Source organism: Dermacentor silvarum, chromosome 2 (genome assembly GCF_013339745.2).
Source record: "Dermacentor silvarum isolate Dsil-2018 chromosome 2, BIME_Dsil_1.4, whole genome shotgun sequence".
NCBI classification, from domain to species: domain Eukaryota; kingdom Metazoa; phylum Arthropoda; class Arachnida; order Ixodida; family Ixodidae; genus Dermacentor; species Dermacentor silvarum.
This window is the reverse complement of record NC_051155.1, coordinates 227,590,067-227,661,577: the sequence shown is the minus strand read 5'-3', so window position 1 is coordinate 227,661,577 and position 71,511 is coordinate 227,590,067. Positions and strand designations below refer to the sequence as shown.

The 71,511-nt window shown below is 46.9% G+C and overlaps 2 protein-coding genes across 2 annotated transcripts in view; both read right to left on the bottom strand.

The window, feature by feature from the left end:
- Window positions 1–11,770: 11,770 nt before the first annotated feature.
- LOC125943583 (phospholipase A1-like) lies at window positions 11,771–46,048 on the bottom strand. The gene is made up of 6 exons (XM_049663031.1): window positions 45,939–46,048; window positions 30,828–30,877; window positions 27,227–29,948; window positions 22,450–22,696; window positions 16,708–16,902; window positions 11,771–12,299 (listed from the first exon to the last, which is right to left on the bottom strand). The coding sequence occupies exons 3-6, from the start codon at window positions 27,944–27,946 to the stop codon at window positions 12,052–12,054; spliced, it is 1,410 nt and encodes a 469-aa protein (XP_049518988.1). The 5' UTR covers window positions 27,947–29,948; window positions 30,828–30,877; window positions 45,939–46,048; the 3' UTR covers window positions 11,771–12,051.
- Window positions 46,049–59,837: 13,789 nt separating this feature from the next.
- LOC119442802 (uncharacterized) overlaps window positions 59,838–71,511 on the bottom strand; it is a 294,064-nt gene continuing 282,390 nt past the window's right edge. Inside the window, exons 6-7 of the mRNA XM_037707828.2 lie at window positions 71,246–71,382; window positions 59,838–60,128 (exon numbers count right to left, since the gene is read on the bottom strand). Coding sequence (XP_037563756.2) covers window positions 59,838–60,128; window positions 71,246–71,382 — 428 coding nt within the window. The remainder of the gene's footprint in view (window positions 60,129–71,245; window positions 71,383–71,511) is intronic.

Sequence of the window (71,511 nt, the reverse complement as noted above, 5' to 3'; positions counted from 1 at the left end):
GGGACAATAATCAAGGACAAACCAAACTGGCCGAGATGGGTAGATAGAAGGAGGTCCGGAAATGGGGGGGGGGGGGGGGGGGGGGAGAACAGAAAGGAAAAGAACGCGGGAAGAGGCGGAGAGGACGGAGAACGTTTTACGATCGGCTGCCGTTGCGCCGCCATAGCGGCGAGTCGTAAAAAAGTAGTGGCCCGGGAAAGTAAAGAATCCCCGGGAGCTCGACGAGCCCGCGCGGGCGCACGTTTTGTGTTGGTCCCCGGAGTCGCCGCGGTCGTAAAGGTGCGCGAAGGGGGCAGCGGAACAGCGTCCGCGACAACGCCAGCGCGCCAGCACCAACGGCAAGGCGCGCGCGGCGGCGGCGGCGGCGGCGGATTCAGTGGTGGCGGGAGCCCACCGAGCCCGAGACCAGCAGGGTTCCCAAGGCACCCCCCCCCCCCCCCCCCCCCCTTCACTTCCGCGCCCTCCTTCCTCTCCTTCCTTTGCCTGAGAGTAAATAATGTTCCGGGCGGGCACTCTTCTTCTTCTTCTTCGTGCTCACGAGCGCGCCTCTTGGCTGTTCGAGGTCTTCTTCCTCGCGCTCTCTGTCCCCGAGTCGTTCCGCCGGTCACGTGACTGCTCCTAACCCTCGCGCTCCCCTCTGCGGGACACCTTCTGATCGGACGGCTCCCCATCCTCCCCCCCCCCCCTCTCCCCCGCACCCTTCCTTCGCCGGCCTTTGATCTTATTTTGACGGATTACGGGCGGATCTCCACTGCGAGAACCGTATAACGGTGCCTGGCAGCCGCCGCGTCTGGCTTTTTCTCCCGGAGCTGCAGTGGTGGCGAGGCGAGTGTGCTCAGAGCTCTGGTATAGAGATTAGGACCAGTTCTGATTCTCCCCTTGCTTCTTTTTTCTTTCTTTTATTGCAGTATCGTCCTCGTATAGTATTTTTGCCTGCCATCTTTTTCAATGTGCTTTTTTGTGTGTTTCTGCCGACGAATCCCTTTGTGTATGCGCCCGCGCGTGTGTGTTGGTAAGCAAATTAACGGCTTGTAATCAACGTTGACCTCGGGTTTAGCTTCTGCGGCAATGCGTTACTCTTGTTCTTCCTGCCATTTTCTCTTAGTTTAGAGCCATGCTTAGCGAGCGTGATTACATTTGCGCGTGTACACGGTTAGCTGCGAGAAATTCATTACCATATTCGCCGTTTACTCGGCGAGGCGAGGTCACGTGCCTACATCTGGGCTGTTCAGTCGGGATCCGGCAAATGGCATTAAGATTGATCGACATTGTTACAAATTATACCAGAAGGCACGCTTATTCGACACCATAAAAGAGTACGGAATTACATCTGTTGTTTCTTTTCATCCACGTGCTGTCGACGTCGTTGAAAAGAAAAGTGTACAATCATTGCATTCTACCGGGGCTAACAAATGGGGCAGGAACTTGGAGGTTAACAAAGAATCTCGAGAATAAGTTAAATACCCCGCAAAGAGCGGTGGAACGAAAATTGTTAGGCGTAAAGTTAAGAAACAGGAAGAGAGCGGTGTGGATCAAAGAGAAAACGGGGAAGCCGATATTTCAGTTAACATTAAGAGAAAAAAATGGAGCTGGGCAGGCCATGTAATGCGTAGGGTAGATAACCGATGGACCATTCGAGTTACAGAATGGATACGAAGAGATGGGAAGCGTGGTCGAGGATGGCAGAAAATTCGTTGGGGTTATGAATGAGAAAACTTGCAGGCGCAAATTGTAATCAGCTGGCGCAAGAACGGGGTGATTGGAGATCGCAGGGAGATTCCTTCGTCCTATAGTGTACATAAAAAAAACAAGAAAAAAAAAAAACGTTGCAGTTCCGCCTGAAAGGCGAAGCATCGATTGTAATAACAAACTAGTGGACAACTCTATACGAAGTAACGATGGCAGTTTTATGAGCCGTATAAACTTGTAAATACAGGCATACCTAACTAAATTAACAAGCGTGGTGTCACGAGCGCACAAGCAAACATGAACGCATCTTACTCGATCACCGCGGAAACTCGCTGTCACGACGCTGTAGTGAGTAAGTGCGGCAGCAGCAGTGAGCGAATTGACCTTCGTCCCGCCACCGCAGATGGCTTTCAAGATACAGCCGCTCGGGCGGGTGCGCGCGGCGTAGTACGCGGCCTCCCCCTTCCTTACCCTCCTCCCGGACCGTTGCGGGGCCTTGCTGCCCGGCGGGCGCACGCAGTCGCTCGGGCGGCGCAGAGTAAACACCTCAACCCCCCACTCACCCCTACCCTATCTCCGGAGCTTTGCACGCGACTGGGAGATGGCGCGCTTCCTTCCCGCTTCGTTCGCTTGCGTGCGGGAGACTGAGCCGCGATCTCCGGCTCACCCTCGCACGCTTTCACTCGCCCATAGAGTTTCGGGTAATTATTTTCCAAAGTGTGGGACGAAATACGATATGGGCGTTCCAGTTATTTTTGTGCTTGAATACATAAAAGAGCGTTTAGTTAAAAAAGTAAGTGGACCAACAGTGCATTTTTACGGCGAGTGTTACTGGCTCATATCTCTATACTGGTGTCATTCTGGAAATTCATTCCACGTGTATACGCCTTGCAAACTCACCAGCTACAATTAGCAAATTGCAATATTGGCCGTAAAGTAATTAATTCAGAAGATAATTAGTGAATTTTCGTCAATCAGTTCAATAGGTGTTTAGAGTTCATGTGCCAGTAATGCCCGCCTCTTTGAATAATGCAGCTAAATGACGAGAATTAACTGCAACAGGCTGTTTTTAAACATTCCGTAAAACTTAAAAGTGGTCACCCTGTATATAGTTGATAGTCTAGACGCATGCATAGGAAAAAAATAACGCGACCTTACTGACGTTTCGGCCGCGGCACAGGCCCCACGATACCACCTAATGCGAAATTTAAGCGCAGCCCTATACGTGTTTTCATGTCGCGATATATTGTCTGACGCGGGCAATCTGTATCGTGGGGCACGTTGCAAACGCAGTGAAGTGTGGCTCGACTGCCTCGCTAATCAGGAGATCGTGAGAGGCAGCGCGTGGGTGACGCGTGGGCTCGATTCACGGTAGCCGCCGCAGACAGACCTTCGCTAATGCAGGGCTTTGTTTCCATGCAGACGACGCAGCGCTGCTCTGGCGCCATCTCGTAGCCAACGTCGCCTCAGAGCCCGTCTTGCGCGGCACCACGCTTTTCTTCTCACGCTTTCGCCATACCCGTCCTTTTCCGCTTACCGTGCATGGTTCCTCTGCACCCTCCTCCTCCGCGTTCCTCCTCGCTCTCTCATCGCTATCGCCGTCTTTCATCCCGCGCTGCGCTTCATGTTCGCTCTTTCATCCTTCGCTGTGCTCATTCGCTCGGCTACGCCGAGGGACGCCGACGCTCAACGCAGGAACGGGCGCCTAAGAGCTGCGCTCTAAATTAAATCGATTCCCTCATGACAGCGAATTCAGGGTACCCTTTTTCACGATGTTGGTGAATGAGCTACGACAGCTTTCTAAAGTGGACGTTCATTACTAATACACCCCTCCTCGTCTTTTCTTTTTTTTTTTTGCTGTTTTTCTTTCTGTTACTGTACTGTATTGTAACCCCAAGAAAGTCCTATCATCCAGGCGATCGGGTTCGGGAAACGACAGGCTGCGGGTCGCATCAAAGCGACTATACAGGCACTCCTTTCCCACGGCGACGCTCACTCGCTACGTTGTCGCCGCATCGCTCCGGGACCGAAGTGCAGCTGCAGAGCCAGAGACAATGACGGCGGCAGCAGGGATTGCTGCTTCTATACTTGGGGCGGAGGCGTCGCTTAGCGAGGCGCTGTCGCTTACAAGGACCAAGGCTGAACACCGTGATGGACGAAGGAGTGCGACGGACGGCCGGCGCTAGCGATGGCTATCGCGTTCTTGTGCCCCCACCTTACCTCCTCTTATGGCTGCACCTACAGCGCGGGCAGCAGCGGCGCCGACGATTGCTTGCCGTTCGCTATATAGGGCACACTCCAGATCCGATATCCCGGGGATATTCTCGAACGCCCTCCCTTTCCCTTTTCCTTGTTTTCGCCGCTTCTGAGCGCCGAACAAACCAAAGCGGGTCCTCACACTTGCGCCGAAGAAGAGCCCACTAATCGAGCAAAGAAGCGACAGGGTAAGAAAAAAAAAAGTTAAGCGGGTGGGCGAGCGAGCTGAGAAAGCCCCGCGAGGAGAAAGGGCTGAGAGACAGAGAGATGCGTCGGAGATTTTGGGTCACTGATACATTAACGCCGCTTGTGCGAACGCTTGGAGGGATCCGATGGGGCTTCGTCTTGCTCTGCTTGGGCGCAGGGGAGCTGCCGGAGAACGACGGCATCGCCGACGGCGTTTGACTCCCGCCGAGCTCGGGCTTGCACCGTGCTTGCTTGCCGCCTTAAGGTGGTTGTGTTTTTTGCTTGGTTGTTGCTCTATTGCAGCGGGAAACTAGGCTGCATCCCCCTCCCCCCTATTTTTTTTTCGCCACTCGCTCGCACTCTGGCCTACGGCTTCTTCGTCGGCCGATCCGCCGTCATTGCCTGTGCGTCGGGATCACGGCGCAAGCTTTGTTTCATCGCACTATCAATTATGGCGGCCTACGCGCAGAGAGGAAGCCGAGTGGGGTCAACTGAACCTAGGAAGAAAAAGAAAAATTTAAGCTCCCGTAAAAGATTCGGAGCGGTTTTATAGAAGGATGCCTTTCGGCATTCACGGTTTGTTGTTTTTTGGTTTTACGTCACTCTCACACCTCGTCTCAGATTAGATTTCTTTTTGACTTCTTTTTTTAGAACTTTTTCTGTTGTTTTACTTTTGAGGACACTTTTAGACATGCAGTTTATTGTACATATATCTTTAGGGTAGAGACAGAGCGACTTTCATTTTAAATTTCCTATAGAGCAGTTACTTGCATAACTTACTTTCATTAGCTGCTTCTCCGGCTGGCCACCCCGTAATTTAGGAAGCACTTACGGTTTCGCGCACAGTTTCACGTTGCGACTACGGTTTTTGACGTTTCCCGTATGCTTGGCATAGAAAACTGAGCATACCGGAAACCGGACGCTCGTCTCGCTGACATCTTACCGTTTCTTTTCGTTGCTTTCTCTCTTTCACCATCTCCGTTATGCTTGGTTTCCCGGTTCTCGATTTTGCAGAGACTTTGCTTGTTCGCCGTGGGAAAGGAGGCTGATGGAGATTTTTCATCCTAATGGCAAAGGCGCTTTGTCTTAGCCATATCAGTGCCTTAACTGATTGTCCAGTGCATTCGATCGTGCCTGGGATTTGTCGGCACCGAATACAATAAAGATACTATCATACGGGCATACGAATGTCATATTGTTCTAGTACTCTGAAAAGCAAATACAGTGTAGTGTGGTAACTAATTCCGCAATTTTTCATTGTAGTTCTTCGCTCGTTGCGCACTGATATTGTACTTTAGCGTTTAGCACGAGATATATGGGTAATGGTACATTTAAAATCCTGACCATGTTTGTAGTCTGGGGTAGCACGTTAGTGCGTATTTATTAGCTTGAAATTAGTACAAAGTTGTGTGCTGTTCAGTTTTTTGCATGACTTCATTTTGTGTCTTATATGGTGGTGTGAACAAGACTTATTTTTCGGGGCGGAGGGGGCGCGCACCTCACTGGGGACGGATGGGGGGGGGGGGGGTGCGGAAGGGGGGCTATATATGCAAGATACATTCTTGTACACAGAAATTTCTAGGAAGCGGGAGGAGGGGGGGGGGGGGGAGCACGAGCCAGGTGCACTCTCTGTTCCGTGAAAGAAGGCATTGCTGGGATCTGGCTTTAGCATGCACCTAAGACCATAATTATCTCGCATTTATGTTACCCGAAAGCTCTCAGTCAAGTAGTCTAATATACTCACCTTCGCTGTACAAAGAGCGACAGTACCATTTCGCTTGGTGAGTCCTGAGGAGGTATTCTGTAAGAGTCCACCTAGTGGACATGTCCATTCCGTCTGCTGCTGAAGTGCTGGTTGGCTGTGGCGACTGGCTCCTGCTGAAGCACACTCCAGCCCAGCCAATCAGAACTTCAACATCAGACGAAATGGACATGTCCACTAGGTGGACTCTTACAGAATACCTCCCCTGGCCCTCGCGTGAGTCTTGCGGTGGATCCCTACCTGCACGAAAGATGGTGGCGCACCTGGCCGATGCAATCCGTTCGGCGACATCTCTCCGGTTGCATGTGCCGCGAGAGCGCGCTTCCCAAGGCTGTGCAGGTTGTCGCGATTTCAAAATTTCACGATCCATGGCCTCGACGCCAGTACATCGACCAGGCGAAGCATATGTAGTGCGTGCTGAACCAGGCGATGAGACAACACCGGACGACACACCGTAGAAATACCGTCCGTGAGCCTTGCCGGTGGCGCACCCTGTCGCGGCCGGGGAATTTAGCATCGCGGGGAGACTGATTTCGTAGAGATATCATATCAATTTACAAGTCCCAAAGTGATACCTGGGATCTGAAAGACATAGAAGTGTAAATCTCCGCATTAATTTATCCTATCACTCGTATTCAAAATGTTGGTACCTGTAAGTAGAACCGGCTTCTCTTGTCTTAATTCACAGATGTACCCCAAAAGATGCAAAAGTAAGAACACACGGCGTCATCTAGTGGCGCCGCCGAGAAGTCCGCACGTGGCCTCCGTGACGAGTAGCGTGGTGCGGCGGTGCCTGCGAGCGCTGAGAATTGTTCCCTCGCTTGCCGCACACTCATTGGCACATACTCAATGACCCAAATTGGTGAGTGGTTCATTGAAAAGCGGCGCACACCCAGTGCGTTCATGGCGCAGCTCGCTAAAACATTGGCGTGAAGGGCGTTCATTGAAAGCGCACAAATACCCATTGCATTTATGGTGAAACCTGCTAATGTGTAGGGTTGTTGTCCTTGAGGAACCCTTGTGACGTGCGTTCGATTTCGCTCAGCATCAGAGAAATTTAAGGAATCATTTACGTCATTGTAGAGCAGCGCATTTCCAGTGGCACTTACCTAGTTACTCAAGTTGGCGTCAAAGAGGTTCATTGAAGACTAGCACAGTGACCCATGTCGGCGTGAAAGAAGTACTTTGAAGAGCGGCACATATGTACACATTGGCACATACTCAGCGACCCAAGTTGGTACGATGATTGGTTTAGAACCCTGTTACGTCAGTACAACGGCCCGATGCGCTAACCGATCGATCATGGACTACCCATTGACCCAGGGGGGCAGGAAAATGGTTAGATACAAACATAGATAGATAGCCCCCGATAATTGCGTAAAATACACTAAGAATGCTAGCGCAATAAAATATAGGGACCACACTTCTTAAGGTCACATTCATTCGTATTGGCGCCGTCTTCCCCAATTTTGGGAAGACGGCGCCAATATTGGAGGTCATGTGATGTGATCAACCGTGCGCAAGAGAGGGGGTGAACGGAAGTGAGCGCGCTGTAACGTGATCAAACACGTGCTACGGGAGACTAGGGCGAGCAGGTGAACAGGTGAGCGCACGTTTTCTCTAGCCCGGCCGTGGCTGCGCATGGCGCTTCTGACCGCATAGGTAGCCCGCGCGCCCTATCTAGGAGGCAATATGCGGCGGGTACACAGACTAGGTGAGCCGAGATGGCTGGTGGCTTCGTGTGCGCTGTCTTCCCGCACACGTAGTGTAGATCGCAGAATCTCAAGTTTCGGGTACGCGTTGAAGCGAGAGGCAGCACGAAGCACATTGGTGCAAAGACTTGTGCTGCATTTAGCTAACGCCTCCTTATGAAGCGTTACTACAATTATTCAGGGCGCTCAAGACAGAAATAATGAGAGATCTCCGTTAGACGTATGCTGTTGATGTGCTGTTGATTTACTTATGCTGGATAATGGCGAATTCAAAATAGCATACTTGAATAATGGTGATACGAATGCTATATTGCGCAACGATGATGGGGAACAATTCAGTCCGTACTTAATATGATACGATGTCGACGAGCTTTAACGAACGTCTTGGCATGGCACCTACGCAATTCAACAGGACATGTACCGTGAAAATGAGTGAAGGAAGGAAGGAAGGAAAATAAGAGGCGAAAGGCAGAGAGGTTAACCAGGTCAAGTGTTCGGTTGGCTACTCTGCACAGGGGGATGGGGTAAGGGCAGAAAAGATTAGAAAACAAGAGTAGATAAAAAAAAAAGAAGAAGGAACGCATCAGTTCTCACATTCTATACTTTTTCAATAAGTCCTGTTTCTTTTAAAAAGCACACTAGCACTTTTAAAGCAGTTCGTTCCGACGTCGGCTGGGAGCAGGGACCAAGAATTCTGGCTTCCGTAAGGGGACGGCTGTATATCTTGTCGAGCGTGGTTCTGAGGACTTTTCTTTGTGCACTAAAACGACGACAATCACACAGAAGATGTGCTATCGTCTCTTTGCACCCGCAAGTTTCACAATATGGACTTGTGGCCATTCCGATAAGGTTGGAGTACGCGTTGGTAAATGAGTGTGATTTCGATATCAGCCAAGGGCTGCTTGTATGCAAACATATAGCAGACACAGCCTGTGTGAAAAACATCAGCTTTATTATTGTGATTAGTATTTGTTTGGATGCTTCATGCACTTTTCCACCTGCCGTTATCTTTCTGCTTAACAGAAAAATGTAGGCCAATCCCAAGTCTAGTGCAATGAAAAATATGTGCCAAACTCCTTTCATTGCGCTCTTCGATTAAAAATAAATCTTTTAACGTTGGCGTGATAGAGATTAGGTACAGACAGACAGAATAGTGGCGTAGCAAGAATTTTTTTGTTCACGGGAGGGGGCACGCACTTGACCGGGGAAGGGGGAAGGTAGAAGAGGGTGGCTGGACAGGCGGCCATCCTTGTACACAGAAATGTTCAAGGGGTGGGAGAGCGGTTCACGTGCCCGGTGTGACCCCCTATCACCTCTTTGGCAACGCCCCTAGTGTCTTTACTTTGTTTTCAGTAATCTCGACGACACACACACACACACACACACACACACACACACACACACACACACACACACACACACACACACACACACACACACACACACACGCACACACACACACACACACACACACACACACACACACACACACACACACACACACACACACACACACACACACACACACACACACACACACACACACACACACACACACACACACACACACACACACACGCACGCACGCACGCACGCACGCACGCACGCACGCACGCACGCACGCACGCACACACACATAAACGAGTGTACCTCAGAGGTTGCGCATACGACCTCCCCCCCCCCCCCCCCACCCCACCCCACCCCTCATCACATATACACACACACGTACAGGCAGTGGAGTAAGACACTGGAGTAAGAACGGTCGACCAATGGCAAACAGCGCTTACGAACGATAAGCTTTGTGAACTGGGCCTGAGAGTATTACTTTTTCTCAACACTACATCGTTGGATAGACTCCTCCCACTCTATTAAATGAGCACTCTAAACAAGCATGGGTCTGGCCGCACGCAGAGGTGACGCAAGTTGTGAAATCACGGCAAAAGAGATTAGTCGGTATTGATTGTACGCTTGACGTAATAAACTTGTCAGGCCTCCTATGCAGCTGGAGGGGAGATTAGTTCACCGATATTAGGAGCCGCGTTCAGCCTCCATCGCATTCGTGGCCCCTCTATGCAAAAATATCGATAGGAGTTTTCTGAAGCGCGATGCTCTCTACTGCTATGCTGCTTCTTCTTTTGCCGCCATAGGAAATCCCATCAATTCGACAATTATTGGAAGTTTATTGCAGTCTTGCCTCCGTCACCTTTGTTCTATGACAAATTTATAGTTCGCGATTACAGTTCGCGACCCAGCAGGATCCCTCACGTTGGCTTACAACGTCACACTGGATGAGCGACTATGTTTTAATCGATTGAGCAGAACGATTCAGGTTTGATTCCCGGCAGCGGAGGTGGCATTTCAGGGATGAACGCTTCATTGTGTCTGTGTCCGTGCAAAGTGTGAACTTCCCTCCTCCGTAACATCTATCAGTCCCCTCACTCCTTCCCCAGAGCAGGTTAGCCAATCGGACTCAGCATGCTTAAAAGGCCCCTCACCAGGGGTGGTATTCTGTAAGAGTCTACTACTGTAAGAGTGGACTGTCCATTTCGGCTGCCGCTGATTGGATGCTGCTTGATGTGCAGGAAGGTGCCAGCCAGTCTCCTTCCTGCACATCAAGCAGCAGCCAATCAGCGAAAGCCGAAATTTACAGTCCACTAGGTAGACTCTTACAGAACGGGTAGACTCTTACAGTAGACTCTTACAGAATACCACCCCAGGTCTGGCCATTTTGAGTTGACAACCGCAGTGCATACAATGCGCGCTAACGATCGGGTATACTAAGTATTACATCCCTACGTGCCACGGAAAGAGCTTAAATTTCAAACCAAACGCCGTTTGCCCTTCTCCTCGCGAGCGCCGCACTCGCTGCCAGAGAGTCGACGTATATCGCGCAAGTGCGCCTACGTAGTTAGCCGTGCTGTGACGTCACTCACAGTGGCACGTGACTTTGTGAATGACTCAAGGAAACATCAGTTATTAGGTTGATCTGTTACTTCAATAGACAAATTAAAGTTTAGAGAAATAATAAAACATACAAACCGGATGTGTGCGTGTTTTTGTTTTACTTCGTACTGTTGCAAGAGATGTACTTCAGTTTTGTCTGCTTGTTCCCACGTCATGCACTCGCGCACGCAGAGAACGACACTATCTCATTTTATACCGTGTTACAGCGCCTTGACCATGCTCTTTCATCATCTCGCGCCTGACTCAGAGCTCGTGATTGTGGCACTGAATTACACCACCAATCAGGTGTTCTCGTGCGGAGCGCGAAAAATCGTCCGCTGCGTAAAACGAGACAAACACAACAAACAGCTCGCGCGGGAGACCGTCACCGGAAGTGGGCCACTCAGAAAAAACGCGTGCGAGAGAGAGAGAGAGAGAGAGAAACAGAAAAGAAAAACAAGATGGCGGGACCCGTCACGTATTCGTCACACGATCCTCCGGCTCCGGTATGAATGAACGCAGGGAAGAAATTTTGCTTGCGGAGGCTTGATTGGGCAAGTGGAGAGAGTGTCTATGTTGGTGGCGACGCTCGCCTCCTGAAATATTGTGTTCACGACACTTCAAATATTTCTATCTCTGCTCTTAATCAACTAATTTGAGAAATTGTTGTGATAGAACACTCCTTAGAGGGCACGTAACAACTTCCAGCACATAACCAAAATTTGCTATGTGTTCTGGTGAGGGGCCTTTTAACCTCACTGCCTTTACTTAATACTTTCTCTCAGGAGGGCCTAACAGTAAAGAGCCCTCAGACGGTCGAAACCAATTCGAAGTTCTCCGTTGCGGCTTCCTTTATTTAAGTAGCGCACTTGTCACCATGAGACTGGAATGGACTGGACGAACTTTATTTGGGGTCTGCAGGACGCGCTTAGGGCGTAGAGAGCAAAGATAAATTAATATGTGGCGTCAGGTGTTCCTAGTTGCCTTGACGTGTACTGGGCTGAGTGCAGGACTTTCGAGCGCACCGAGGTAGAACCACCGCAGGGTGGTGGGTTCTATTTTAGGCCGTGTATACAGCTTGTAGTTATCGTGACTTCAGAGCTTCAACGCCGGATCGTAACCCTGACAGGACAATATGCTACGCCTCATCGGCATGCCGCCGACACCACTTGCTGAACATACTATTGTGGAGCGAAAGAGACCCAGGAAAAAGGCAGGACACGGCGCTTTGAGTTATTTCTCACAATGGGCTAACTATAGTTAAGCGACAAAGCTATCTTGTCGTTTTGACACCTGTAAGTAGTGATACAGCAAGAGATGAAAATTACAAAACGGTTTGACCCTTTAATGCGAACACGTGTCAACAACCCAATACCAGCGCGCGCTGCTACAGAGCAAACGAGACTTTCTGTCTGGTTCGAAAAGGCCAAAGGTTAACTGCTCAGAGTTCGACAAGTTGCGCCAGTATAGATATACACAGTGCTAGCGCTCAGGTCGGATTGCTCAGCGAGCGACCACGGGCTTGTCTTCACAGTAGAGTGTTGGCACACGCATGGGAAGGAACTGGGGACCCGTTCCATTGGCACTGGGCGAGCGAAAGCCCATGTGCCCGCAGCCACGCGGGCCGCATCCGCTGCACGTGTCAACGGTGCTCCACAATTCGCACGAGGTGGACCGGTAGCCGCACCCGTCGCGTACAGATTTCACGAACAGCTCGGCGCTCTGGGCATGGTCGCAGTCTCGCCGGAAATCTGCAAGGAGGAAGAAGAGGGAGAGAGAGAGATGCACGGTGGACAAAATAGGCCACATTACTTGGTTTCTCGAGTCGTGTGTTGCGCGATCGTTCGGCTTCATCGCTGTGTGAGCGAGTAACAGAATATATTAACTATACTTCGTTATTTGATTAGCGAACTGACTGCTATTCGTTTTCGCTTGATTGATTGGTGGCGTGTCCGTCGCATTTCTTGTTGAACGAGTGAACGACAGACGATCCTGTATTGTTGGTTAACTAACACGTCGATTCTCATTCTTTTGTCTCCTTCACGAGTGACTGAGTGAACGGCAGTCCATATGTGCCGCGCTGCCGCTATACGAACGCCATGCAAGTCGCTGAAAGATAGTTGTTTTTATTTTCTATGACACTATGGTACCACGCGTGCCTCCAAGCCCATCTCTTATCTCTACCTCTACGTTCGTATACACAAGTGCTCGTATCGCGAGTGAACGTTTTCCATCTATCAACTTGTCATAACGAGTAGGGCAGACGGAACTGACACACGCTGAGCAATGGACGCAGTCCATCGAGTCGGGTTTCACGAAAGTAAACCAGGCGTTCTTTCATGCTTATTTGACGCGTTCTTGTTTCTTTCACAGATAGTAAAAGTAGATTGATTGAATACGGTGCAGTGCAAAACTGGGAGGTTTGAACATGGCTTATGGCGTTAGAGTAAGCTGAAAACACGAGTAGTGGAAACAGAAGGCCTGGCAGAACGATCAATGACTCGATGACATTTTTGCATTCAGTATTTTTGCTGACGCACGTTTGACAGACGCGCTAAAGCGAACAGCTTGGGGGCCAGTGCAAGTACCGCGTTCTCGTGCTCTCAACCAACACCCTCTTGTCTGATCTTTTAGAACCTTGTCATATGACTGATTGAACTGTTGACGATCTTGCTCAGTGAAACATTTATGTTCTCGCTCCGTAGAGTAAAAGGGAAACCCGACGCTGAAATCATTCAGCCCCCTTGGGAATCATGGGCAGCGCATGGATTCTGCGGCGTTTTGACATGGATTCTTTGACAAAGCTCGTTGCGGTTGCTTCCTGTGGTTCAATTGTGCTAAGTGCTGGCTTCGCAACGTTTCATTAGAAAAGTTAGTTGTTCCACAATCATTATTATTTCATATCAATAAGTAATTTCCAGCTCATAACTAAATCGCGGCACGTTTGAGTGTGCGTCCCGCTAAATCTAGATGGGAGGTAAGTAGCACTCACTATATAGATAGTCATTTGTTACATTAAAAACAATAAATTTTGTTTGTGATGTTCTGTAAACTATCGGATCGTACAAATTAGAGGCTGAAGGAGAGAGTAACGGTTGCCGTGCAAATATTTTGCTACGAAGAATAGGAGCTTCAGAAACGTTAACGTAAATATCCATTGGGTCGTTCAAAGCCTAAAGGATGAAGATTAGGCTAGTCCCTGTACTGCCCATTCTCATCTTGGACCAATGAAAAAGACTTTAAGGGAGCTTGACGTCAGCCAGCTAGCCTAGACAAAGCAACGTCCTTTGACGCCACCCCTCTACCTCTCCTGAGCCCATTTGCGCGTTGGTTCTTGGGAAATAGGCCCTGCACACCGATGTCGAAACTTTCAAGGCATTGCTTTGTTGCAGAATTTAGTGGCGCCTGCTTAGTACTCGGCTCGTGCCACGCTCTCCGCATGCTACCCACTCGGCTCTCCCCGATACTCTCTGTGCGCGAAGGGGCTAGCAATTATATCTTGCCTATCACATAGTGAAGACCTATTCCACATTAAATTTTCTTTCAGTTTTTTATGACTAGGCTTCAAGCGTGTCACCTGAGATTTCCTGATTCTCTTTTTCCTCCCTCTATGATTTTCACATTGGATTAACAACCATACTGGTGGCGATGATGACGATGATGATGCTGGTTAATGGCTTCACCTTTAAATGAGGGTGGTGACAAAGGATCGCCTTACCTCTGGGAGCTGCCTACGTGTTACCGTACCGTAATCTAGCAATTGGAATCAGCTAATGCAAGACAGGGGTAATTGGAGATCGCCGGGAGAGGCCTTCGTTCTGGAGTTGACCTAAAAATAGGCTGGTCATGATGATCATTTTAATGACCCTAGCATTCTACCTATCTCTCCATTATCTCGTAAAATTACATTTGCATGCGACTAAGCCGTGCCCATCTATTCCCTGCATTTGTTCCACAAATACTCTGGTCGTTACTTGCTGCTCTCCACTCCCTAACCATGTTAACGTTCTCATCAGCTTTGCACCCAAGAGGTTCCGCAAGGTGCGCATTCCTCACTGTTCTGGCTGGCTGGATATCCGTACATTTCACTACAATGCAGTGAATTGTCTCGGATTTTCTCCGCAGCAAACAGACGTCTCATCCTGATGCGAATATTTGCTCTTGTATGTTCTTGTCCTCAGAGAGCCAACTTTGGCCTCAAAAAGCAAGGTACTACACTTTGTGTTACCGCACAAAATTGATTTCCTGATTTCATGTTTGCTACCTGTGTTAACTTACGTGGGCTTTTTTGTTTCTATCATATGCATCCAATTCATCGCCTCTGTGTCTCTATTTTTGATGACTCCGGTTTGCGTATACTTGTACTTTCAGTTACCCGGCAACTTGCTTGCCGACTTTGATGACCTCCTCCACCATTCCGCGGCCACGCTATTGAGGAACAGATATTTGTGCAGTCTAGCTAGCTGCCCATTTCATGTTATCAATATTCCCGAGTATTTCGTCGTGGCCAATTATGTCTGCGCTTCTCTGAATTCAAAAGAGGTCCCCCTGCACTGCCTCATTTGTGGTTTTTACCGTGGACACCTAATGCCAATCGGCACGCCGAACTTTGGTTAACTTCCAAACCCGACAACATCTCTGATTCACAGAACAAAATTTGCAAACGTTAGAGCTGGCATCATTATTACTTTCTAAGTACCGCGTATTACTTAATATTTCTTGTAATCCCAAAGTTTTGCATGTTTCATTATATAGCCACGTTCAGTTTTTCTTTATTACGCAGCTGTTCCTGGTGAGTGTTTGAGCAGATATTTCTTTCCTTTACGTATGACTCTTTCGTCATGATGAAAACCCAGGTATTAACGTCGCTTGACAATGACCATGAAATCCTGTTGAATTGATACAAAATAATGAGTAATTTCTTTATTAACGATCGGAATTTTTTATGTGCATTAAATTAAGGAAGATATATGTCGTTTCCATGCCACACGTATTCCCGAACCTCTATAAATCATCTGCATTGTTCGCTAGTAGCAGTTCTGTCGTCCACTACATCAGCCCAGGTACACTATATTGTACCAGCTGCCCGTTACTGGTGTAAGATAAATCAAAATCCAATTTACTGTCTTCCAGTCAGTCTTTCTATTCCCTTAACCGTAATATGGCGTGAACTTCGGCAAATTTGCTAAACGTAATGCAAAGCGTGAACAGCAGGGGAGACAGACGGAAACCTTGCTTCAGTTTTCGGTATATTTCTACAATTATTGCGAATATTCGGCGTTCCCAGGCTCTTTATACTTGGTTGTCGATATGCATCTCCCGAAGCAGCTCTACGAAGTCGACATTTATGCCCTCGTGCTTGAGAATATCGCACAGCAAATCCCTGTCGACGTTGTCGTACGCTACCTGAACATCTAGGAACGCTGTTCATAAAGGTCTACAATCAATCATTGACATTTCTGTGCACTGAGATAGTACAACGATATTGTCCTCTAAGCGTCAGCCTGGCTTGAATACTTTTTTTTTTTGGTTCCCCTAATATTTCGTATTTCTCCACTCACTTTGACAGGCTAAGTTTTACGACTTGCAGTGTCATTCTATATACCGACGTTAATGTAACTCCTCAGTACGAACTTATATCCGTTATCCTATCTTATCTCCGTAGCCGTTTAGATTAGATTAGCCCTGCTTTCCCGCCACTCATTTGAAATTGTCATTGTTTTAAAAGCTCACTCTATGGTGCTAGTCAGCTGTGATTTGCTCTTCGGACCCAGCTTCTTGATCAGCTGTATTGATATTTCGTACGTTCCTGCTGCCGTGCTATGTTGGACATATTTTTCAGAAATTTCTTGTTTTCTACGTTAAATTTTGTAAGCTCCGGCTTCTTTGTTGATGTATCTGCCTGAGCTGGGAATACTTTTCTTATTTTTTTTGCGAAATTTATCACTAATAACCCTCCTCAGGTACAGCAGTGCGTCATTCGTTTCTAAACTGTTACCATTCTCATCCCTTATAAGGGTTCGTACATCTTTTGTTGTCGTTCCTATATTTTCCTCACATAGTTCCATAATTTTTTCGAACGCAGTCCCTTTAGTAGTATATTAAGCTCCAGTGTTGCTCTCCCCTCACTCGCCATCTTATCGCGCGCACATTGCTCACCCTTCCTGGACAAGATGCAGCTCTTCGGCGAGAACACGCCGGAGGTGTAGTAGTCCACGTGACCAGTCGCCGCTATCTGTCCCCGCAGGCCACCGACGAAGTCCGCACTGGTGTGAATGAGATCTACGTACTCAGCGACTGCCGCGTTCAAGGTCTCTCCGAATTCTTCAAAGAGCGGAGCCGACACGTCCAAGCCTGCGTGGTCCAGACCACGTGATGCACTCGCGGGTGCAGTTCTAACATGTGCTGGATCTGGCGCTGAGCCGTTCTCCCTCAAGGGCTGCAGAAGATAGCGCCAACCTTTCCTTTTCCCATACCGAACCATTTCCCCCTTGATAACACCATCGACACTCCGTGTCTGCAGTCTTCTTTCTGGGGTTTTACGTGCCAAAACCAGTTCTGATTAGGAGGCACGCCGTATAGTGGAGGGCTCCGAATTAATTTTGACCTCCTGGGGTTTTTTAACGTGCACTACAATGCAAGTACACGGACGTTTTTGCATTTCGCCTCCATCGAAATGCGGTCGATGGAGGCGAAATGCAAAAACGCCCGTGTCTGCAGTATATGGGCTACAGGTATGGCACTCAAGCTCTGATCATAACTTACTCGTATTGTGAAGGACATAACTGTCGCGAAAGGAGATAACAATTATTGACAGGAGCAAGCATCGATTTGTACGCGAGTTAGAAAATAAAGATAGTAAACGTACAAAGTGACACGTGGTATCTTTCTCTGTGTGACTTGGAGATTACATTCATCGATAGGTGCTTATCTCGTTAAATTACCCCCTGTATTCTGCGCAAGCGTTTCTGCATGTTTATATTCGTGAGTCTGCGCCTTAAACAATCGAGTCGGACGTACCGCCAGTGTCGTCGTCAATGTTTTTTTCTTTTCTTTTTTTTGTGGTTTCACTGTGTGTCTTTTTAGCGACGCCCGCACTCCTTTGTCTTGATATTGCCACGTAATTTTCTCTTTGGCGCAATCGCTGCCATCAGCCTGTACCGGGGTGTTGCATCGTATGCAAGCATGCTCTTCGTCAAATTTTATAATCCGCTCCACTGAGTGGCCAGTCTCGTAAGTGAAATGCAGGTTTCTCACCGTTTCTGCCAAGCCTAGATAACATGAGTGAAGCCATCTTTTGCCATCTCTCTTTAAAAATCGCCTCCAATGTCTTAACTTAACCGTGTCCAAGTAATGTCCTTGTTTATCGTGCCTCGTATAACACATGAAAATGAGGAAAAAACGAGGATTGAGTAGTTATTTACAGCTCTCATAATTAGGCCAGAAAGGCTAAAGCTTCGTCAGAGATTACGTTTAACGTGCCCCTCATTTTCAATAAATTTAAACTTATTGTGACGTACACTTTTTGCGGTACCCTGCGAAACATAGCGTTTAACGGCCGTATAATGGATTCAAGTACTTGCTCAAGAACATTTCTACAAAAGCCGTCATCCTTTCACACATATTTAACTTCGCATTCCGATGGGGCATAATTTTCCTCACGTTCTTGAACTCAGTAGTTATTATAGTTTCCCAGAAAAGTTTGCTAAAATCTGCGCCGTTCGTAAAACACACTCATAATTATCTGGAGCGCTTCCATACGCAGTGCACTACAAACGCTGTAATTAGCCCACACAATATTCACCAAATATAAACAAGGTGGCTCGTTTAGTACACCGAAGACACCGGGAAAACTTACTATGAAACTCGTGTGACGCATCAAACGGAGAAAGCGAAGGTTCAGTAATTATTTACAAAACTGGTAATTAAGCCAGAAACGCGAAACGTTCCCCACAGGTGCCCGCTAACACGATCCTTACTTTCACCGAATATGAACTTGGTGTAACGTTCTCTGGAAAACATACCGCCTAACGGCCGTATAAAGCTTTCGAGCACTTGCTTAAGAAAAATTTCCAAAACCCGTAATCAGCTGCCGCTCTTCAAGCATTGCCCACACATCACCCATTAGATGCCCCCCCCCCCCCCCCCCCCCCCCCCCTCTCTGTTCCTCGAAATAATATCTTTGGGGCACTTCGACTTCTTACAGGACATCGGAGAAACTTTCAACGTGGTTAATATAATACGCTCGAAAAGCTCTGGTACTCTTGCATGAGTGCAATTTACTACAAAGTAACCTTGCTGTAAGTAACCTAGACACAGTTTAAACTTTCTATAATGATCATCCAGAACATGGCTCATATTTTCTCTGAATATCAAACTGCTGCCATTTTCGGTTGTGCCAGGCCAGCGGGGAAACTTTGTAAGCGTTTTGTATACGGACTCTAAACAGGCAGAAAACGAGGATTTATCAAGTTTCATTTAGCCTCTAACGTTTCTAACGTCCCTAACGTCTTAAAGCCCCATTTTCTCTAAATATAAACTTGCTGAAAGATGTAGTAGTATATAACGTTTCCGAGCACTTCCATAGTCGCACTAACAGCATCGCTGTATAAAAGCAGATAAGTATGTATAGTGCGCACAGTGAGCAGACCTCGGTAAACATCGTGTGACATATTTAGTAAAATAAATGGCTGGGCTAGTTGTGCACGCATGCTCATAGCTAAAAAATAAGTGCGAAAACAAGACGGTAACAGAGGGACAACTGGACAGGTGCTCATCAGGTGCTGAACACCTGTCCAGTTGTCTCTCTTATTCCGTCTTGTTTTCGTGCTTAAGATTTAGCTATCACATTTCTAGCGTCTTGAGTGGAGATCCCGGACGAATAAAACTTTTCCTGGCATTCGATCCATTAAAATACATGTTCCATGCTGGTTTTATCCAGAAGTGCTCGTGCAAACTGCTTCGAAAACAACAAAATTAATGTCTTCTTAACACTGTAGAGAGTGCCTCCTACACTTACATAAATTTGCAAATAATAGGCGAGCACTGCGAAACCAAGACTGCTCTCCCTTTTATCCTCACTGAGTTGTCACCGTTTGCGCTTTGCCGTGGAAAATTTTCCACGAAGCCACGATTGAGCTGCAGAAGTAACAGGAGTCACTGAAGGTACAGTGTGCAACAAGCGTATCGTGTGTAAGTGCAACACGCGTATCGGACAGCGCAACCAGTTCGCCACGTACTGTTCTTGAACACAGCTGGTGCCTTGAGTACAAGAAGTATCGTCAACGATGACGCAGCGTCAGTGACCGTCTGTATAGACTGAGTGTGTGCCGACTCTGCAGACAGTGTACAGTTGAGCCGTGTATGCGTACAATTCAGTGATCCAATGAGATCACTGTGGCGAGCACACGACCGTTCCCGAGGCAAGAAACCGCGCGCTGCACCGAATTGACGCAAGAGGCGTCGTCTGTTATCGTAGAATTTCGGCAACAGCGACCCTGGGCAGGAGCGGTGGTCAAACCGGTACTGAACAGTTCCTCCAAAAAGTTCGAGTTTGGGTTCCGTTCCAAGATTACGCAAAACATATCGGTGCGATTCGGTTCCGGTTCAGCTGAAAATAACGGTTCAACTCCGGTCTTCGGTTCAGTTCCGGTTCAATTCGAAACCCTGATGTGAGGTACAAAAAGAAGTTGGAGAGTGCCACGTCCGGACTGTAGGACGGGTAAGGGGATTGTTGCGGGGCTTCGGGGAACGGTAAAAAGGGACATTGCTTTGACATAAAACAAGACGTAGTTAAGACAAATAAAGATGGCTTCCCTCATGTTATATAGGCTTGGTAGAACCGTTGGACGCACGCATTTCACTTACCGGGGAGCATAAAAATGGCCGATGAATAATTTTCAGATATAAAGGTCTCAGAGCATCAGTCTCAGTCTTCATTGAACAACCCTCGTATATAAATGTGCGTTTTCATTTTCAGGTCATAGGACGTGGCGTCTAATTGACAAAGCTTTTCGTTTGTAAGAATTGTTTGTCATTGATCAGTAGGCCTTGTTTAATTTAATATGTCCTATCACAATTGCTCAACGCATGTTGTTACGATTGCCCAACGTACGATCCGCTTTGCGATTGCAGACAACGGGAGAGATTCACAAAGCTGCTCCGCAGTAAATGCCGACCCCGTTCGCTAATAACATGACCGACATCCCGATTCAATGGGACCTGCTCTTACGAACAATTCTAGCGTAACTCCGTTTTGTGAAGAACGAGGCTCATGAAATTTAGGGTTACAGCGCGCGACGCGCTGGAGTTGCAGCCGAAATACAAGGCAGAATGGCTGCATATAGCTCAGCTATTCAACTTATAACAGCGACTCAAAGCTGTTTTCCTGAAGAGGAACAAAATTAATCAAAATAAGGCTTGGGCTTACTTCTACTAAAAAGAAAAAAGAAGCTTTTCCAGCTCGTTTTTTACCAGCCTGCAGTCATGGTTAATTTTTTTGACAAGCTTTCTTTCATTGAGACATCATGAAAACAAGCTATCCCAATAGACTATAATAGACTATTGTAGAGTTCTTTTGAAATTTATTTCTTGCTTCGCTTCTGCCCTGGAAGCGTGCTTTCTTTTGTACTTTGAACGAGAAGACTAGTGTGAGCTCCGCCGACAAGTGGCCGCAGGTCCAAGACTTGTACTCGACACTGCACGATGTATTTAAGAACGCTGTTTGAGATCACTGTAAATGTTAGCGTTTTGTTTTATCAGTATAGGCGCTTAGCTTCGTTTTTATCGACCTCTGTATCACATACCTAGAACATTCATTCCAAGATAGCAGCTTCCAGTCCGACACAGCACATGAAAACGCATATCGTTCTAGTCACCTTGGACGCCGGTCACAGCGCCTTGGACATCACCGCCATCCTAAATGTGACAGTCATTTCCTTTTGGACAGAAATGAGCTTAGTGCTTATAATGCTGAACCCTTATTACTAGGTGTATTCAAATTCCAGCTCTTTATGAAAAGTGACAGGAGGTCTGTGTGTTCAGTTTTTCCTTGGATACAACTTCTTTTTCCAAGACGTATTGCTTGTCGCGTAATCCTGTCGCAATATATAGAAATTTTGGCGAGTGACGTAGGCCTGTTGGCTCACTTTTTTTTCAAAGAGCCCAATTGAGATTTCCTGAGGCCTATTGCTTCTTGTGCAATTGTGTTGCAATACCAGTGATTATTACTACGGCATTTCTGCAAGCAATTCTGTTTAACAGCGTTCCCTGTCCATGCACTTGCTTCTGCTTAGCTGCTTCGCAGGATCATTTAGCGTGAAGCAATATTGAATTCCTTAGGACGTCGCCAGCTTATTACGAGGTTCACTAAAAAATAAAGATGAAATGCACGAAGGAAAAAGAAAAAAAAATAGGCTTGCAAAAGTCTTGTTGACTATGGAGCACTGGAGCCGTGTTAATGAGGAGAGGTTAGCCTTAAGCGAAAACTTTAATTAATGCTAGCCACTAGCTTGCTTTGGTTTTGATAATACTAGCTCTTCGCTTGCCAAATTAGCGGAGTTTGTAACTTGCATAATATTTATTATCTTCCTCTTGCGAGTTTGAGACTCTCCGAGTTAGAGACCATCCTGGTTTTAATTTTACCATCGTTTCGCGTCCACGAAGACACGCTGTTAATTTTTTGCACACTTCCGCCTTCACGCTGCAGAGTCGCCACTTGGGCATTTTCGTTTATCGCCACCACAGAAACGGGTCAGGTCTGCGGAATGTACTTTAGTGTGTTAACTGATGAACGTTTCAAACCATAACGAGTATGAAAGAAGGGTCAGTGGTTGGCGACCGAGTCGCTTTATGCGACTGCGTAACTCTGTGCGATTTACGTCCGAGGCCGCCCCAACTCGCCTGTGACGCGGCCGACCCTCTCGCACAGCTTGTGGATGACCGAGACGGCGGCGTATCGGGCCACGTGCGCTCCCAGTCCGAGCCCCACAAGGTGCACGCTGCGCAGCCGCAGGCCTCGCTCGTCTCTCAGCCGCCGCAGCAGGCACGCTAGCTTGCGTCCCACGGGTCGCGAGTTGGCCACGGCAGTCCAGTAGTTGCGAGACGCAGCTTGGCGCCAGCCCACGACTAGAACGTGGTTATCTTTGCCCTGCGTGTAAGCGCGCGGCCTATTCGTTAACAAACTACCCCGCCCTAGCCCCCCCCCCCCCCCCCCCACACACAAAAAAAAAGGAGAAAAAGTTGACAGTCACATTAGCATAAGCTAAAGAGGATAAAGGCTTGCACGTTAATAATTAAATTACTTGACATTTTTATTCGAATGCGTTGTTACTTCCTTTTACTTGTTTTCCCCCACCAAAGGTCGTGGGTCCGAGTGCCTTAATTAACTGCGCCTTAAATACCACCAGAGGTCGTGGGTTTGACTCCCACCAAACGTAGTGGGTTCGAGTGACTTAATTAACTCTATCTTAATTAACTGTGCCTTACTTAACTTTGCCTCAAGTAACACCAAAGGTCGTGGGTTCGAGTGCCTTAATTAACTCTATCTTAATTAACTGTGCCCTAATTTAATCTTAACTCAATCTTAATTAAGGTAGAGTTAATTAAGGCACTCGAACCCACGACCTTTGTTGGTGGCACTACGGTGGCACCACAACATGGTGGCACCATGTGGCATTGTGGCACCATGAATGCTGGTGCCATAACGCCGGACATCAGATTTTTCGACCTAAGGCTTTCGCCTGAAAAGAAAAAAAAAAGAAGAAAGCCAATAGGTTCCATACAATTCATTGAGGCACCGTAGATTGGTTAGCATCTTAAGGACCCCTTGTGGAATTGCACGTGTAACTGTTAATTGTCCCGTTAATTGTCAAGCGAATGGTTGGTGCTTCCGTGTAAAGGAGAACGACATTTCAAATGTGCGTAAGTGATTATAAATGTTCGGTTGCAGATTCCTATATGACTTCGCGTGTAACACAAAAGATAAATTTTTGTTTGTTAGCAATAGAAACAACGCAGCATGGGCCATAATGAAACAATGAAGCGAAAATAGTTAACGCGTTCTGGAGAAATCTGGAGGAACATAGGTTGGCACCGCCTCTCTTAACATCCACTGCGATGTTCCCGCACACAAGCGTCGGCAACATAGCCGTCCTATTATAAATGACATTTACTAACTAATTCATATGAACATGCTTTCCTGGCCCAGCCCGCAGTGGTAGGTTCCATGAAAGTAGTAGTAGTAGTAGTAGTAGTAGTAGTAGTAGTAGTAGTAGTATAGTAGTAGTAGTAGTAGTAGTAGTAGTAGTAGTAGTAGTAGTAGTAGTAGTAGTAGTAGTAGTAGTAGTAGTAGTAGTAGTAGTAGTAGTAGTAGTAGTAGTAGTAGTAGTAGTAGTAGTACTGCACGTAGTAGTAGTAGTAGTAGTAGTAGTAGTGTAGTAGTAGTAGTAGTAGTAGTAGTAGTAGTAGTAGTAGTAGTAGTAGTAGTAGTAGTAGTAGTAGTAGTAGTAGTAGTAGTAGTAGTAGTAGTAGTAGTAGTAGTAGTAGTAGTAGTAGTAGTAGTAGTAGTAGTAGTAGTAGTAGTAGTAGTAGGCCCGGCCCGCCCGGTAGTAGTAGTAGTAGTAGTAGTAGTAGTAGTAGTAGTAGTAGTGTAGTAGTAGTAGTAGTAGTAGTAGTAGTAGTAGTACATTGGTAGTAGTAGTCAGTAGTAGTAGTAGTAGTAGTAGTAGTAGTAGTAGTAGTAGTAGTGGCGAGACCCGGGCCCGGCCCGGGCCCGGAGTAGTAGTAGTATCTACGTAGTACCCGCCCGGCCCGACCCGCCACCCTAGTAGTAGTAGTAGTAGTAGTAGTAGTAGCCCGGCCCGAGCCCGGCTCGTAGTAGTAGTAGTAGTAGTAGTAGTAGTAGTAGTAGTAGTAGTAGTAGTAGTAGTAGTTAGTAGTAGTAGTAGTAGTAGTAGTAGTAGTAGTAGTAGTAGTAGTAGTAGTAGTAGTAGTAGTAGTAGTAGTAGTAGTAGTAGTAGTAGTAGTAGTAGTAGTAGTAGTAGTAGTAGTAGTAGTAGTAGTAGTAGTAGTACACGTAGTAGTAGTAGTAGTAGTAGTAGTAGTAGTAGTAGTAGTAGTAGTAGTAGTAGTAGTAGTAGTAGTAGTAGTAGTAGTAGTAGTAGTAGTAGTAGTAGTAGTAGTTAGTAGTAGTAGTAGTAGTAGTAGTAGTAGTAGTAGTAGTAGTACCCGTAGTAGTAGTAGTAGTAGTAGTATAGTAGTAGTAGTAGTAGTAGTAGTAGTAGAGCCCGTGCAGTGCTCTAGTAGTAGTAGAAGAAGAAGAAGAAGAAGAAGAAGAAGAGAGAAGAATCACATCCGAAGTTCAAACAAAGCAGCGTTAGATGCTTATATTTAATTTCATTCTTAGTTATGTCACGTGGGAACCCAAGCGAAAAAAAAAAAAAACTAGAAAAAAAAAGAAAAGAAAAACAAGCAAGGAGTTCGTGGTGTTCGGCGCGAGCACCTTCCGCACAAGAAGGCGTTTCTGGTTCTTCAAACGAGTGAGCTGTAGCGCGGACAGGGAACAAGGACACGTGAAGGCACAAAAGAATAGACACACGTAGCACTATACTAGCAACAAGTACTAGCGCTAGTACTGCACGGTTGTTGCTAGTAGTGCTACGTGTGTCTATTCTTTTGTGCCTTCACGTGTCCTTGTTCCCTGTCCGCGTTACAACTTCGTCGTTCCAAGATGAACAATCAACAGCCCACATCACCACTCTAATTGACTGCGTTTCTTGTTCCTGTGGAACTTGAATTTATTTTTTGCAGCGCTCCTTCACCCTCCTCACCACCTCTGCGGGTCGCGCCAAACCACGGCTGTTGCGGCGGCGGCGGCGGCGGCGGCGTTGAATGCGTGATCGCATTCAATTAACACTCTCAAATTGACATTGCTGAACGTAGAACGTCATGCTGAGCAAATGGTGATGAGCGCAGAGGGTCACCCGAATAGGTGCGCAAGGTTTGAAGCCAAAATGCTGAGCTGTTCTCATACGCTAGCATTCCTGAAATTTAATTCACTGCTCGTATTTATAAACGAACGTTTGGAAGACTCTGACGGAAATATTAGAAATTACCTACCGTGCCTCAATGCGCCTACAACTTTGAAACTTATCTATTATGCTACTCTAAATGTGCACTTTACACGAAGTGGCTTCTCGATGTGCTTAGTAGTTAGCAATACGTTTTAGTTCTTCGTCAAGCGCGAACAACAACCCAATTAGCTTAAATGGGTAATTTTCTACGGCGCCCTTGAAGAACATTACGATGAAATCTCCGCAGAATGTTTTACATTATACTATTATCAAGCTCCCTGTCGGCACTACCGGTAGTTCTTAAACGATGAGCCCTGCTGAACACACCGTACAGCTTCAAAGCGCAGTCCTTATAACTTTTGTAGACTTGCATAGTGCAATTACTTCACACACTTCGCACTTCGACCAGGCATTTATTTTTAAATGACCAACACCTTGAAATGTTATTGAGCTAGCTTTATTGATTCTTAAGTTTTTGCTGATATTTTCGAGTGGTTGTTTGGAACGGACATTCTTTACCGCATCTAGTCGCAACAATTCCTTCACTGTAAGAATCACAGAAGCAGCAAACAGTCAACGAGGCGAGAGAGAGAGAGAGCGAGAGAGAGATAGAGAGATAGCCTGCTTTTATAAAGGCAGATGCGTTTTGCGGCTTGCGTGTAACTCTGACATGCTATTTTGTGTTAGTAGTAGGAAAGTAACTAAATATTTATGAAAGGTGTAAAAAAAAAGAATAATAATTAAGGACATGCGATTAAAGTTTACGATTATAGTATATACAACTAAATGTCCTATGTTGCTCCGTGAAAACAGTGGAGCAATTGTTTTGCAGCTGAAAAAAAAAGTGTTGATTAGTCCTCTATTAATATTTCTCTCTAATATATGTGTGCCTGTGGTTACCTGACTTCTGTCGTAGATCTCACATAAGTCTTTCGGGAGGAGGAGGCATAAAAGTGTATGCCTTTTTTTAAAGGCCCAGAGAGCACTTATAAACCGAGCAGAAGCTTTTTTCTTTTTCTTTTTCTGTTTTTCTTTTTTTTTGTTTCAGTCTTTTCCTTTCCGGTCGACATTGGAACCCAACTGCGTGGGACAAGAGGCAGCCTGGCACTGCACAACACGTCTACAACACCCACGATGCTTGGGCAGTCATAATTGAACGTGTGACATTGTTTGCGTTACTCTGATTTACTGTCCAAATGAATCTGTCAGTAATGGCTGTGGACCTCTGTGAAGCAGAAGACGGGATACTGACGCAATAGAATTCACCCAATTATTGCGGAGGATCGAAACACCGGAAAGGACGGACATGGTCAGAATGGGTCTAAAACTTTACGAATAATTTTCTCAACAGGTACTTCTTGACATATCAATAAAATCTTAATTGGTAAACACGTTTTTTAATAGAGCATATATTTGTTTAACTCCCGTGCCCATTAAGTTACGCAGCACCGAGCTAACGCCCACCGAGTGAGGGCGCCAGGGATCTCTCGGGCCATGTGGGCCGCATTTCTGGGGGACGCGAGAGTGTCTCTAAGCCTCAAAAACGCGCTTTCGCTTGACAGTAATTGGCGATACTGAAGGATTCTACGCATACTCACGGCACTCACCTCTTTCAAAATAGCATCCTTGAGTTGTTTCACCCAGCGCTCCGAGGCGCCCTGTCCAAAGTCGTGGCAGATTACTTGGAGCTTGCTGTCTGGGCCAAGGGAAACAGCTTGAAGAGATTTCGCGTCATTCTGCAGCGTGATCGGAGTTATGGAGCTGTTGCAAGAGTAAAAGAGGAAATTGACGGGGATTCCCATTTTTGACTGGGGAAACAGACCAGTCAGGACTCCGGCTTTTCGAAAGTAGTCAGAATCGATGCTCCAGCGGGGAAGACTGTTGCGTATAATGTAATTTCGAAGTGTAGTAACAGTATTGCGCAGTTCTTGCGGAGCGGTCGTCTCGTTTGGCAGCCGGGGTTGCACCTTATCTTCGAAATATTTCCATTGCGAGATCAGGTCGATGGCGTCAGCTTGATGCGTAAGGGGCGGGTGATTTTTGGGCAGAATCATCGTGCAGTTGCTCGAATAGTTGCCTTCTGTTTCGATCACTAGGTCAGAGTAATTATCACTCCGTGAAAACGTTGTTTCGTTGGGAAGTACGATGACCTTATTTTTCGGCGTAGTAGCTCGCGTTCCCCACACTTTTCTGCTGCTCTTGCCTCTCCTCGCAATCCGTGATAACGAAGTGGTGTTTGAATTGTCGCGTTCTTTCCTTCTTCCTGCCACATGAGCTTCGACTGGGGACAGTGTACCTACCTGTGTGCTATTTTCATTAGTGGACATTCTTTCTTGCGACTTTGCGAAAATTGTTCTCCAGCTTAAACTTTGTCGTTCCTACGCTTTGAAGTTCTAATGGAGGCATTGTAGTGAGTCCTGTCCGGTTTCCGCATTTAATCTTCTCTCGCCTGACTTTATTGGTACGATTCGCCATCATAAGCTTTTTAGCGCCGACATCTCGAATTCTTGTTGGAGGCATTGTAGTGAGCACTGTCCTATTAGCGCTCACGACTTTCTTTCTCCTCAATTTTCGGGTACCGTTTGTCACCACAAGCTTTGTGGTGCCTACACCTTGAATTACTTTCGGTGCAATTGTAGTTACTACCGGCCTGTTTGCGTCTGTGCCATTCGTGCTGCTGACCTTTAGAGTATCGTTCGCGGACTTCACCTTGGTCATGCCTCGGCGACTGTTTCTGCTTTTGCCAGACCGAACTTGTACAACAGAGCTAGACATTAATTTGTTGGAGGTGTTCCGATTTTCCGCTTGCAGGTTTGACTCCCCAGACTGACCGGTGAGTCTTGCGCCCGACGAACTTGTGGTATTCAGCCGCTCTTTGTAAAGTGTTTCGTTCGCAAGCCGAATGCGCGATGCGATAGAGTATTTACGGCGCTTCATCTTGGCATCCGTCATAGTGAGGTTGGCGAGTTCCTTGTCCATAACATTGTCTCCTATATCTAGTGTAGTCTCTATGGTCGCGTTCACTGTAGCGTTCGCAAGTTCGTCCGTCTCGAAGGAATCATCCACGATGGGTACCAACAGCCGTCCCTGGGACGAAGAGGCGTTCTTTTTTGGTGCGAGCTCGAAGCCCAAGTCCTCGATTTCCACTATCTGATCACCCTCGGCTGCAGCGCTTGGCTTCTGGGGCGCCAGGGGTGAAGTAATTAGCGGTTGTTGCGCGATCAGGCTCACATTGTTTTCTTCGTCGCGTTCTTCTTTCGAATATTCTTCTACAGGACTTAAGCTCGGATCCGGCTCGTCGCCATCGTCCAAAGGCATTTTCGCTTCGGCCAGCTCTTGCTGCTTCTCGAGTTCGCGCAGCCTGAAGTCGAAGGCACTCTCCTCAACGAGTCGGCTCACATCTACCGCTTCCGTGGTGTCTTCATCTACAACTTTATCGTAAGGCAACAGCGGTTCTTCGGCAAACGCTTCCGTCATGTGCAGAGATATCGGATCGTCCTTGACATCCGTTCCTTTTTGTGTGCCTGCTCCCTCAGACGTCTCTCGCGGCAGCAATGATGGCGTCTCCTGCTTTGGAAGCGGTGCTTGCTTGGGCCTCGCACCCGGCTCAGACACAATCCTCACTCCAGTGTTTGAGTTCGGTCGAGAATGGGGGCCACGTTTCAGCGGGCCTGGAGGGTCTGGTCATGTGACCGGCGCTTCCTCCGCGTCTGTTGGGCACCCGTGTACCTCGCCGTGCGCTTCTCGGCGCACCATTGTCGTCCGGTTGCCACACGGGCCTCCTCGATGGTGTCCTTGGAAGTGGCTCCGGCTCTGGCTCATAACCAGGATCTTGCCTATGGTGGCGACGATCCGGCTCCAATGATGGCCTCGGGATGTTCCTGCGACGTGCGTCAGATCGATCCCTATTGTGAGGTCGCTTTAAGCCGGGAATACGGCGCGTCGGAAGACGAGAATCCTTATCACCATTCGACGCAGTTGAATTCGTCGAGTCTGTCGCGCCTTCGCCAGGCAAACTTTTATCTGGGACGTCGAGTTTTTTTCTTTCCTTGGCTCGTTTATTAATGTCCCTCATTCTGATATCGTAGTCTCCTCGTACTTTGTACACCTTTCTATACTCGTTGTTTATATAAACAGGGTCAATGTACGGAGCTGCAACTGTCGTTGGCGGATGCTTGATCAGCTCAAGTGGGTCTGCAACTGTCGGCTGATACAGAGGCAAGTCTTCGAGTTGCTGTGATTTTTTCTCGCCGACGGAGGGTGACTCTGCAATGCTTAAGGCTTGCTCCTCTTTCACAAGTGGACTCCCGTTCGAAGCCACCGAAGCCACTGCAGCGAAAAAAGAAATCTGATGAAAATTTCAACAGAACCAGTAAACGGTCTTCTACGCATAAAAATGTATTCGAGGTTGCTGGCGGATACTGTTCTATAGGTAACTATATGTAAAACTTTCTTCGTGGTTTCCTCGCCACCATAAATCTGTACGTTCGTATAATTGCAGGGCGGTTGTGCTTGTCCCGGCATTTTTGGCATTTGTGTAGTAATAACAGCTGCGGCAACGATCACACACCGCGAACATTTTATACTATGAGTCAGTACCATTTTAAGGCAACTCGCACAATACTATCGCTGACAAACGAGTCATCAATACAACGAATCAAATCAGACATCAAATTAAGACTATTTCGCTTAAAATAGGAGATCAGATTAGTATGGAGGAGGTTGATGTTTTTGTCGCGAAAACGAGGTAACACAGAGGTATAGAATTAACACGAACACACTGTACGGTGTTCTTCCTCCTGTGCGCTCTGTCGGGTGTGTTTGTGTTTTTCATTTGTATTTTGGTGTTTCGCCGCTCTTATGATAAATAACACAAGTATAAGCTAGCACCAATTGGCCCTAACCAAAATGCTGTTAGATAGTATGCTTGGTTAGAGTTTTAAAGCGCTGCACACTGTGCTCTATAGGGGAAGGCTAAATTGCATCTTTATTTGAAATACATCATTAAGTCACTGGCATTTTATTTATTTTTATTATTTTTGTTCGCGTTATTGTTTGTGTGGGGTAGTACAACAGAAAGCAATGCCTGAACATAATTACTTTAAACAATAACTTTATCGTTAACAGGGGCGCTAGACATGCTGAGGTGACTTTCGAAAAAAAAAAGAAAGAAATAAGAATATAAAGACAGAAAGGACAGAAATTTACCAATGACACTGGCAACCAGAGCGAGAATCATTCCGAGTAGTGAGAATAACCTGCGAAATTGCAAAAAAAAACAACAAAAAAACAACAACAAAATGAAATAGAAATCTTCAATGTTTCTATTCAAACTGAAAATAAAGTTCTTTCTCTCTCTCTCTATTCAAAACGAGTTCGCGAAGACAAAAACCCAACTGATGAGGCCTTCCTGAACATTGCATTGCTTCTTCTGCGATGGACTGACTTTTATTTATTTATTTATTTTTGACGTGACACGTCTTTGAAATCGGTCAAACGAGGCCACTTACTAAAACCGCATGAAACAAAAACAAGTTACGTGCCCACCCCGTATGCGCGTGGTTTACTGCGCAACCACCACCACAACAGAAAGGTGTCCTGTAAAGCGTGCATTGCCTCAATATGAGTATGTGAGTAACAAAGCCGAACATAAAGCTGGCTTTTGAGTTCTCGTTTTTCATTTGCTTCCTAAAAGTGAAGCTTTCTTGGCATTTCTTTCCCGATAAAGTTCGAGGATGAATTCATTTCCCGCTAGTAGTTAGGTAACGAACTCAAGTTAGTTGCATTATGTGTACCAGCTCATGGTTAGTTCAGAGGCATGTCGGTACAAGACACTGCTTGTCTAAGTCAAGTTGAAGCTCGTCCTAGTCAGAAGACGTGTTTTGTTAAACTTTTTCAACATTATCCTGGTTTTGCTTGCGATATACTGCATTAATTTCTAATTGCCTTGGTTATAATACTTGAAAAACTTAAGAACTGTTCATGATATAATATTTTACAGCTTATTTATCGTCACCTCCTGACTGCGAAGTGTCTTTTTTCTCCTTCTTCTATATTCTCTGCGATTCGCTTATTTGTACCGCCAGACCTGGCTATTTTCTCCTCTATCAACCCTCACTTCATTTCTGACTCGAACATTCGTTTTTTAAGTGCTTCCTAATCTCGGATCGCCAGCTTCTTTCTCTTGTATATAAAAAAAGGCGTAAATAAAATAAATAAAATAAATTAATAGTGCTTTTTCGTCAGCATTTGCTAGTTTTCTGCGAAGTCCCATTCTACCGCCTCTTATTCTGCTGTCAACTATGCACACCCACAGGGCATAAAAGTTGGCCGCATATTTAAGAAATCCTCGTGCACATGAAACATAAAATATACAAGGTGAAAGAAAAAAAAAGTGCTGCTAACCACTCTATTGGTCGCTTCCCTTTTGTACATAGCGCCGCTTAGTTAATTAAATTATCCCCTATTTTACACACCGCTCCTTCGCATGAAACGCGGGCAATTTCGTCACCGAGCTGAAGCTTCGTTTTTCGAAAGCGACCGCTTCTGCTGCCTATTATCGGCGCGCCTCCTCTTGACTGACTCGCGCGCTTTTCATCGTATACCACGTTTGTTTCGAAGACTCGTCGCGCCCGGGGTCGTTCGTCCAACTTTTTGTTTCGCTCGCCAAGCGCGTTAATCATGCCCTCCCCCACTCTCTTTGTCTCTAGCCGCTGGTTTTCCTTTTCCTTACGCGGTCCCGAAATCATTAAAAATTTGTCATCCCGCTGGATGGCAGCGGAGCGAAATTGTGCTCGGCCAATGTTTTGCGGCTTCAGTGCGGCGGGATACCTCCAGGGAATAACGTTGGCGGCTGCTGCAGGCGACGACGTTTTGCTGGAACGTCGCCGTGCCACCCTAGTCGTAATAGAGAAGGCGTGCGGGCTCGGCTGTGCGACTGCCGGGTGTGAGTTTTTTGTGGACCATCCTCCGTCTTTATTATTCTTTTTCGAAAAAAAAAATTAACCACCGCAGGGTGTGTACTCGGCTCGCGAGAAGTAGGGCCTTGAACTGCTGGAGGAAGCGACGAAAAACTGACGAAGTAGGCGCAGAAAATGTGATACACTGAGTGAGAAAAAAAGGAGAGAGAGAGAGAAAAAAAAAGGAGGAACAGGAGAAGTACGATATTAAAGAGAAATTGAGAAATTACGACGGCTTTGTTCCTCACTAACGCTTCTTCATCAGTGAGAATGGAAAGAAATGAAGGAGAGGTGTGAGCGGACTATGGATCAGAGGAACAGAAGAGAAAAGAAAGGAAAAGAAAGAAAAATAGAGAGAGACGGACTAGTCTAAATAGAGAAAGCGTTTCGCGTGGTGAGTCGGACGATGAGTTGGGGAAAGAGGGAAAATTAGGGAGCATTAAATAGAAGGAGTTGCACTTAAGGAAAAATGAAGCGAGAAGAAGAAGGAGAGATTGGCGCTGTGGTCGTCTGGTAAAAAAAAAACGTATGCATGACGGAACAAAGCCTGTGGCGCTTTGCGCGAAATAATAGAAAAAGAAGGGAAAACAGTGGTGCAAAACAAAAGCAAGAAAAATAAGCTCAGTAGAAAAAAAAGAGAACGAGGCGTCGACAGGAAAGAAAAGAAAAAAAAAAGATTACAGAGATTCTTACAGGTCCCGAAGGAACTTCTCCGGGGCTAGATAGAATGACAAAAGAAGGAAAAAGATACAACGCCTAAGATGCAACGAACACGAAAGAAGAATAAGGGTAGCTCGTACAGGGGTGAGACAAAATTTATAATACTAAAATTCTGGCGTATGAGGGCGACGTTACCGAAAAATAACACGTGGAGGCTGGGAAAACGCGAGCAGTGGAAGAAAAGTGTGAAAAAAAAGGAAAGTTTGACAACAGTGACTAAACCACCAGCAATAGCGGAAGCGATAAGAAGCAGCAAATTCGCTAGAGTGACAAGAAGAAACGAAACAAAGAAAAGAAAAGGTAGGAAACAAATATAGCCAGCCGAATGGGAAGGAAAGGTTAGAAAGAAGGGGAAGAGAGAATTTGGGGATGTCTGGGGACGCCAGGGACCGGGGTTTCGAGCGCGTGGAGGCTCTCCCCATCTTTGGGTTGTTGGCGCGTCGCGCGCGCGCGTTCCTAATTAGCACCGGCGAGTGGGAAACGAGCGGCAAAAGATGAAATGTAGGCTGGCCAAGGCTCTCGCCAAAGCAGCGAGGAGGACGAAGGGGGGCCGCGCGAACGGGGAACGCGAGATATGCGACGAAGAAGGATCTCGCCAGAGATAAGAAGGAGGGGTGATGAGAAATACAGGAAAGTGCGCGCCCGCGCGCGGGCTGCCGTGTTAAACGCCGTGAAAGCCCGGAATGGCTTCCCGATGGGGGAGCGAAGAGGGGAGGCGGGGAACAGGGGTGACAGGAAAGGAAGTGGCCCGCGAAAGAAATACGAAGAGGAGATACAACGTACAGCTACGCCTCCCCTCTTTTTTTTTTTTTCGCGTGGCGTGTGTGTGCGGCGGTCACCCGGCTAATTGTTATTAACGCACTCTATGCCGTGTATATGCCTCCACGCTCGGTGAACTTTTATTAAAATAAAAGCAAGAAGGAAACGCGGGGGAGCTAAGAAAGAAAAAGGGGAGCGAGAACGAGCAAGAAAATATAAGCAGTGAGGTGAGAAGGGCCGTAATGCGGCGGGCAGTTTCGACGCCGGTGGGAAACCAAGGGGAATGTAAAAAAAAAAGGGAACGTGAGAGGCGAAAATTGGGAAAAAAGGAAGATGAATGGAAACCAATCGCTTCCGGGACTGCTTAGACTTGGGTGGTGGACACTTCCTACTTTCTCTTCTTTGCTTCCTCCGACCTGTTCTTTCTCTTGGCCCGGCCTTTGGACCGTTAGTCAGCCGGGCGGGTCCGACGGGGGCGTGCGGGATTGGGGCGACCACTGCCTTTTTTTACCGGGCGATATATGTCTGCGACGATTTGAAACCTGAATTTTGCTCGGCCTAGAATCTGGTACTTGCGGCCAATGTTATTCGAAGGGGGCTAACGTGGCGCGTCAGTGACGCCCCCGTTTTGGATGAAAGAAACCGCATTCTGTAAGCTTGACTGAGCTGCGCCAAATTGAAACTGAATTAGCACGCACATACTCATCTCAAAGATGTCTATTTAGTCACTTGCGTTCTCTTAGCCGGCAGAATAAGCTTATTACAGTCAGTTATCTTTTGCTTATGTGGAAATCGCAGCTATAGATTGGTCACACTGATGTCTCCCCAGCTGCATTGTTTGTTGCTCGGTGTTAAATTTCTGCACTGATACCAGTTCGCCGAAGAAGAAGCAATTTTCTTTCGCATATTTTTGCCCTATATTGCCTAAATACGCAAAGACGTAATCAAAATCAATCACATCAGCAAAGTTGAACGTCTACTTAGGCACAGCAAGCGGAATAGACTAGAGTGGCACTATTCGTTAAAAAAAGTCACAGTTTCGGCCGAAAGGCGAAGCATCGATTCCGATAGCAAACTAGTGGACAGCTATACGAAGTAAGGATAGTAGTTTATCGACCGTATCGACGTGTAAACAGTAGGCATACTAACTAAATTAACAAGCATGGTGTCACGCGCGCACAAGTAAACATGAACGCATCTCACCCGATGACCGCGGAAACTCGCTGTCAAAACGCTGTAGTGAGTAAGCGCAGCAGCAGCAGCGAACAAATTGACCTTCGTCCTGCCGCTCGCATAAATGCGAACTAAGCCGCGAAAACACAGCGCTGGGAGGAAGGACTCTGCTCCCGCCGAAGATGGCTGTCAAGATGTAGCCGCCCGAGCAGGAGCGCGCTGCGTAGTACGCGGCCTCCCCATCCCTACCGTCCCCCCGCACCCTTGCTGCCCGGCGGGCGCGCGCGGTCGCTCGGGCGGCGCGGAGTAAAACGTGCCCCCACCCCCTCCTTCCCCTCCCTCGACTGGAAGACAGTGCGCTTCAGTCCCGCTTCGTTCGCTTGCGTGCGGGAGACTGAGCCGCGATCGCCGGGTCCCCCTCGCACGCTTTCACTTGCACATAGAGTGTACGATGCGCGGCGACGATATTATCGCCCGTGTACTTTATACGGAACCCGTATACTTTATACGGCGACCGTAACGGCAGAAATGCGCCTGGAGTGCCCATATAATTGCTATTGCAATAAAACACAATAAAGACGTTTTCAAAAATTAAGATCCTAACACAATAAAGAAAAAAATATATCACTCGATACCAGTGCTTTAACTCAACATTGCTATCATATAACTTGATTAGATTAAGCATGTAATACTACGGGATGAATCATCGTTGTGTTTGGTTCAGTCAGAACTTCAAACGAAATAAGAACAGTTGTCGGAAGTTGAGAATCTATAGATTCACTCTATCTGCGGTGTTTCGATAGTAACTCGCCTAAGTGGCTTTAATTGCTCACGTCTTTTAACTGCCTCTATAGTATGCCTCAGCGTTCGGTGCTACTAGAGAATTATTGGCCCATATCCGGACACACAGCACCACACCATAGCGCGGAGCGTCTTCAGGGCGCTAGTTTCGTCACAGGAGCAACTGAAACGACGAGAGGAGGTACACTCGCTACCGATACATCCACTGGCACGCGTTGGCACGCTACGACGTAACCGTAAAAGGCGAGCCGGACGAAGGCAGCACATTTGGAGGGCGTCACCATCTCTCGATGCTTACGTCCGTAACGTGTTCGCAGCAGGCTTGCGCTATCACATCGCAGGATTCAATACGGATGGCACAGCAAACGCGAGCGGCGCGCAAACTGCAACTTTTTTACGAGTTTCCCGTCGGTGATTGCAACGCGTCCCGTCGGGATCCTGCACCAATACACCGCCGCAAAAAGGGTTTGCATGGCTCATGGGGTGGGTGTCCAGGATCCGCTGCCGCCACTTGGCGTGTCGTTCGTGTACGCTTTCAATCTATAGGCGTTCTCTGGACGTGGCTGGAGAGCTCATATATATATATATATATACGGGATATAAACGCACGCGCACCGCGCGTACGCAATCGTGTCGTACCATATGCATCGTACCAATCATGCTCATGTAGGCGGCGGAAGGGGGTTCGAAGGTTAGAAAAAAAAAAAAAAAAGGGACTCTGTGACGAGAGGTGTGCTTTGGTGGTGCGCTCTCGGCTGGTCGGCGAAAACTTGGAAAGGCGGCACTTTTATGGCCCTCAACGAATGCCGAACGCAGAGAAAAGGAAAACAGTTGATGAGCAACCGCTTCTGTATCTGGGCTTGTTTGTGGCTGTAGGGAAAGTAGACGCGGATACATAACGAAGCAACTGCTCAGGGCTGGTGTGGGAATTAATGGAATTCTGGGGTTTGATTTGACCCACGATTTGATTATGAGGCACGCTGTAGTGGGGGACTCAGGATTAATTTTGACCACCAGAAGATCTTTAACGTGCCCCCAGTGCGCGGGACACGAACGTTCTTGCATCTCTCCTCTATCGAAATGCGGCTGCCGCGGCCGGGAGTTGATCCCGCGACCTCGAGCTTAGCAACGCAACACCATAGCCGCTAAGACACCGTGGCGGGTGGCTGGCGTGGGAAGACGATGTAGCGAAAGAAAAAGCGAGAGGCACGCTGTTTAATTAACCTACACCGCTCAGTAGCGACAACAGGGTTTAAACTGGCAAGAGGACTGGCAGGAGAGAGAGAGAAAAAAAATAAGTATAAAATGCAAAATTAAGAATCACTTGCTTTTATTAATGAGAGTAGACCTGCAGGTCAGTGAGTCATTTTCTTGTTTTTCATCGCTAATACGCGAGGCTCACAAATTGTCTTCTGTATTCTTGCAACCGGGAAAAAATACGGTGCATCTTGAATATATATGTAAATCTCGCTTACTGTCGGAAATAAGCAGTTATGCTAAAAAACTCTTAGATCCACATTTTTCATCTATAGGTGTAACGGCAAACTTTCTTCATTTTAGTTTTCGGGGTCGTATAATCAACATTGACAGCTTGGCAGACCCCTCGTCTTTTCTCATAATATTGGAGGCATTTTTTTATTTCATAACAGCTGAAAATTAAAGAAGAAACGGAATAGCTGACATAAGAAAATGCTGTTTCATGAATTCAATGCGACAAAATCAGACAGATGTAAACGATTCCTTTAGTACAACTTTAAAAAGCAGATCTTGCGCCTCTTCCGCCAGAGACAGTGATGCACGGGAAACTAAAAGCAAATGTATGAAAAGAAAGATGTTGTGAATGCTGGACAGCGCTGAGTCGGTACGCACATTCTACGGTGTTTTGCTACAGAGAACAAGGTTGCCAGTGTCACACCTGGATATTTTGACCGCATTAGGAAGGAATGCTAAAACGTCCGTGCACTTAGACGCAGACGCATATTCAAGAACTGAAGGCGGTCACGGCAAATCGACAGCCTTCCAATAAGGCGTCTCGGAGAGCGGTTACTGTACAGTGCAAAAAAAAAAAATAATATAAAAAAGAATTTAGGGAACATGCAAAACATATCGCAGCGTGAGCACTGCAGTAAACAATACAGGTCGAAAGTGTAACGATAGCGAAGCAAAACTTGAAAGCTAGAAGAACGGAAAGCTATATATACGTGAATAACAACGAGGTTCTAGAGGGCAAGGAGAATAATGACATGGCGTGGGAAAGGGGGACCATGTCGACAGGAACATGCCAGTAGTGCGTCGCCCGACACGCGTTATCGCTGTTTCTATCTCGGTCGGCCTTTTTCTTTTTTTTTTTATTTACCACCACCACCAGCCGCATGGTGGTGCGAGCGGCGCGCTCGAGAACCATGATTCACTCGGCGCCCGCTGGCTGGCTTCTTTGTGGCCCGCTCGACTCGTGCGCTCTCCTCGTCTCCTTGCCGGCCGTCTTTCTCTCTTTAAAATCGGCGCTCCTCTTGGTTAAGGGACGGGACGGGACGGCAGGCCACGCCGGCGTGTGAACGCTGTCTCGCGGGAGCCGTTTGTTTTGATCAGCGCTGATTCGGCGATTCATAAATACGGCTTTGCCTCGCGGGCCCGCAGAGACGCCCGGGCAGCGGTCTCCAAACAGACAACGCGTGCTCCTTCTTCCGGCCGCAGCCGGAGTGCGGGCGTCCCGTCTGAGACGCGAGAGGCACACGCTAAGGGGCTCCCCACGAACTTCAGTCTTCGGCGGCCTCTCTTTTTCCCCCTTTGCGTCTACGTCGAAGAGTTCTTTCGGGGCAAGATATGCCGAAAGACGCCTTTCAAAGGACCGACTTCTCTCGTAAACAGGAGCGACTGCCCGTCGATTTGCATGCCGAGTGAGCGGCGCGAAACTCGGAATCACTCTGGGTACTGGCAACGCGTGCCGATTGACCTGGCTGGTACTGTCGTCTGCGAAAGCTTTCTAGAGTGATTTGTTGTGTATACGCTGCGCTTCTGTAGTACGTGTAGTCGACGAAGCTGTTTCCTTTCGGAATACGAGTTTAATGTTTTCGTTGTCTAGCAACTCTTTTGTGTTAGAAAAGAAGTTCGTACGGCGAGTGGCTGAACTCGCCATAGTGCGCCACCATTGAAGTAACTTGAAAGTTCTCAACACAACGCTGGCGCTTTACGTGTAAAGACTCAGCGGTTCAGTGTTTTCGTTTCTTTCACGCGCTTCTCTCGACGAGAGTTGGAGCTCAGTAATTCTTCCTTTAGATTCACTTCAGATTTCAGAGGTGGTGAAGGACGCCATCGCGCCACACCACTTCAGTGGCCATGGTACTTTGCCCAAGGGAAAATGGCCGTCTCACTGCAACTATCAGTGATAGAGTTAATTGCGCGGACGGACAATGAATAAAATCAAACGGAATGGATGATGAAGTTATCTTTTTTACAGTTCATGAGCGTGCTATCACGAACTGTACATGTTTTCCTCTTTCTCTCTTCTCCACCATTTTTCCTTTGCAACGATTCCCCTCCTAGATACAACGGTCAACTGTTTATGTATTTCGGTCGCAGAATGCCCTCCTATACGGGTGTGAAACCGCCACACACACTAGAGCGAGCCTGGCGTCATAACTTGTGTCCTCCACTCCCGCTTCACTAGAGCAAGCGTCGCATTTCACTATGTGCAAGTGGCAGAACCGCCTAGGAGAGTACCTGACCGATCGGAGACGGAGGGGGGAGGGAACCAAGGAGGATCAGCGGTCACCAGATAAAAGCTGGTGATCTCTTTTCTTTCACTCCATAGCCACGGCTATGCACGCACGTGGCACAGCTTCCCCACCGAGCATAGAAGCGTGCGGTGCGAGCCCAGTGCGATACGCGTGCGTCGCCACGCCGGGTCCGTGGTGCTGCCCCATTGATATTGATGCGGCGGCGCTGTCTGTCGTTTGCCTTTTGTCCGCCGCTGCGCAGGTCTCGCGGGGCGAGGGCTCGCGGCGGCGATGTGTCCTTGTTAGCGGCGCTGATTTGACGGGCTCCCAGACACACGGTGCCAGCGCGCGCGCGCACACACGCGTACGCGGTCCGCCCATACCCGCCTGCCCGCGCGCTGGCGAGCGTGCGCGAGAGAACACTGCGCTTTTCCAGCCGCGGCTTCGACACTTCCCAGTACCGCCTTCTCCCTTCTCCTCATCGCCGACAGCACCGTCTTCGCCGCGTTACGCTGAAACCTCTCTTCCCTACCCGGCTACGCCCTTCGCTCTTAGCATCCCGTCGTTGTTCATCCTGCGTGCCCCTTCCGTCACCGCTTTCCTTCTACACGCCTCCACGCGAGGAGCTAGGCCGCCGCAAGCGCCTCCGATCAAATATTTGCCGTTTGCCACCTTGCGGCAGATAATACGTATTACACACTCCCGCGGTTGTGTCATTCTCGCGGTTACATTGCTATATTCTTTTTTTTTTGTTCCGGAAGTGCGTCTTTCTCGCGTGCGGCGAGACGCGGTTTTGCTGGAGTCCTCTGGGAGGATTGGGATCACGTCCGTTGTGCTGTAAATGACTGCGCGCGCTCCTTCCTCATCCGACGCATCTTCCTTCTGGCTTCCTCACTTGTGTTCTCTTACTTCCTTCTTTCGCGTGAATCGTGATAAAGCGCTAACCGCAGGTGCAGGCTTCCGGTCGACTGATCGCCTGCTGTAAGATTCCTCCTCTCTTCCTTTTCTCAGTTTTTTTTTTAAACTTCTTTCGGGCTCGCTAGAATGAGCTCACTTCAGTTGCCTGTCTCGTTAGCCTGTCAGTTTAAGGCGTTCCGAGTGGAGAAATAATCGCCCAGGCTGGCACTTTTTAGAAAGTAACCAATTGCGTTTTGCTACCTCTTGTATGCGCATTTAAATATGCGTATGTACATTTTATCATTCTTCGTGAACATTTGCTGATATGTTGCTCCCATTTAGTCCTTATGGAGCTCCCTCCTTAAGATTCTGCACGCGCATTATTGGCTAAAATTGCCACTTCGTCATTGTTAAAACGCAGGCAAGTGCCTCATTGAAAGGTTGAATCGTTAGTATTAGCATATCTAGTCGTCTGTTACCTTTTTCTTTTTTTTTTCGTTGATATTGCTGATGTTTAACTCAGTGAAAATAGCGCACGTATATGTTATTTTCCCGCGTTTGAAGGTTTGAACAAATTTAAGTCCTCCTCCTTCAGGTGTGCAATATCAACGCTGTCGAATTGGCCTCGAGCTGCCCGGCTGTGTCCGATATTTCCCCATCATCTCTGTGAAGCTTATTAATAAAGCGCGTTAATAATGCCTGCAAATGTGCAATGGAAGATCCTCACCTAAAGGAAACATAAAAGTGGTATTGGAGAGAAAATAACTGGAACATTTCTTTTAAATTTAAAGGAAACAAAGTGCCTTATTCGAGGCTCGAGGCAGACGTATACGGATAAAAATAGTCTGTAGGCATTCATGCCACATTTCAACTTTAATAAACGCCGCAATGCCACCTGAATGTTTCATTTAAAAATTAACTGTACTGTTCAAGGACAGCAGTAGCGCGGCTAGGAGTGGTGGTGGTGTTGGATGGTAGCAACAGGTGGCCTTAGCCTGGCGACTGAGGCCGGCAATGTTCTTCCTGAGCGCCTCTTGCAATGTCACTGAGGTATGCTACCACACGTGAAGCAAACAAGATTGTGAAAGGAATGCAAGAAAGCAGTGATATCTCGACATGCTGTGCTCAGCCAAAGTGCAGATAACCGGCGTCTTGTCCGCTTACGTAAACGTGCGGACATCGACGAAATCATTACAGGTATGTTCTTACTCAATTTTTTTATCTCTCTCATCGAAAAAAAAATTGGGGTAGATTGCACTAGTGGCGCAAGGCTAAAGCCACAGCGGAGCTGATCGGTTCCTAGCTGGTCATGGCTATGCGAAGTGATGTTAAGTTATACGAAGTAATGCCAAGTGATGCTAAGTTATACGAAGTGTATAAGCATTTCCTCGTGGTCCGTGGAATCGGGGAACGCCTCGCGAAGCCACTTGCAGTCCGAGCACACGTAGGGGAAGTGGGGCGAAAGCTATGCACAGTGTACTGGGCGGCGCGCAGCCGACGAAACGGCGGGATGACGTCACGGCGCACTGCGCAGTAGCGCGCAGCTCGTGGGAGTTTAGCCGCCGCCGCCAGAGGCGCCTGCTGCAGTCAAAGACACCGCGAGCGTTCGGCGCTAATGCGGGAAAACGGAAAAGCGCGATTGGAGTCGGCAGCACCTCTGTGCGTTGCCTCGTTGGAGCTGCTACAATTGGTTTCTCTCTCTCTCCCGCTCTCATTTTCTCTTTCTCTCCCGAGCATAGCGCGCGATGCTCCGCGAGGTGGTTGCTAGGCAACGAAGTGGCAGACAGCTGCGGCGTCGCTGGTTGCCATGGCTACGGCGCGGCTGGATTTTCGTGAAACGTGCACGTTTTACGGCTGGCTTGAACAGCTTCGCTGTTAAAAAGAAGCGCACACAAGATCGTTTCTCACTCTGCGCGCTTGAACACAGCGACATAAGGCATCGCCACTAGCAATACGGTTGCATCTACCGTTTCTGGTATTTCGGTACAGACCATTTTATCCAGAGGGCCACCATACTTACGTAGAGTACGTAGCGCCGTCTATGACCTGCCTGCGAAACTGAACTGGATTGCTTGGAGAGCCACATCGGGGGCGTCTTTGATGACGTCAGAACGTACCCTTGATGGATACATGGGGCATCGGCAAGGCGTCCTACCCCAAGCGCTATTGTAACCGCAACAAGACGGCAAGTTGGGCCAGTTGGTTGGATTCATCATAAGGATCGTAACAGCGCAAACAAGACACGGATACAGTGCCGTGTTGTCGATTTTCCTTCCTTTTGTCCGTGTGTTGTTTGTGTATAATTTATATATATATATATATATATATATATTATACGTGGCTCTGCTACCGCTAACACCAGAGACGAGCGGAGCTGGAGAAAGCCCAGTAAAGTAGTGGCAAACGACACACTTAGTTTCCTGGCGCTCAGGTTTTCTTCGTGATGTTCTGCGTAGTATCGCGATGAATTCCTCCGGCCACGTTCACAAGCCTCCGGATCTTCATTTCTTCGCATCCGCGAACTCTCGGCTTCCCTCAATCTAAACTCGGGATGTTCTCTTCTGCGACGCTTGGTTTCAGCTTCCCTAGCTCTCGCTTCAGTCCTTCGGAAGCAACTAGTGTCCAGTTCTCTGGTCCAAACCTGCCAAGCCGCCGCCAGAGGCATCGGCTGTAGTCACGGACAGCAGGCGCTTAGCTACGAACGCGGTCAGCGTCATGAGTAGGCAGCAGCGCTACGCGTCCCACTACCACTAAAGCCCCTATATTTATAAAAGTAGCGCCATTCTTAGATCTTGCCGCCACCGCGCTCACCCCGGCGCTTCCTCCTCGCCCTCTCTTAGCCGCCTCCTGTCGCCCCAGCCTCCTCCGCTCCCCCATTGGCCAATCCGTGTCACGTGGAAGTTCGCGTCGCGCTTTTGTATATTTTTTTCTTTCCAGCGCGCTCCGACTGCCATTCTCGGGCCTGTGCGACGAAAGGGCTGTACGCACAAACGGATCAAACGTGTTAGGGACAAGAACTTCGTTGTGATGGCATGCTGCTGCGCCTTAAGTTGCCGCAACCGACAAGGCGAGGGCAAAAGGCTTTTTTTGTTTACCATATCCGGCGTGCGCAAACGCTTGCTGCACACTTGATATTTGCGCCTTCTCGCATCGTCGCGTTGCTACTTCCAAAACGGCATTATTAAGACCAGTTACTGACTGACGAAGCAAAATCGCGCCTCAAAAACGTCTCCGCAGGGCGCGATCGAAGTTTTCCTCGGATTTCCTCTGGTAGCGCGTTAACTGTCGTCTGCCACGGCAGGCCCGACGCAGGCGGCGCCACTGTCGATATCGCGCCTCGATCGCGCTGGTCGCGCCGAGCGCGATAGTGCAACGGAGGAGGAGGGAAGTGGATGGCACTACTTTTATAAATATAGGTGCTTTAACTACCACCTGCCTCGCTCCTCCTCTCCACCTTGCAACCGCTGTGCTGCGCGATGCTATTTTTTATACTCTGCTTTCACTCTCTCTCTCTCTCAGCTCTGTCTCCCCCAGTGCGGTGAAGCTATCGCACAGCTGGCATGGGGTATGGCGTTTTTTGCTTACGCCGACACGAAAATTTCCTTGGCTGGTAGAGGTATACAGCTTCGCTGTAAAAATTAAGAAAATAAAAGAAGCCATTTAATGTCATGTGTTATTACATAAAGAGGTCTGCATGCTTTAGATTAATATGAACGGGCGTTACATATTGAGGTGTTATGTCGTGATTTTGCGTTTTATCACATAGGACAGAGGCGCGCTCACTGGCGCTTCTTGGCCGGCGCCCGCTACTGGGTCACCGTCGTCTGCTCGCGAAGTAGGCGCTGACGTCAGGAAGTACAGGGCGGCCAGTAAAAAAAAAAAAAAAAGCATTCGTGGCGCGAGTCGGGCGCATTGGCGACAATATTTAAAATTAAGTTTCGGCGAAACTAAATAACTTTGATTTGTGCAGTTTGGCACAGATGATGATGATGATTATTATTATTATTATTATTATTATTATTATTATTATTATTATTATTATTATTATTATTATTATTTGATTTGAAAACATATATACGCTTGACAGGAAAGGCCAAGCGAGGAGCAGGCTGGCAACTGCCACAAGAAGGGGCACAATGCCTACCTACTCTTGAGAAAGGAGGAGACAGAAACATAGAAATGGAGGATAGGAAGAAACGCCAAAGAGAACACGCAGTAGAAATTTTGCTGAGATCCACTGATCTAAAAAAATCTTATTGATTTTTTAAAGAGGTTACTCAGAACACACGGCTCCCAGGGCATTCAAGCACGGGTATTTGCGTATTTTTTACCATAGGCGCTACGCAATGTTTCGAAGAGACGTTCAGGCGAAGTAAAACGTGGGGAAAGGTAGGAAGACAAGCGTAAGCGGTTAAGAGCGTGTGTCATGAGCGACATTTCAACAGCTAGCTTGATTCTTGGTTACTTGGCAGATGGCGCCATTTCATGCGATGGGGTGCTTTTTTTTCCCGGTGTTTATTTTCAAAAGGATGCCTAGCGCTGCTGCGCATATTCTTGCGCGCCTCTTGACTTAAGTTTCAATGGAAAATATGCGTACGGGATGGTGTTGTAAACGAGTAATGTAAAAAAAAAGAAAAAAAATAGCAATGCAATAGAGCCGTTTTGTGAGCTGAACATTTAAACGCTGACTTGGGACAATTGATAGAGCGTCGAGTTTCATTTGTATTGTCTCGAGTGGTAGGTAACGCCCTAATTGAAGGGCAAATTCAGTCCATACGCTCACAAAGTGCACAAATAGATTTATATACGCGTACTCGCCTAGTTTGTGCCATCTTGTGAGCTTCAACTGTCTTTTGTTCTGCATCATCCACCTGTCCTTTAATCCTATGTTCAATCCACGCAGGGTAGACAACCGTACCAATATCTTTTTAGCCCCCAACCATTCCTTGTTGTCTTCTCTCTCTCTCTCTGACTTCTGCCTTCATTTGTTTAGTTATGCTTGATAATGGTAGGAATGTTCATCCTATCTGGCTTCTTTTTTTTTTTTTCACGACCTGTGTTACTGTTGCTAAGAGGTACACACGCCGTTAATAAGTTGCAGTTATTTCAGTATTTTTCTCGTCTTAGCTTCAGGGCCGCCTTGATTCACCAGGTTTGTTTCAATAGACAAACTGCGATTGCGCTTACTGTATCGAAGCGCACACATATCATCCCACCCAGCCACAAAAGGCCTTTCGTCCGAACATAAATGATGTACTTCAAGAAATAGAAATATATAGGGAAACTCTACTTACGATTTAGTGCTGATTGCAAAAGCCCGAAGAAGAGTGCCAGGATTCCAAAGAGGTCCTTAAGCGCTCCCCTTAGGTTATTCTGGCGCAGCCTGCTGTAACGGCCGCCGTAGCTGAAATGACAGCTTTGCCTTTGCGGCCGAGAATGCAGAGTAGAGGATGTGCTGCGGCGGCCTGAAAAGTGAGAGGCCGAGAAAGACGAACTCCGCGCCGCGTACATTTCTCGCAGGTAGCGGCGTCCGCAAGGTGAGCCGGTATCATGTGGACTTCCGAACACGGGGTAGATCTGTACCGCTTTCCGGATATTCGAAGTAGAACAATAGAACGCAATATCATGTGTGCTGTCCCAGAGTGTGCTTGCCAGCATGTATAAATGCGACAGCATTGGCCAATGAAAATTGCGGCCTTCTTCGTCTCAATTAAGTGTTATTATCATTAGTTATTATAGAAAGTTTGACCATATATAGGGCCGGCTTACACACAAAAATGGCGGTCAGAGGCTCCTAATGCAGATTTGTATGAAAAAAAAATGTTAGTTTCTTACGGTTGGTGTTTCTTACAGTCTAAGAGAAATTCTCAGGCAAGAATTTTTCGATAGCCGATTCCACGTGCCTGAGACATTAAACCTTCGCTCGCGGTTCGCAACCGGACTCTCTTCAAATCGCATTCACTCATTCTCGAGTGCACTTTGCCTCCGGAGGCCTGTATGGAGAGGTTTCTTGATCTGTCTGTCCTTTCTGTTACGCCGTCATGTCATGCTGTCATCGCGGTGCCACCGTCATCTCCTCAGCCTCGGCTCCAGCCTCCCCGTATAGTGAATAAAAACAAAACACTTCCCACGGCAGCCACTGGTGATAGAACCTCTCGACAATGTGCAAACAGAAGGTGGAAGCGCCAACCACGGTGCTATCCCGTAGTTCTTGAGTACCGGAAAGATCCGAGACTGTGAGTATATAGGACACGCTTGGATTATTGTGACAGCACATAAAAACTTGAAGCAGAGGCACTTTCTCCGTCTGTCCTTTGAAAAAAAAAACATATTTCACAGACGTATGCTAATCTGACAACTGATACATCAAAGACAACTAGGCTACACAACCCTTCGGAAGTACGCAACAGCACTTGCTGAGTTCTCGTGGCAAAGCCAAAGCGGAATAAATACGCCGCGCTGCCGAAACGACCCAGCGACGCGCTGTGCGTTCGCGTTGGCCAAGTATAAGCACGTAGGAAACAAAATGGCTGAAGAACGTGCACAGAGGGTTTATATTCTGGACATCGGCGAATTCCGCCATATTGAGGAATCCTCCATCTTGCCAGCGCTAATTGTCCCAGAGGTCTACTACGGCTTCTCTGATTGACTCAAAATGCCACCATCGCAGAATTTGATGATATGGCGGAATTCGCCGGTGTTCAGACTAATACCCGAGTCTTATTGGCTATCGGGAGGCTACCCGATCATGCGCACGGCGTAATTAATAAGCATGTAGAGTAAAGGTGCGGGCGATTGCTTACCTCCCGTAAAGATCGTTGTAGACGGCCAAGTTAATTGAAACATAGGTATTTAGGTACGTTGGAAAAGCGATCTCCTCTTTCTATTTCACCGCTGTCTCACTTATGTGGGTCACGGATTCGAGTTGTGTGGAGCAACCCGAAAACGCTAGTGTCTCTCTTGTATGACAGTGTTTTCGTTGCAAGAATAACGGCAGCGCACCACGCCGGGTCTATCCTTTCGGACGATTTGATCAATTAATTAAGGTATGGAAGCTGGCGACCCGAAACTCAAAGTTGATTAATGGCTGTTACTCTCGCGCCGGCACGGCGCTTCCTCGCAACCCTAACAGCGACGGCGCCCGATGGCTCTTGAAAAAGACGGCGAAAAATAGCAAAAAGAACAACTTTCAGACGAAAAAAAGAACGGGAGGCGAGCGGCAAAGGCTTTGCGCGTCTGTTCGCCCATCATCAACAGACACACGCGGTGCTGCCCTGAAACTGCAAAATATGCGCAGACGGGGGGAGGGGGTCCGTTTTAGGGAATTAAAAATCGACCTCGTTATGCAGATGGGACCCCGCCGCGTATTAATGCGCGTCATGTATGCCGCTGGAGCCGCTGCCGAGGTACACAAGGCCCCAATGCTGGCAGACGGCGGCTTTTCCGTACACGGCCGTTGCCATAGAACGGGTCCACCGCGATCCGTGCCCGTGGTCATGAATACGGCACCACGGCGCAGAGATCAGCCGCCGGACCGGTCGGTCGGTGCTTGTGATTCGAATTTCAAATTTTGTTACGTGGTCGCCGCGGAACGGGTATTTGTCGAAAATGAGGCACTTCTTCTTTTCTCTCGCCCGCTCTTAACCCTCCCCCCCTTCCTTCTACCTCTCTTCCCAACATTTCTCCCTGTCCGCTATGACCTTTCTTTTTCGTTTCGCGTAGCTGATTTGAGATCTTTTTTTTTTTTACGTATTATGTCGTTGTGTTTCATACACTGCGACCCTGTATCAGCCGTATCATTTAACGAGACAGAACTTGAGCCGAGTGCATATGATGCCTAATGCATATAGCATTGCGAGAGTCCAATACTGCGATCAATGACGACACCGTTCAGGATGCGTTGCGGTCGGAATGCACGCGAAAAATGAGGCAATGCGTTCTATGGAGATGGTGGTTCAAATGGACGCGCCGTTCGTAGACTAAAGCACGGATAACAGAAAAAAAAACGTAATAGCTTCTGTGGCATAGTCGCTTAAAATACACATAGCTTGTGGCATACGCATTATTTCGTACAAGTGCACTGACTGGGAAAACGCTGTGCATAAAGTGTCCAAGTTTAATGATCGCTTCACATGGCCTTCGCTTATGGGCGCAGACGAACCAATGACCGCTTGCGTTTTGTGTTGATTTTTGCGTTTGCTTTCAGTGCGGAATTGTTTTCAGGCGAAGCAATCATTTCTCCTGCTTCGATTGACGACTGTTCCTGCGGTCTGTTGCATTCGGTTCATGATAACATAGATTTTTTTTTTTTGGCCGCGGACTGGGCACAGAATTGGCACCCGTGTGTTATTGGTCACTTCAAAGGCTACATTATCGACAACGAAATAAGCCCCTGGGTCATTTTGAATGCGTTGAAGCCACATGCGATAGGTACTGCTTTACCGTTACCGAACCACGCACGCACGCACGGACGCACACACTTATGACAATCTTTTCGTTCATTTCGTTCACTGAATCTGAGGGTAAGGGGCACCTGTATTGTGCTTGTGTCATCACACCGCGCCTATGTACTCGCTTTAAGACAAAAGCATAATGAATTAACTAAAGCCCACTTTCTTGCTTTCAAACCAGCGCTGTACCGTACCTGTGACCGGTTATAGTCTTGCTAACTGCGTGTGTATCAGCCGTGTGTTCAGTTGAGTACTCTTTTCGAGTCGCGACATGTTCTGTTTTACCTGCAAATAATGCCGTTGATGAGAAAAATTAGCATCTGTAATGATTTTAAAGATGCTCGTCTTAAAGACAGATAAAGTCAGAAAACTGGGTACAAACGGTGCGAAGCTAGAGAACCGGATAAATTATCAAAATGTAGACAAAAAGGGCTTTGCGGATGAAGGGATTCCAGTTCACGCGAACGTTCACCGTTCAAAATTACATCATAGCGGTTGGCGTCACAATCAAAATCGAGACGTTTCAACGTGCAGGAACATGTGTTTGATCGAAACAGCGCTGAAAACTCTGCCAGCATAAGCTCTAAAGGCGGACGACTGCAGGGACCCGAGAGCCTCGTGCGCCCTTATTAAGCGGCCATTGTGTAAGAATAGGGCCAAATGGATGTACACCGCTCATGGTAGCGGTGTACATCCCGCACGAATTTTAATGCGAATATCATTCTTAGTCAACTTGACCAAATTTGCGTCTACCTAGCCTCTCTACGCCGCTTCCAATGCCAAAATCGTTTAAAATTTATCTTGTGCAGCACGGGAACTGAGCGCACGCCACATGGATTCCTCAAGCAGAGTAGCCTGACGACTTAGCGCTGCGCTACGATTGCCCGCCGTAAACGAAGGAATGATACAACGTGTCAGCACACACAGGTACGCCACGGATCTTGGAAGTCACGTGCGGACTTCGAAGGCGCGCCACTAGATGGCGCACTGTGTCCAGAGGGAAGCGCGAGAGAGGAGCCCGGCTGCAGCAAGCCGTGCCACCGGTGCGATCTCGGAGGCCACGCAAAAGGAGGGGGTTTTTCGCGTGGAGTTCGCGGCGGCGCTGCTAGATGGCGTAGCGTGTCCGGAAAGGAGTAAGAGGAGCGCGGCTACAGTACACGGCTCAGACATGGCGCGTTTCGGCCGTGGCGATAAGGTACGCCGCTACATTGCTTGAATTCTAATCGCATTGAGATCAACACTCATCGTGAGATGGGTCATGCCAGAATACTTTTCGAAGAGGCAATCTTCAGTGCGTAGCGTCAAAGTTCATTCATTCAAGTTGTTTATTAAAATACGTTCAAGGCGAGGAAAGCGTTACAGATGGGGCATGTGCATAATCGCTGTAAGAGTAAAGAAAATTAATTATGGGGTTTTACATGCCAAAACCAGTAAGAGTAAAGTAAGAGTAAGAGTAAGAAAAGTAAGAGTAAGAAAAAGTAAGTAAGAGTAAGAGTAAAGAAAAATAAACGAATATGTAAAGTCCATCCAATTAGTTAGTAGTAGATTTTTTTTTGGCGTAAGGGCAACTGCGATCAAAGAACGCCAAACACAGAAAAAAAAGCGCATCTAAATGAAAAAGTGGGTCTTGAATGACTTCTTGATTTTACTTCAATCTCTGCTGGGAGGGGGGGGGGGGGGGACTTCGGGGACAACAGTATAAGAAAAGGTTAGTGCAACGGGAAATGAAGGTCAACATTATGGGGGGGGGGGGGGGGGGCGAGGGGGGGAGTCGACATGGAACGACTAATACAATGATTTTTAAACGCATTAACGACGACGGGTTCCATTGCGGAAGAAAATATTCTGAAAAAGCGACGGACGAGATCTTTTTTTTTTGTATTGCCAAGCCAGGAAGTTGAAGGGACGATCTTTAGATTGGTTTTGGACTGATTCTAAAACGTCAATTAACGCATTTTGTAGGTGATCCCATATACGTGCAGTATATATTCTATAGCTTCGGGCAAACTGTTATTTTTAGTATAACACCAGTTTGAGAATTTGTGTTTGGGCAGTAGTTTAACAGTATAGTAAAGTTTATAGTGCACTGCCACCCGCCGTGGTGGCTTAGTGGCTATGCTGTTGTGCTGCTGAGCACGTGGTCGCGGGATCAAATCCCGGCCGCAGCGGCCGCATTTCGATGGGGGCGAAATGCAAGAACGCCTGTCTCCCGTGCATTTGGGGCACGTTAAAGATACCCAGGTCTTCAAAATTAATACGGAGTCCCCCACTACGGCGTGCCTCATAATCAAATGGTGGCTTTGGCACGTCAGACCCCAGAATATTTATATTGCACCGGCCAAGAAGTGGTGCTGTACGTACAAATTTTAACCACACTTTGCTCAAGAGCACAGTTAGTGAACAGTGACACGTGCTGACAACATGCCATGACACAGCACAGCCATCAGATCTCTGTTCTCACGGAAACCAATCACTATCATTTCAACGAAAACAGAACAGCGCTGTGTACGTCTACTACTGTCCGTATTGATTTCTTCGCGCTGCATCTACAGTCAAAAACAGCGTAAACAACAAAGGGCAGTGAAAGAAGGGCTGTTTGGATAGCTTAATTTTCTTTCGCTCTTGTGGCCTGTGCTATCCAGTTTTCTCTGAAGATGCTTTGGCTTGCCCAGCCAGCAGCTATACCGTCTATTCCATCGAGGTGGCTATACCAGTGGCTCTACCATCAGCACAATTCATCTTGTCGTTCCAAATAGCCCTAACCTATAATTGCTCGTGCTAACGATCATCACTGAGTCATTCAATAAAGAAATAACATGTTGAACACATTTTGGATGACATACGTGCTGAATTTGCAATCTTTTTTTTTTTTTGGTCATAGCACAAATCACCGGAGCTTTCTACAGTGTGCCTGCCAGCGCTTACCGACAAAGGTCGCGTTAACTTGAATTAGTGTTTGGGTTAGGCTAGGTTTGCCATATCTACGTACATTAAAGAAGGCATCGCGGAACTAAACAAGTCGATATCACTAGAGTTTGTCAGCGTAGCATTGTGTTTATTTCCACCGACTTTGGGCTAAACATAGCATGGGTTATCCGGTACCAAGCGCAGCACACCCGAACTGCTTTGCGGGAGGCCGGCATACTAAGTCTCACAAGCTTTGTGCTTGCGGTGAGAGGTACAGGAAATCGGTCACCGCACGTGATCACCCACACGTGGTCCACGTCACGCATCACGACAGTGGCGGTGGAAGATGGGACAGCGTGCTCAGCCTTTCTCTGACAGACAGACAGTTTTCATTTCTGGTTGCATGAAATGACCCGCAGCTTTTGCTTCAATGCACAGATTCGTCAATAAAGAAAACAAACGCTGAAATCACCATGGCTGCTCTCTGCGCACGTGAGCTTGGCACGTTCTTCCGTGTAGTACCTTCTGTAATGCATGCAGGGTGTTTATATTTAAGTTTTACGGAATTTTTAGAAATTGCCCGTGGCAAGTAGCTTAATTCTTATCATTGAGCTGGGTTACTCAATGAGGTGGACATTAGTAGCTCGAGAAATCGAAACAAATATTCAACTAATTAACAAGAATTCACTAATTAACTTTTTCGTTAATTACTTTAGGATATATATTGCAATTTACGAATTATAGCCGGTGAGCTTGTCAGGCGTATCTACTTAGAATGAATTTCCAGAATGTCACCAGTTTGGAGATATGAGCCATCAAACTCGCCGTAAAAATGCACTGGTGTTCCACTTAATTTTTTTTTTGCCAAAATGCTGGTTTATACATTGAAGCACAAAAGTAACTGGAACGCCCATGTATTTCGTTCTAAACTTTAGGAAATAATAAACTGGTGTCATCCTGGAAATTCATTTCAAGTGGATGCGTCTTGCAAGCTCACTGGCTACAATTCGTAAATTGCAATATGTGTCGTAAAGTAATTAGCTAAGAAGTTTATTACTCAATTTTTGATAATTAATTGAACATGTGTTTCAGTTTCTCGTGATACTAATGTCCGCCTTTTCGAATAACCCAGCTCAACGATAAGAATTACGCCACCTGTCACAGGCGATTTTTAAAAATTCCGTAGAACTTAAAAATGAACACTTGGTATAGTGATCCGATGAGCCGAGCACCTTTGTAGCTCAAACGGCCAAGCGAACGCTTAGGAGTAGAATGATGGTGGGTTTGTTCTAGCACAGCACAACTTGCGTTTCTTAGCAAGTGATTATTAAGATAGGATTAATTCATTGATTCATAAGGAACCAAGCATGCGGCTCAGCGATGCTTCGATACGATAGCGTGATCTGTTGAGCTACAACAGCGGCGTTGTCTTAAATACGTCGTTATGCGAACAACATAAGATAAAAATTTACGCAACTGATATTAAGAGCAGGAAAAGCATTCTGCACGCAAACATTAAACTAAATTTTAAGGCACCTCTGAAAGGTAAATCTTAAGGCAGCTCTTTAGGGCATCTTTTGAAGTAATTCTAAAGTACAGTGACAGTTCACGTTGCCGGTCCACCCTGTGCGCCTTTCTATTTTGCTCAATTACCTCTCATCTTTCTCCCTATCTCTCTCATCAACAATCCACAGCTATGCAGTGGGAAACATGAATAAAACACAATTGCTTATTTTAATTGCAGCATCTCTGGTGATCATTGCACATCTGCCTCATTCTTTTGATTCAAATACTGCTTGCAGCTTATACATTCTCTCAGCAGGGACGAGTGATGCAACCTTCGTCTATTCGAAACCCCTGTTCGGCGCATCGGGAGACCATTAAGCTCTTAATGAAGGCAATGCCGGCACAAACCTCTTGTGCACGCAGCCAAATTTCAAGCATGTCTAAAACGTGTGCACAAGTGGCAACCCGGCAGAGTTGGTCGCAAGAAAACGACTCATACACGGCTTCGCGCAACCACACAACGAAGAAATGAAGACAAAACACTGCACTTGAAGTTTGTAATTTTTAATAATATATATATAGCTTATGTATATATATATTTACAGCAATACAAGCATCAGCAACAGCAGCAGCACTTTTTTTTTTGTCGCGCGAAGAAAAAAAGAAAGGGAAGAAAATATCCACTGGGAGTTGCGAGCCGGAAACATGTCACTACACAGAGAGTTAAAATCTCGAAATCGAAACAGGCGTGCGCGTCTGTGTGTGTGTGTGTGTGTTTATTCTTCCCACTGTTCAGCCCACGCACTCGGTATGCGTGGAGGGAGGAGTAGAACTGCGCGCGAACGTCTGTGTGCACAAAAGTTACGGACGAGGGAAAGGAAGGAGACACGGTGCGAGTTCCACGCAGTACACAAGGACCAGGAAGGTGGACCACATGGTTAGCTGTCCTTTGAGTGTCCTCGCTTGTTGTCCCCGCTGGTGTTGAGCAGCTCCTTCGTCCAGGCGCGGTGCGACTGGCGACGCAGCAGCCCGCAATGTCCGTTCGAGACTGCCGCGTCCACCGAGCAGCGAGCCACAGGTGCGGGTTAGAGAAGGCCATGTCGTCGACCACGCGAGAAGTTCGTCACGGGGCAGAGCAAATGTCTTTAGTTTCCACTAACTGCGGAACTAGAGAACCGGCGCTGAATAGTTACTGGTTAGGCTTTTCATCATTTGCGACAAACTCATAGACACTTGTGGGGGACTTGAGCAGCGTAGGAATGATCGAACCGACATGTTCGATGTGTCGGTTACGGTCACTGCTGTTTGCGGTGGTCGTCCCATAACTACACAGAATGCAACGTGGCTTTGAGGTAACACGATGGTAAATGAGAGGCACATGCATTTTATAAGCACACGGGACGTTGTACTATACTTACGGCGAGTGCATCGCGTAAAAATTCGGCCAGCAACTCAAATTATGTTGCGTTTGCTCTTATGCAATATTTTGTAATTTCTTCATGGCTCATCTCGTAGAAATATATAAACCATAAAAATATAGTGCTGTGGTTTCATAACGTTGCCTGACATTTTTGACTCGGTAACGGCCAATAAAGAGTCATGAAAATAAGCTAACCAACAACGAGTAACTAAGAGCGCATGTTACATTTTTATATATTGTGGCTTCTTTATTCCCCCGTTGACTTGTAATGTGAAACGTGCCTTAAACCTTAAATTAAGCACCTGATATGTCACGTTTTGACGCAAGCAGCCACATTCGCAATGATGCTTACTATTCAATGCGGTTGACTACAGATATCTGCCCTAAGAAATCATGGTATCAGCAGACGCAAATACTCTTCGCAAATGCATATATATATATATATATATATATATATATATATATATATATATATATATATGAGCGTTCTTATGCTGACCACAAGGAAACGACTGTTTTTTGAAGGCTGGCACAGTGTTTCTCACCACGAATTACTTCTAAGCAACTGGTGTAAAATCTATGAAATGACGAACCAGAGGTTTTTGCACTCACACAGAAAAAATTATATCCTGCATTGCTTCTAGCTTGAAGTTCACTTGACACAGCGTAACAGCCAAAATGGAATTTTTATAATAGCAAGCTTCTAGCTTAACGATCGCATGAGGGCAAGCCCCATTCTAGGGCACTTGGTGTCATATTTCTTTCTTCCTTAGTAGGGAAACAATGACGTAATTGTCGTTTTTAGAATCGTTATTCACATACTATCCTTGAGTCGCACTTTAATACCACTCAAGTGGCTTACATTTCGATAGAGAGTCGATACTCTTACTGAATACGAGGGGCTGGAGCAAAGTTCAATATTTGTGTTCAAGTGATGATGTCACCAGAGGATCTACAACAATAACTGCGGTCGAAAGACACCTAAGACAGTGTTACACAATAACCGCAAAATAAAAAAAAAATAACGAAAAGGTACAAGAAGAAACCATCGCTTATCATCCGATCACGCGCGCAACACTGCCCCGTGAGATGCGTCCAGAGATAAGGGTGGCTCGACTTGCGTTCTTCTCACCCCACCTGCAGCGGCCGCGTGTTCTGCGCAGCCGCCGAACGACGTCATCACGCGCACGACACCAACACGAAGAGGCACCGGTCACTCACGATTGCCGTCGCATTCAGAGCGTATCTCGGTGGTCGGATGGAGCATTATGCCCTCTTGGCTCTCCCCTCTTGGCTTGAACTATTTCGACGAGTTCAGCTTGAGTTCCTTGGTCACGAAGCAGACGACGCTGATAACGTGGCCAGTCTCACCGTCGTATTTCCGAAGCACTGTGATGCACGTTCCTCGTGCGCGATAAACAGAGATAAGCGTTCACCGTTGTTTACAATGCATTAGAGACGTTCAAGTGACCCGCGAAAGATACCTTCGCCTGTCCGAGTAAGTTTTGCGCAAAATTTCTTCCGAGAAATTTCAAAAGAAATGCCGGCACCTTGGAGCACATGCAGGTTGAATCCTAGCAGCAGCTAGATTTGCGCGACCAACGCCAGGGGGTTAGGGGATAAGGGTGAATTAGAACTGAACAACGAGACGAAAAAAAAAAAAGGGATACACGACACACATATGTCCTTCTATGTACAGGGGACGCCCACACTACTTCATTGCCTGAGGACTTTGTATCACATCAATAAGAAAACTGGTCAGCCATAGTACGGCCCCGATAGCCAATGGTCGGTGTATCTGGAAGACCAATCAAGTGAACAAGACTTATATCATATATTCTTCAAGCTTTAACTTACGTGTTAACACAACTCAGGAACCGTGCTATACTAAAGTCCTTATATAAGAAAAGTACCGCCATCTACTCTTTCCTCCGCCACCTCCTCTCCTAAAGAGCTTGCTTTTTTCTTTACTTTTTGCTTGCGAAAGCCAAGTCGACGGTGGCGCACCTAGAAAGTCCACGTTGAAGCTTTCAGGCCGGGCGCGCGCCGCCGCCGCCGCCGGCGACTGCGGCTGCGCAGAGGACTTTCAACATGGCTCTGAGGCGGAAAAAAAGAAAATATAAAGAAGTGAAAAGCGCGCGCTATCATCGTCCAATCGGAGATAAGGGAGAGAGAGAAGCGGCGTTTATCAAAGGATGGCGGTACTTTTCTTATATAGGGACTTTATGCTATACTTGCTCAGAGCGACACTTCACAGCTTGTAAGTGCCGCGTTGTAAACACCGACAATGTTGTGTCTCTCTCTCTCTCTCATTTTGAGAGCTTTGTTGCTTGCTAATTGCAGCCTGGTGCAGTTCGCGATAAGAAATAAAGAGCTGATGGAAGATGGAATCGTACAAAAAGAAAGCAACTGTGCGTGGATGTCGAGAGATAAGGAGGAGCGAAAAACTTGAGGTAAGGTTTCACAATTCTTTCCTTAAAATATTCCGTAAATACTAAATCTAGATACAAGCCCCTCTTCCCGATAAACTGCTCAACCTTTGGAACTCACGTTTATTAGAAAGTTGGCATTTTGCGATGCATGTTGTGTAATATTACCTTCAGATGCAGTGCCCCATTGCCAGTGTTATCCAAAATAAACCCTAGCACTCCCCGTGTGCGCTGATGTCGAACAAAAGTCTTATAATTTTATAGCAAATCAACGGTGGTGCCGTCTTTCACTGCTTCAACAAATACAGCATGCGTCGTGTTTTGTTGTGACAGCAATAGACGGCGCTAAAATTTTTTTTCGTCGACATACTTTTTTCTGCACTGAACCACCCCAGACGACACTCAATTGGTGTAGTTCAGAACGAAACAGGCGAATACTATATCCAAGCATGATAATAACTGAAATTCTTCACGGAATGCCACTTTCAGTACGAAGTTAACTTGAGCGCGAACGAGCCAGTGGTCGAGCCGGGAGGGCCATGTATACGCGAATTCCTCACTTGAACGGCATTCGGCTGAAAACTGCACTCCTGAGGTGAAATATAAAATTTCAGTAGAAGGGAAAGTTGGGTTTGCTGGTGCATTCCTGACGAACTAAACACAACGCACACACAAAAACGGGAACAGAGGCAGGGACGACACTACAGCGGCGCTGTGGATTCGCCTCTGCCTTTATCTCCGTTTTAGAGTGCGCTGTTTCTTGTTCGTCAAAAGCATGGATTAATCTTAAAAAGGAAGGCAAACTTCCTAACAAGATAAAAGCGAAGCCATGAGAGATCCTAAACTACACCTGTGCCACGGAGTACTCGAAGCCCAGAATTACGGTATATGTGACGCACACGGTACCTTGCTTGTCTGCAATACATATGATATTAATTGTGAATCTTAGGTCATGTCTCCCTCTAGTTTTCAACCAGGTTCTCGTTTCAACTGCACCGCAACTCTTTCGCTTGTATAGACACTCATCGTTTGCACAGGATTTCTGACTCTGGCTCGAATACAGAGCCACTGCGAACACTGATAATGATGTGAGACAGGCGAAGGTAGCTTTCACGACGTTCTTCCTACTGTACGCGGAATTTGAGTCGGTCGTCAAACGACAGTGCGTTAGCCAATACAAGCTTCTGTTACATACTATGACGGTTTTTCGCTCTCGGGACACTGTGTATCCCGCTAAGATGGTGAACTTCTCGTTGGGCCGGCATTTCTTGCAGCTCCAGGCAGTTTTGTTGGCCCAATCTGAGAGCCGGCGCCGTTGTCTTGCTCTCACGCCGCTCTAACGCCATATCGTCGCCTTCTTTGTCGCTTTTGCAATTCTCAATTTTTCGCTCGCCTCTAGGTACGTAATAGTCCAATCTATTACCCACTGTGCCACCAGACTAGAGTACGGAGCGCAGAGTCTTCAGGATCCACCACCAGCAGAAGAGTCTTGCAAAGCGGCCGCCGTTAACTGCGAAAAAGATAGAACCAGCAGAAGGTGTATTTAGAACAGCGAGCACCAGATGGCTACGAATGTAATCTGTTCTCAGAATGTGGCTTTCATGGGCTCTTTGATGGCACTATATCTCAAAACTCATGTTCAGAATCCAGACAAGTCTGATGACGGAACAATCCTTAAGAAGTATGGGGCCCGCTAACTTCGAGCCGTGACGTCATTCGGCAAGCCCAATGGTCTATACGTCGCTGTAGGTTGAGGCAGGAGCTAGGGGGGCAGACTGCGATTATCCTTTTCGACCCTACTAGATCACGTCACAGTCAGAACGCGTACGCTCTTTATTATAAACGATGCACACTGTGACTGCGGAAATAATCAAGAAAGGAAGCACGAAACACCCTGTGTTACGCAGTCAAGCTTCTCTTCCACCTCCTCCCTACACCACCGAAAACTGCTTCACTTTGACGTAACTGTATTCAAATTATTTCTTCTAGCCCGCCTAAGTGGGCGCAGTATTGCGCCATGCGTGCTGTGATAGCAATTGTTATTGTTAGAGGCACACTTTAGAGCGCATGTGCGCATCAGTTCCTCGATACGGCATGTGAGGTATATCGTATGGAGTGAGGGGATGATATTTACTCTTCACGCCTGCAAAGGCCTCGAGATTGTGACCTGGAATACCCGTTCCCTCTTCTTTCGTTCACATGCGTAATATAATTTTGGGAGCCAACACACACACGTATCCCAGCCATTTCGATCAATTAGCGCCAGAACAATTTTAACCCCAGAGCAGCAAGGACTTGGCGATAACAATCGGTATAATTAGTGACGGAAGAACTCGTGCAATATTTGAATTTGGGGTCAATCACTGAGGAGAGACGGAAAACGTCAGGTCCGTGGCAACTTTCGCATCCTGTACAAATGAATGTACTCCGGCGTCTTACGACATTCACGTAAGTTAAGACGGGAGAGCCGGGAAAAACAGTTCACGGCCGTACTGAAACTGCGTGGGCCCTATACACGGCACTATACTCACGTGAAGAATTGGCCCGGTCGGAGGCGAAGCGGAACCCCGATGACCGCTGGTGGGCTCCCTGGACGGTCTCCTCGGAGCTGAGGGCGACCACGCGCGACTGCGTGGCCGTGCACTTGAGGCGCAGCCCGTCGCTATCGCTGAAGTGGCGTGCCTCCACGCGGAACCGAAGTCCCAGCACGGCAGCCTGCGTTCCATCCGCGTAGCGCACGTTCGGGAACCGCACCGCCTCTGGACCTTTCACCTGGGCGGATTCAAAACGAAGACGTTCAAGCAACCGTCACTACTGCAGCTGGCGTCGCCAACAGAGTGGTTTGTAAAAAAAAAAAAGGAGAAGGAAAGGTACCAAAGAGATGGGTACATCACTATTCCGGAACGCCAAATGGACACGTTTACCGAAAGTGGAAAACTGATGTGTGAGAAAACGACGCAGGACCGGAACGTGGCAATTAAAATTCGTGCACCGTCAACTCTACGCGTATAATTGTTTCAGTTAATGTTTATTATGCCATGAAAGAAATAATGAATGAATAAACTTTTACTCAAAAAGGGAAATAAAAGTTTATTAATTCATTATTATTTTTCATAGCATGTTCATAAATGGGCATGCATATTCTTGTGGAGCATCAGGAAGTCCCAAAGTAAAAACTATCAGGGGAACCTCCGATTATTAGTACATACAGAAGAGCAAGTAGTGCTGCAAGCTGTAATGGTGCGAATATGAAAAGACAGAAATGCAACCCGTAAAAGAGAAACAAACAAACAACGAATGAAAAGGAAAAAAATGTAATAGGTGTTCAAATACAGCAATAACGAATAATAAATTATGCTTAATAAGCAACATAGCAAGCAATCCTAAGAAGACAGATGTGCCTTGTAGAAAAAGAAAGGAAAGAAAGAACGAAAGAAGGAAAGAAAGAAATAAAAGAAAAACAATGCGCTATATTAACAACATCAACAAAAATGTTTTATTGTGTAATGCATACAAAACATTATTGTACAAGTAGAATATTGAATGGGCAGTAAAGGAAAACACACTATGCATGCTACAATAAAATATTGAAATTTCAAAATACTTTATGAATAGCGATGAACTTCTCGAATAAAAAAAGATCACTGGAAAAAAGAAACAAATCGCAGAAAATAAAGAAAGAAGACAGCGGTAGCCTTTGTAGACATCAATAGCACGAGAACATTACAAACTTTCCCTGTTACGAACTTACCCTGTTGAACGATTTTGCGTTTCCCTCTCCCTCAGCACTTAACGTTGTGGTCGATATGATGACATTTACCGAAATATTTCTTGGAAGCCCGGAAACGTATGCGAGATAGATCAATGCTAATTTGTTTGTATTGACCGAAAACTCTACCATCGCTGCAATTGTACTCTATCAAGTACCGCCATATTGCGGAGGAAAGATTAGTATGCACAGTAGCTGATGGCTTGATTATTAAATTTGATTAGAACTTTGCATGGGCGCTGCTTGTGACTGAAAACATAGAAAGAAAACAGATGAAGGAAAGAAAAAGAAGTAGACTTTTGGTATTGGAAGTATTGCGCTTAAATTTTTGTTTTCGTCAACAGCAAGTGCTTAATCAATTGGAAATGCAGATCAAGCGAAGATGAATTGCATTGTTGGGTTACCCTATAGCGCAAATGAAAAAAAAAAGGTAAACATCAGCCTCGTGTTGCTAAGCCACAAATTGCATGTGGAAATGGGAATCTCCAGCAGCTCAAGCTTATGGGCGACCAGCGGCAACCAGTCCTTTATTGCTTGCATGCGTGCAGAAATGCACACACTTGGGGGAGTAATGATGCCAGGAAAGAACTAACGAGCTCAATGCGTAGTTTTGTTTGTCTTCAAGGTTCTCTTTGTTGCTTATTTCATAAGAAGGCTTACCAATACTGCTTTATTGTAATAAAGGTTCTATCAAACTTCTGCATGCATATGCCTTGCTGCGATGTGGTAGTTCTGGATAACATATAGTGCCCTTAGTCACAAAAAAAAAAAAAAACACATTAGTTGCCAGCGCAAACTTGCGTTCAATATGACTGTCAGTAGCACAACCACACGTGAGGCAAACGAGGAGAAACAATGTTTTTCTTATCAATCTCTCTAGTCATATGTCGTTGGTATAGAGCAACATTAGGTATGCACATGTACGTATGTCGACTCCGGTTTCATTAAACATATATTCGCTTATAGAAAGAACTGGTTGTAGCATAGTTGCTTGTGCTTTTCCTACTCAAAAAGTAAGACGCGAAAAGGAAAATGTGATTGATCCCTCTTATATAGGAATCGGTATAGAACACGAAAGTGAAACGTGTCTTCACAGAAGTAGTGTAATGTTTATTGCACATTGATATATAATGTCTATTGGTGTTTTGTGGCTAAAGCGCCCTTAGGCGTTGATGCACCCACGCTGACGCCTGGTGGCACGTCTCCTCCATCACGACTACCAACGTCGATGACCATGAGCAACCGTCGTGCATATGGAAGCTGCACTACGCTGCACACGCTAGCACAACGCGAAAGACGAAGCACATAACTGACACACTAATACAACGCGCAAGACAAAGCACGTAACTGAATCGTCACCGAGTCAAATCAGCGCGTACAGCGCGTCGTAATTGCAGCCTCCGCGATCAACTTCAGAAACATTTTCAGAGCTAATTGCGGAGGCCACGCTCCGCTGTGCTGAGTACGGTGAACGCCACCTAGGTGGCGTTGGTAGTGCTTCTTGATGCCAGCGTCCCTTCGAATGCTGGCATCGAGGCGTCGTAGTGCTGAGACCACCGAAGCGTTCACTGTCGGTGCGCGTTAAGGCCGGAATACATGGAGCGAATAACCGGCGTCCGAGCGAAGAACTTCGTCGGGCGGCGAACGTCCGACGGCCGGCGTCAAGAAATTTGCCGTCCGCAGCCGATCTGCCTGTCCAAACATTTTCGTCGGGCGAACGCCGCCGCCGGAAGCGTCTAGCGCGCAGCGGTGGACGACAGCCAATCAGGAGGCACTAGTTCCGGTCGCAATGCATGCTGGTGTTTCGCGCGCGCGCGCCTTTTCGCGTCGTCTGCAATCGCGTTGGTGTTGCCGTGTCTGCATGTCTCTGCACCGATTGAGTAGTTCCTAGTATGATCTCTCAGGAATCGCGTTGTATTTGTACATCCCATATCCGCTGATCTGCGAGGAAACAGACAAGCAGTGCAAGCTCTCTACAACAACCTTCAACAGAAATCTTCTGATCTCAGAGGCCACATGCTGTCGTCATGCCTATCTCCCGACTTCCCCGATAGATGACGTTGGCATCGGATATTTCTTTCGCTAGGCTTAGACGCGTTCGAAACGAGAAGCGATCTCGAAAACTACTCAAGGTTATCCATAATACTCTGTCGTCGAAGCGGCCTGAGACTAAGCGAAAGCCGTTTACGCAGTCATTTGCTTCCAACTAAGTGAATTCTACAAGGACAACGCCAAATTCAGTTCGAAGCGGGCGGCCGGGACCGCCGCCAACACGGCGGCCAACGCGCGGCGGCGTTCGCCGCATGTATTGCAACACAGCAAACATCCTGCGTCGTGTCGCCGCGTCGTTACTTGACGCGTGAAGTTCGTCGAGAAAGTTCGCTCCATGTATCCCGGGCTTTAGTGTCATAATGCAGTACTTCTCTTTTCTGCTCGTAGGCGGCGGCACCGCCCCGAGCAAGAGCGCGGGTACACGGAGGAGTGTTAGATATATAAGGCGCGTCTGTGTAGCTCTCTGCAAATGCGTTTGTGGCGCAATGACATTCTTTCGTCGGCTCTCGTGTGCGTCGGACGCTAGAATCATGTGCTCCCTCGGAGCGGCTTTGGCGGGTGTTACCCGCGGAAACAGGCTCAACGAGAACGACGATAGCGATTATCAGGTTGTTTTGCCGCAGTTGCCTACGGGTCGTGTCGCTTTAAACACCGTGTTTTTACACGGCGACATCCGAGCAAGGCCCTATAAGGTGGAGGATTTTCGTGATGCGCTGCGCCCTACCGGACTGCTGCCTGAAGTCGTCGCACTGGGAGCGTACCAGATAAATCATGTCTGGGCGGTCACTATGTGCGGTGCTGATGCAACAATGAGGCTACAGGCCATCAAGGAGCTTCAGGTGAAGGGGCGTCGCTGCCTCATCATCGATCCCCAGGACCGGACGGTGAAGCTGCGGCTCCACTGGCTACTTCATGGCGTCGAGGACGAGGATGTGAAGACAGCGTTCGCGGCCTTTGGCAAGGTGCTAGAGGTGAGCCGGGAGCGCTGGCGCGTCGAAGGCGTCAGTGACAAAGGATCCACGACGAGGTCTGTGTTGTTGAACTTCAAAAGCGGTGTCACCGTGGATGACCTGCCTCATCAGATCCGGGTCGCCGGTGAGCTGGCTCTTGTAGTTGCCCCTGGACGGCCGATGCAGTGCTTGCGCTGCAAAGGAAACGGCCACGTACGTCGCGACTGCAAAGTGCCCCGATGCTCACTCTGCAAACGTTTCGGGCATACTGACGCCAAGTGTGAGCGGTCTTACGCCGCAGCAGTTGGCCAGGCTGAGAGTGATAAGGCAGCAGAGCAAACCATGGACGTGGTTGAGGCCGAAGACGCGGCCAAGGGCACAGGAGACGTGGCGAACCTACAAGAGGTGACCCCCACAGTGGCACTTGACGCGGAGGAAGAACATGTGACGCCTAAACCCGCGACTAAATCAACGACACCGGCAACGGATGAAAAAGAAGTCGCGAAAGAGGACTATCTTCCTCAAGTTGCTGTGGTCGGCGTTCCGACCGCCTGCCAAGACTACACAGCGTTCGGGGCCACCCAAACGCTGGTTGCTGGTGCGGCCGTCAAGCGGCCGCTGGAAAAGGAAGAAGACCTCAATGGTACCACCGAGGCAAGCAAGACGGACGGACCGCCCGCAAAGGCACCCCTGGGTAGACGTTCTCGCTACAAGCCAATGTCCAACGTCGCGACAGAGAGGCAGATCGGGGACAAACCGGCGTCGCAACAAAACGACACCGGGCAACCGGGCAAGCACGGTGACGTCTAGCTATGTGCTAGACGTTAAAGGTAAGCACCATGCCTCGGGTTCACCTCTAACACTGTTAGTGAACGATGGCTTCCAACCAGCCTTTGAGGTTCGCCACACTTAATGTGCGAGGACTGGCCGCCAAGAAAAAGCAGAGTCAGGTCTATCGACTCTTGGTAGACCAGGATCTAGACGTGTTGGCAGTACAAGAAACTAAAGTGGCAGGGGAGGAGGAAACTGGAGGCATGGTGCTTCGTTTCACGTCTAAGTATTTTGTTATGGTTAGTCATGCCGTTGGAACATCTGCTGGCTGCATTATTTTTGTTAAAAAATTACAGGGCCTTGTGATACAAAATTATTTTTCCTGTGTGTCGGGTAGGGTCGTGTCATGCGATTTTTCGCTGGGCGAGCGTGACTGGCGGGTCGTTTGTGTGTATGCGCCAAACGCGGTTAACGACCGCGTCAGTTTCTTTTCAGAAATTAAGAAACATTTAAACGTTACGAAACAACTGGTTTTGCTAGGGGATTTCAATTGTGTACTGAGTGGGAGGGACAGAACGACAAAAATTGGATCGAACGATAAGAGCGCCGAATTTTTGAAAGAACTGATACAGGAGCATGAAATTGTCGACGTTGCCGAATGTCTCGAAGGGGAACGCGAGGTGCAGTACACACATTTTCAGGGCTCTAGTCATGCTCGCCTAGACAGGATTTACGTGTCCCTTCAAATTATACCTACATGTAACATTTACAATGTATTACCTGTTTCTTTCTCGGACCATTGCTTAGTCAAGTGCGATGTGGGCTTTAAAAAAAGAAGTAATAGTTTTAACTGGGACCTATGGAAACTTAACGTAATGCTCTTACGGGACGAGTCTTTTATAAATTTTGTGTCGGAAGCAATACGCGATGTTAAACTGGATGGTAACAATAACATAGGTGTAGACTGGGAACTACTAAAACAAAGATTTAAAATAAAAGCAATTGAAAGAAGCAGCGTGTTAAAATACCGCGAAAAGATGAGAGAGAGTGCATTGAAAGCAACATTGCAGAAAATAATTGCGCTGGAAAACAAACAGCCTGGTCTGTTTAAAGATGACCTAATCAAGATAAAACAACAGCTAGAGCAATTCGAGGAGCACCGCTATCGCGGCGCGCTCGTTCGAGCCAGAGCAGAAGCATGGGCCGTGGGTGAAACGCCCACGAAACGCGCGCTAAGTATCGAGAAGACGCATGCACGCCGCAACGAAATAGACGTTATTGAAGAGAATGACCAAGAACTGAGTGACCGAGAGAGCATCACATGTGCTTTTAACCGATATTACCAGCGGCTCTTTGCCTACAAGCCGGTGGATATCAAAGGGTACAAGGAAAACTATCTGTCACGTATGCCCCAACTATCAGCTGAAACGAAGTCGCTTCTAGAAGCACCCATTACCCTTGCGGAAATTGAAAACGCTATAGATAACCTGAGTCCTAATAAGTCGCCAGGTCCGGATGGCCTTAGTGCAGCTTTTTATAAAATGTTCAAGAACGAGTTGGTGCCTTTGTTGAAAGCGGTGTTTGACGTGGCATTTGCGAACAACGCATTACCACCATCATTCTCGGAAGCACACACCGTCCTTATTCCTAAGACAGACCAAAAAGCAATGCTGAGACTGGTCACATCATACAGGCCCATTTCGTTAACCAACACGGATTACAAAGTTTTAATGAAAGTTCTTGCAGGTCGACTACAGTCGGTCATTAAGGATCTTGTTGGACCACACCAGACTTGTGGTATAAAGGGACGCACTATCGCCACAAATATACACACGATGAGAAGCATTCTGGAATGTTGTGACGATTATCAGTATGTTGTTGCCATTATGCAGATAGATTTAGAAAAGGCTTTTGATTTTGTCCCGCATGATATTTTGTTGTTAGTTCTTGAACATGTGAATGTAGGATCAATCATCACTGATGGGGTAGCTCTGGCGTACCGGAACTGCTCAACACGGCTGATTATTAATAAGACACTGGGGGCCCCCATTAAAATAGAGCGTTCCGTTCGCCAGGGATGTCCACTGAGCCCGCTTTTGTTTGCCATTTATCTAGAAAGCTTTTGTTTGGCAATCATTCAGAACAGTAGCATAAGGGGCTTCAAACTTATGGAAGCCGAAGTGAAACTCTTAGCATATGCAGATGATGTAGCAGTGTGCTGTACGTCGAAAGAAAGCATTACAGAAGTAACCACCATTGTTAAACATTTTGGAAACACAACAGGGAGCACAGCAAATTGGAGTAAGTGTCTGGGTTTTTGGCATGGTGAATGGCAGTCAACACCGGAAACATTCGCCAACATCAGATGGATTAAATCGCCAGCTAAATACTTGGGCGTACCACTCGAACATTACCGTCGTAATGAGGACTACTGGCTTGAAGAAGCTAAGCGAATCAAGGAAAAAACAACTAATTGGAAAGGCACTCATCTGTCAATGTTTGCGAAAGCCACTGTATGCAACTTGTTTTTAATAAGCAAGATATGGTACGTCATGCAAGTTTTATACTGTTCTCGTAGAAATGTGCAAAAAATCCACAGAGTTTTTGCTGTGTTCATTTGGGCATCAGAATGGGAGAGATGTAGCCGAATGAACTTGTTTAAGCGAGTCAAAGACGGGGGCCTAGGCCTGTCCCATCTTTTCGTTAAACAGCTAGTGAACAGGTTTACATTCTTTCGAGACGTGCGCGACCCCTTTCTGCGCACCATGTGTCAGTTGCGACTGAGCAAGCATCTGCCGGCTTATGTGGTAAGCAATTCAAGTATGCCTGGTTCTCTTCGAGGGTACCTAAGGGAAGTAGTTGACAGTGTCCGTTTTCTATCCGTACGTTTTTCTAATGATTACCTTTTTTCGGTGTCACGGAAGAAATTATACAGGGATACACTTGACATGATCATACCGGTTCCCATGTATAGAGCCATAAACAGTGGAGGACAGGGACATGACGTTTTAAAGCGTGTTAAAAAAATGCAGGTGCAGCCAGGTACAAAATCCTTTTTCTTTAAATTACATACCGGGACTTTGCCAGTACGGGGCTTTTTACAAGAAAAGGGTTTTTATTTACCTTGGGGAGCAAACTGCCTTATATGTAAACAACTGGAAACAATCGATCACGTTTTTTTGCATTGTTGGGAAGGGGTTTATTTTTGGGACGTTCTTCAAAGAACACTACAGAAAGAATTGCCCTTAAATTCATTAGGTATTAGATTTTTAACTGTAGAAAATGAGGACGGACTGCCTTTGGATCTCATTATGCTAATGGGCCTCCACTGTTTATGGCGGGCTCGAATGGCAGGTTTTTATTGTGAGCCTGACCGAAGGCCTGCGCGACAACTTTTCCGGGAGGATGTTTCCAAGTTCATCGATGTAATTAAAGATCAGGAATGCCCCCCGGATTGGCTGACGAGGATTGAGCCCCTCGCAACTTTAAAAGAATTTTAAACCTGACATGACATGGCAGCCAAAATATGGCTGACCGCACAACATGGATGCATGCAACTGTGAAAGTATGTGTATATGTATGATTATGTATTTTGTTTTTTGGCAAGAACTGTTGAAATTGGTGTCCACAAAGTGAAAGTTCCGGCAATAAAGAAAAAAAAAAGCGTTTGTGGCGCAATGGGTTAAACGCTCGGCGATCTATCGTCGCGGACCGAGAGGTCGTGGGTTCGATTTCCAAATTTTGCATGTTTGTGGAACTTTTTCTTCTGGTTTCTTTCTTTGTATTATGTTCTATGACGTATTTCCGTGACGGAAATACGTCAGTGAAGTCTTGGTGGACCCCGGCATAAAACACTTTCGTGTTAAAAAAAAAGAAAAGAGAGAAACGCCCTGAACAGGAGGTTCCAATGCAAATGTCACAGTAATTGCAATGCGCAAACTGAGTGATGATGACATTCGTAGAACCTGTTTGGTAAGCGACATATTAAATGTAGACAGGGGTAACTGGAGATCGCAGGGAGAGGCTTTCGTCCTGCAGTGGACATAAACATAGGCTGATGATGATGATATTAAATGTTCCGCAACAATCGAGCGCAGCCATTTGGCCTGCGTCAAGGCAATCCCCCTCAAAAAATTACCTGACGTCTCTAAACTGCTTGATCACGCGACAGATAAAAATATTAAAAAAAAAACATGTCTCGGCTAGTCGCAGCGCTTGTTACAGATTTTGCTGTCGTTGGTTTGCCTCCTCACGAGCCACAGAATAGACGTCGTTACATCAAATGCTGTGCTATTCATATTGTGCAACTTTTTACTTTCGATTGCAAGTTAGGCCTAGAATTTGCACTAGTTCCCAATCGATTTGTGTGAAGCTTTTTCTATGTCATACGCGCCTCCAAGATGTGCGGTAAGTTGGCTCTTTTTGCGACAGTAAGGTTAACTTTGCGTTTGCGCTAGTTCGTGCGATCTTGTTTGAAGCCTCTTGTGTGTCTTGCCTAATCAAAAATAACTGATAAAGCCTGAAAAAGACGCGAAGGTGAGCTACGGAATCTCAAAGCCAATATCCGTCATTCGGCGAGCGCTTGCTATAGATGGCAAAAGAATATTACGTCCAAGCCACAAGTCGCTTGGACACAGCATGTTTTTATGGTTTTTTAAAAGCTGCTGTTTTATCCGATACTACAGTGAGTCTTTATTATTATTATTATTATTATTATTATTATTATTATTATTATTATTATTATTATTATTATTATTATTATTATTATTATTATTATTATTATTATTGATTTGAAAACATATATTTGACAGGCAAGGCAAAGCGAGGAGCAGGCTGGCAACTGCCACCGGAAGGGGCACAACGCCTGCCTACTCTTTAGAAAGGAGGAGATAGAAACACAGAAATGGAAGATGGGAAGAAAGGGAGGAAAGGGAGGAAAGGGAGGAAAGAAAGAAAGCACTCGTATAAAGGGAAATCACACTTAGGCACTTATTACTTAATAGTATGGTAACTTGGTTACTTGCTATTGTAGTACCTAAATGCAAAATTTTATGTAGTTTTGATTTCGCCGCTTTATATTGCTGTTTTCTTGGTTATGATCTCGGTGAGCTACATTTGCTGCACTATTCGTGGCTTTCGCCATACGTACATCTGTCAAGGTGTAGGGATTTTCACCGTAAAAGGTTCTTCAACTTGCTCAGTACGAACAGATTTTGAAAATAAAGGCGAAGCGCATGCTCTCTGTAGCACACAAACACACAAAAACGCTTCAGTAGGACTTCAGTGACATATAACTAAACAAATATGACTTATGAACACCTCTAGACATCAAGTCAATAATTAGCCTCCAACCTATATGTTATCAAAGTTCACATATCACCAAGGTTCGGTGTGGACTGTCGGAGAAGTTCATGGCCAGAGTGGTGCAGGCGTCGAATAGGCTGCGGCTTAGTTATTCATGCGAAAGCATTATATGGCTCCTGAGGCGAAAAATCCAGCGTAGTCATCGTTGGCGTGACCATGATGGCCCAAAAAGTCAATTTAGCCCAATCGAGCCAATCGAGGCAGTTGATGACGTCAATTAAGGCAAAGTTAATTAAGACGAAGTTAATTAAGGTGATTTTTTAAAGATAGAGTTTATTGCGGCACTCGAACCCACGACCGCTGAAGTTAATTAAGGCGAAGTTAATTAAGACATAGCTAATTAAGGTAGAATTAATTAAGGCACTCGAACGCACGACCATTGGTGGGAGTCAAACCCACGCCCTTTGGCGTTAATTAAGGCGACGCTAATTAAGGCACAGTTAATTAATATACAGTTAATTAAGGCACGCGAACCCACGACCTTTGGTGGTCGCAATGCTTTCGCACCCATGCACGTAGGTATAACTAACTGCCCCTCGAATTTTTCAGCTGGAGATGGACTACCAGATGAGGTGAGAAGACGGAACAGCAACGTAGGCCAGGAAGGTGCAGATAGGCTGTGTTCGGCGAACGCAGCACGTGCACGTCATCACAACATAAGAAACCTTTTTTTTTATTGACTTCTCGCTTTCACCTTTCTCTCTTTGTGTTTTTACAGCTGGGTAGACGCTCTTTACGAACTGTAAGTCCCAGTCCTTTCCAACGTCATAACGAAGGTACTGCTTTGCCACACCATTTGTTTGTATGTGGCAGAGCACGCTTTACAGGCGCTCTCGTTCCTTGTGGCGTAATATTTTCCGGCCGAATACTGGGCGCAGGGAATTTGATGCGAAAAATCAACGCACCTATTTATTGAAACTCTCTTGCAGCGGTACGTTCGCACTAAAGAGGACACACTTGTCTGTCAAATACGAAGCACTTACCTCGTGATCATTCACGAACCATCGTAGCTCAACAGGGTGCTCTGTGATGATGGACGTGCAGTTGACATCGACATCGTCGCCAACTTCGTAGCGCGACTTCTCACTGAGGATACGGGGACTGTTAGACTCTTGAGGCGCTGTGGGAAGTAGATAAAAGAAGAAACGCTGGAGCTGCCTCTCTTTTGAGACACGGAAAGCAGATATGTTCATGATTATCAATGTGTTGTCGCCGCTCATGTAAGTAGTTGCCTTCTTTTACTCTATCC

What these genes read in the sequence shown, in the direction of transcription:
- LOC125943583 (XM_049663031.1), bottom strand. Translation starts at nt 27,946, where the DNA reads ATGTCCACTAATGAAAATAGCACACAGGTAGGTACACTGTCCCCAGTC. An exon ending in AGGATGCTATTTTGAAAGAG is followed by an intron (nt 22,697 to 27,226) that starts GTGAGTGCCGTG and finishes GCTTACACGCAG; the next exon opens with GGCAAAGATAACCACGTTCT. An exon ending in GAGGGTCGGCCGCGTCACAG is followed by an intron (nt 16,903 to 22,449) that starts GCGAGTTGGGGC and finishes TGGACCACGCAG; the next exon opens with GCTTGGACGTGTCGGCTCCG.